The following is a 72,089-nucleotide window of genomic DNA, read 5'->3' as shown; positions in this document are numbered from 1 at the left end:
GAGAGAGATTATGCCTGCTGGCTTGGGGGGATTGCACTTGGTTTGATGTACAAAGATCTGAGTAGTGGCCTCTGCCTCCCTCCCCATCTCCCTTACTAGCGGAGAGACCACCATTGATATCTTATGGATGAAAAGAATTATTCTACTACCTCTGTATGTGTGTGTTTATTTTTAATGTTGTTTTAGTCTACTTAGATGTGCAGCAGCCAAGGCCAGCACCTTGTAGGCATTTTGTAAAAAAAGTAACTGAAATGTAATTGTAGTGATTACTTTTGAGAAAAAGTAAAGTAATCAGTTACTTTCAGAGCCATTGTAATTGTAACAGCAATTATTACTTTTTGGGCCATGTAATTGTAACTGTAATTTATTACTTTTTAAAAGTAATCTTCCAAACTCTGCACCCTATACAGTAGGGCCCCACTCATATGGCAGGTTACATTCTGGACCCCCGCTGTAAAGAGGAACCCATTGAATAGAATGGCACACGATGCTCGAAAACCTCCATAAAAGCGGAACAAGCGCCATATGAGTGGGGCTTTAGTCTAATTGCATCTAATTGAGACTGCTGTATTAGCGAATCGCTGTAAAGAGAAGCGCTGTAAAGCGGGGCCCTACTGTATAAGTCTATTGTCAAAACCAGTTGCCCATTGCAAAATTTTTGTAAAAAAAATAAGTATCAGTTTCCTGCCAAATAAAAGCAGTGACACTTAAGTAAACCCTGCCTAAGTACTTAAAAAAAAAAAGATCGGAGGGGGAGAGAAAGATTTTCAACACAATCTTTTTCTATGTTCACTCAAAAGTCCCACTGATTTTCAGCACAATCCTAACGGTCTACTCAAAAGTAAGTCCTACTAAATTCAATGAGGTTAACTCCCAGGTATGTGGGATTAGCATTGTAGCTTTACTCCCAGAAATGCTTCATATTGGAAAGGTCTTCAAAGCAGGTTGTGAATAGACAAATAAACTGTCTTCAACAGTCCAGTAAAATTTAAACTTCTTTGTCTCCTTAATTAGAAAAGTATAACACTGCAGCATGTACAATTTTTAAAACTTCTGTTCAAAAATTATTTGAAAGATAAAAAGTATAATACGCCATTTTTGCAAGTAATTAAAAAAAACCCTGCATGTACACTTTTATGCCTACCAAGATTCTGCTGCAATCGTCTGTTGTAGTGCAATCCTATGCATGTTTACTCAGAAGCAAGTCCCAGTCCTGTACAGAGAAAGTACTCTTCATGCTACTGAAAGCTATATATTTACTGAATTCCTGATGTGAGACAAGCAAGAAAAGGAAACTCTTCTCAGAAGTTGAAATGAGGTTTAACTATTGTCAATCACAACCCTGACTTCACTTATTGGCTAAAAACCTGAAAGGGCAGGGATTAGAGCAGCTGGTACAAACAGAAGTTGCTGGTGGGGGCGGCTGACATTTTGGTTTATGTCTTTTGAACCAGACCACCTAGAAACTTCATTTTTTAAAAATGAAAGCTAAGAGTCCTGAGATTAAAGTGACTCATCTGGAGACCTGGAGAGGACCCCCAAAAACTGGAGTTTCTGGGCAAAAACCAGACACCTGGCAACCCTACCCTTCATCTATAAGAAATAGATTACAGTAATTCTCAAAAAGGTTTATTCATAACCTACAGTCACATTCTGAGCATATTCATACTGCATCTTTTTGCCTTCCTCCTCCATTCTTTCCCTTCAGCTACTGGATGCTGCAAAAGACAAACATCTTAAAAGTCAAATATAATAAACAGAAAACAACACTGACTTAAATGGGGGCAAAATACAGACTAACATTTTAATGCCAGTGATGTTGGGTGGACACTGAAAAAAAAACATGCATGAGGAGTATCAGTCCCACAATACAGTCTCAAAGTAACTATAGAATAGTGAGCTGGTCAAGGGTGGTGCAATGGTTAGGATGTAAGACTTTGGCTGGTGAGATCTCAGTTGACATCTCTGATCAGCTATGCAGTTTGCTGGATGATCTTGGACCAGTAATAGTCCAAGACAAATGTAATGATCATGTGCCAGGCAAGTCCTGCCTTTTTCACACACACACACACACACACACACACACACACACACACACACACACACACGAGGACAGACAAAAGAAAGCACTTCTTCACAGAACATTATTAAACTATGGAATTCACTTCAGCAAGAGGCTGTGATGCCACCAACTTGGATAGCTTTAAAAGAGGATTCGACAAATTCATGGAGGATAACACTATCAGTGGCTACTAGCCAAGATGGCTTTGTTCTGCCCCCATGGTTGGAGGCAGTATGCTTCTAAATGCCAGTTGCTGGAAACTGCAGGAGGAGAGGGTGCTCTTGCACTCAGGCCCTCTTTTTGGGGCTTCCCATAGGCACCTGGTTGATCACTGTGAGAACAGGATGCTGGACTAGAAGGGCCGCTGGCCTGATCCAGCATGCTATTCTTATGTTCACACTCTAGTAAGCTCACAATACTGCCAAATATTGCTCTGGCAGATGATGATGTTACTCCTGTTATGAAAAACATACTGGATCTGTGCTCCCTCATATTTCTCTTCCACTACACCTTGATCAATTCAAATGTGGGATACAAAACTTCACAGTGAATAAAGACAAATAGTAAAGCAATGCAATTCCATACAATTTTTTTGTAAGAAAATAAATGTTCAGCACACACAAAATATAACCACTGAAGCCTATCACTTTAAAATAATTGAAGAATTAACAGAGTAGCAATATTGCCTCTCACTGCACTTCTCCAAGTGTCCCATTAGCTACCATTATCTCTCCTGTGTGCTGTGGGGGCCCAATTCATGTCCTGCTTGCTACAGCAGGTGAAAGAGAAGGGTGCAAATGAGAGCACTCTCTTTTTTTGCTGCTTGGAGTGGTGATGGTGGGATTCACACTACTGCATTTTTCTGTCACTGCTTCTGAGTTTACATAGTGACAGAGAGAGTCCTTGGTATGAAATCTCAATGATAGCCCTATTCGCCCAGTGGGTAAGGAAGTTGTGACTTTCCCAATGTTGTTGGACTCAAACTCCCATCCAGCTCCAAGCATGGCCAGTGGTCAAGGATGATGGGAGATTTAGCCCAGTATCATCTGGAGGGACACAGGTTTCCCAACCCTGTGATAAAAAAAAAATGACTGTCTGATTTGGACTATGCTAAGAGAATATGAGAATATTCTAAGTTTGGCAACGGAATTCCAACCACGCCCATGAGGGCACTGAAGAAGTCACTCAAACATTTTGAAAATGTCTGCAGTGTTTTCTTTTCCCTGAGAACAGTTACTGGATCTTCCAGTGGTTACAAAACTTAGTTTAATACTAAAATGCAAGCCCCATTTTTAGCAGTAAACTACTTGACATGAGCTAATATAATTCCATAAAAATGGAATCCCATACAGCTGAAGTCAATATGTCTTTCACATCTGCACCAAGTTCAAAGAAATGGGCCATCTTTCCCAGTACACTGTGTACACCCAGCAAAAAGTAATATCTGATCCTAGTGTTTCATGAAGAAAGACTGTTTCTTCAAAATGGTGGGAGGGGGCAGGTAAACACACAAACTCTTTCCCTAGAAATAGTTTTATCCATGTTTGGTTATGTATTTTTAAGATCTATAAATAAATCTGCAGTGTATAAGAGGAAACCAGAATAGGCTAGAATTCAAACAGGACCTTCAGTTTCCTCATAATAAGAAAGGCATTTCTCTGCAAAAATAGCTTGAAGATGTCACTTCCTAACAGCATAGCTGGAACCAAATTTATATATTTGCTGGGGGTCTATCCAGGTTTAGGCTATTTAGTTACTTGAAACTTTCTTCATTGTAGGCTGGACTACTGAGGTTATAGGTCATATCAACCAAGACTTTCCTCTTTCAACAAGCCTTTAAGGTTGAGACCTATACCAGTCTGCGTCTGTGTTAGAATTGCTTAATGTTTTTTAATAATGTTTTTAACCCTTTTAAAAAGTTTTTTAAAATGTTTTAACGCTGTTTTTTTAAAAATTTATTATTATTATTATTATTATTATTATTATTATTATTATTATTATTATTATTATTATTATTATTATTATTCATACCCCGCCTTTCAGCCAAAGGGCCTCAAGGTGGCTTACAAAGAAAAATAAACACAGGTATAAAAATACAATATAAAAATACAATAAAAATACAATAAAAGCAATACAATTTACAAAAATTAAATAAAAAATAACATTATAAAAACAGTTAAAATTAAATAACATTATCATTATCGTCACCGCCAAGAAAGAGGAGGTGGTGTTAGCAGGGGCAGCAGCTCCCGAGAGGCAGAAGGGTTTTGTTTTAATGTATTTTAAGATCTGTTTTTATGAATTTTTAAAGTGTTTTTAGTGCTTTGTTTGCTGCTCTGGGCTCCTGCTGGGAGGAAGGGCAGGATACAAATTAAATAATAAATAAATAAATAAATAAAACCAAGTCAAAAGCAAAAGGATGTAGGATGCAACCCCAAGACTCCTAGGCACCTCAGCCCCATTTATTTCAATGACGTTCCATTGACTGATATTCTCTGGACTGTACACATTGGGGGGGGTCACTCCGAATTTCTCAAACAGGATCAAAACTAATTTTGAGCTCATAGGTGTGCTTTGGAATTGCTCTTCATGAATGATGCTGCATAACAAAATACTTTCAAAAGAAAGGGTTGTTTTTTTCAAAATCATTTTTGCTATTGCTGGGTGGAGGGGAAGATCTGTTGTTCAAAGAGATAAAAAGCCAAAAGCTGAACAGGTTAAGCAAAACTCAACTTTTTCTATATGAGAGGACCAAATCATTCAGGGAATAGCCTAAATTAGCTCCCTGAATCACAGCACTCCTGTGCCAATTGTAGGCTGTGTGGGAACTGTCAAAACAGACATACCCCAGTATTGGGCAACTCCAATGGAATATAGGAAGCTGCTTAAACAGAGTCAGACCATTGGTCTGTCTAGCTCAGTCCTAGCTACACCAGCATCCTCCAGCCTGCCACCCTCCAGGTGTTTTGGACTGCAATTTTGGCCCTGCTGGCTGGTGGGCTGATGAGAGCCATAGTTCAACCACTCCTGGAGGACACCAAGTTAGGGAAGGCTGGCCTCAACGGACTGGCTACAGATCTCAAACTTTCAGGTTGCAGTTTTTCCCAGCAAAACCTGGAGATGCCAGGGGTTGAACCTGGGACCTTCAGCATGCAGAACCTGTGCTCTACCACAGAGTTGTGACACCATCCCCTAAAAATAAAAAAAAAATCCCCATTCACTTTATTTGGGATTTTTTAGGGCAGTGGTGGGAAAGTGTGGACCTCCAGATGCTGCTGGACTCCAGCTCTCATAATCCCTGACCATTGGTCATACTAGCTGGACCTGAAAGGAGCTCAAAAACATCAGAGGTCCACACACAGCCTCTGACTTAGGGGAAGTATTCCATGTGGATTTTGCACATAACTAACAACCACTGATGTATTCAGTATTAGATTGCATATTAAGTAACTATAATGCCACATAAGTGAAGCACAACATGACACGTAGCAGTGAGTGCCACAGCAGGTCACCCAGGCTGTTGCACTGTGCAAAGCGGTATTAAAGCAGCTTGACACATGTTTATGTAATAGGCTATTTTTAAAGAATCCACTTCTAGACATGGGGACTTTACAACTTCCCTTGCAATTTGTTCCACTTCCTAAATTTTTTTATGTTTAGAAAACTCTCTCTTACACTTATCTTTCTTCCTGCAACTTTATCTCACTTCCTCTAGCTAGCTCCTCTGTTTCCAAATTTTGTCCAGCTGTGAGCTTGAAGAGAGCTAGAAGTCCTCCCTTCTGTTCTCAGGACTAAATCTTCTAGACTATGAAAGCTGTGTTTCTGCTTAGAGTGTCATGACAGATTGACATATATTAGAGAGTGTTATAATGTTGTTTTCCATCACCATGGCAATTTTTTTTTATTTCCTGGTGTTGAGTTTCATGGTGGGTTAAATTCTTTGCCTATATAGTGTAAAGATAAAGAATCCTTTAATGCTGAAAGATCCAAAGCAGGGATGGGGAATGATTTTCAGCCCAAGGGCAGCAATCTTTTCTGGACGCTTTGAAGTTCACAGTTGAGTCGTGGGCAGGACCAGGGGCAAAAATGTGAATTTTACCTTTGCACAGAAGGCTAGTTTTTACACATACCCACATACACTCCTGTCTATCATCCATCCAGGCAGGCAAGAAGTATGATCAGACTACTCAAGGAGGATGCAAAGCAGGGCCAATCAGGAGTGTGACTTGGAAAGAAGAGGTGTGGCTAGGGGAGAGTGCCAAGCGGTAGCTAGAGAGGCCTGGGGGCCGCATTTGGCCCGCAGTTCCACATCCCTAATCGAAGTCACTTAGTCCAGTCTGCTATACTGAGGCACAGTGAGGCAGGATGCAAACGCACACATTTTCCCATGAAGGGTCCAAGTGTGGTGCAGTGGCTAGAGTATAGGACCAGGGTTCAGAAGACTGAGATTCAAACCCACATTCAACCATCAAGCTCAGTTAGTGACTTTGGCCTTGTCACTTGCTTTCAGCTTCATGTACTTCACAGGGTTGTTCTGAGGATAAAAGACAGAAAGTACCTTGAGCTCCTTGGAGGAAAGATTAGATATAAATGTAATGCAGTAATTAAAATAAAAAAGTAACGCATAGGATCACCCAGGCCACCTTTGCCTTTGTCAATGCCAGCAAGATGTCTATGGGAATTTAAGAACAGAACAAGAGCTCTGCTGGATCATGCCAAGGCCCATCTAGTTCAGCATGTGGTTCTTGCAGTGCCCAACTAGATGCCTCTGGGAAAGCCATAAGCAGGACCTGAGTGCAACAGCATTCTCCCCACTTGCAATTACCAGTGACTGGTATTCAGAGGAATACAGCAAGATGGTGTAAGAATTCTGTGTTGTTTTTATCAAACACCTAGAAACCAGAGATAAAAGTGCCTCTAAACAAGGATCAAATCTAATAGCTACATGAAACAATTTTATTGTTATTTAACTACCCATTCCAGTAGCCTTCAGTCCATCCCTGCCAATGATGGGCTAATTATACTTTGTGCCAAGAGCTGCTTCCTTTAGTCTTCTTTAACCTGATGCCTTATCAATTTAATTTGATGATCCTGACTGAGTCCTCATGTTTTGAGACAGTGTAATGATTTTTCTCTGTTCACTATTTCTATATAGCAAATGATCCTACTGTTAATATTTCTTCTTAAAGAGCAACATTGATTGAATGGAACACACGATGTACTATTTTTTTAAAAAAAATTGCACAAATGCTGGTTTCCCCGGTAAATATGCAAAGTTCAAAGATGGATATTTTATAACATCAATATTATGTACGTGATTATCACATTGTTTACAACAGTGTGTAGATTTGCCAAATATCTTTTACTAATATATAGATCTGAGTTACTTATACAACTTCACTTAAGATGGAAATGTTGCTGATACATGCCATAACTCACAATTCTGTTGAGAAGAAAATAAATAAAGATCATGGTGCCCATCCTAAAAATATTTTGTAGGCACCTCATAGTAAAATTATGTGATGTTGTTGACCCTTTGTTGTCTAGACATTTCAACATTTGATCATTTTTCTCTTGCCTTTCTCTTGTCACTTATCTCTTATTTTCAGAAAACTGTTTCTTATATAATAGTGTATCCTTACATATATTATTTTAAATCCTTAATCAGCAAGCAGTGTTACAGGGGGGCTAGTTAGAGAAGAGAATGGAGGACAGTGAGCTAGCTTACCTCTTCACTTCCCAAAGTTACATTTTCAGTCTCCTTCCTTCCACCACTCCTGTATCTGGGTTGGTTAGGAGGAAACCCATTTCTTCTCAAGGCGCTAGATCTGTCCCTGGAACATCTGTGTCTGAAATTTGATTTGCTTGTTAACATTACCAGAAAGTCTTGTTTTTACCCTTGTTTTTTGCTGTTTTTTGAATGCTTTTAAACTCATGGATGCTGAAGTTGGTTACTAGTTCCCAAGTCCAATTAGCAATCTACACAGTTGGCAAGGACTATTTCTTAACAGCTGCCACCACCAGAGTCTCAGGGCAAATCTGAACATGCTAAAATAAACACAAGATGGGGGAAACTGCTTGAAGGCAAGACAACCTCATCTGTCTCAGTTAGGGTTCTGAGTTTCACTTGCTAATCTGTGCATGAAATCATTTCAAAAAAGGAAAAAAGATGTAGGCATCATCTTTCATACATCATCATGGATGCGTTTCAGGGCTCTAATTAAATACAAGTGGTTTATTTTCAAGAGTAAGTGGACAAAGTAGCATAAAAATAGCAAAATGCAGAATTATGTAGGTGGATGTGTTTCTTCACTACTAAGCTAAGAAAAGAATTATTACGCAGAACTGGGCAACTTACATGACTGCTCTGAATGTCCTATGTTGGTTTACAAAATCCAAAATTTCTTTGGCTGCATGTTCTGAAGTTTCTCCAGGCCTAGAGCAGGCCATGTAACCAGCCATCTGGTGGGAAGGGGAGAGAGAGAGAGAGAGAGAGAGAGTACAACTCCTGCCACTTTTTCAAAATCCGCACTCTACAGGTTTGGGCAAAGGATCTTCTGTCACCCACTCCTGTTGACATGAGCCAAACAGTATCTTACAGATCTGCTGGAGGTACAGCTTGTAAAAAGCCAGTCAGGAGGCCTATTTTTATAGAAAGGTTATTCCTCTGTCTCCAGGTCTCTGGGACAATTTGAGTTGGGGAAGGCATGACATCATGCACATGAACTATGCAACTGCACTTGGGGCTAGAAGAAAATTCATAGAATCATAGAATCATAGAGTTGGAAGGGGCCTTGTAGGCCATCGAGTCCAACCCCCTGCTCACAGCAGGAAATCCACAGCTAGAGCATCTCCCGCAGATAGCTGTCCAGCCTCTGCTTGAAGACATCCAGCAAAGGGGATCCCACCACCTCCCTAGGCAGTTGGTTCCATTGCTGAACTGCCCTTACTGTCAAGAAGTTCCTTCTAATGTCCAATCTGAATCTACTCTCCTGCAACTTAAGCTCCTGCAACTTAAAACCATTAGACCTAGTCCTACCCTCTGGGGCAGCAGAGAACAAATCTGTACCCTCCTCTATGTGACAGCCCTTCAGGTACTTAAAGAGTGCAATCATGTCACCCCTCAGCCTTCTCTTCATCAGACTGAACATGCCAAGTTCCTTCAACCTTTCCTCATAAGACTTGTTCTCCATACCGGCTATCATCCTCATCGCCCTCTTCTGAACCCGCTCCAACTTGTCTATATCTTTCTTAAAATGAGGCGCCCAGAACTGAACGCAGTATTCCAGATGAGGCCTGACTAATGCAGAATATAGTGGGACTATTACTTCCCTCAAACCTGGAAACTATAGCTCTGTTTATGCAGCCCAAAACCGCGTTTGCCTTTTTTGCCGCAGCATCACACTCCTAGGTCATGTTCAACTTGCGATCCACTACAATTCCAAGGTCCTTCTCACACGCACTACTGCTAAGCCGGGTATTTCCCATCCTGTACCCGTGCATTTTGTTTTTGTGGCCTAAATGCAGAATCTTGCATTTGTCTTTATTGAATGTCATTTTATTAATTTCAGCCCAATTTTCTAGTCTATCCAGGTCCCTTTGGATTTTATTCCTGTCTTCCATTGTGTTAGCTATCCCTCCCAGTTTCGTATCATCCGCAAACTTCATAAGGCTTCCCTCCACCCTGTCATCTAAGTCATTGATAAAAATGTTGAAGAGTATCGGCCCCAGGACAGAACCCTGTGGCACTCCACTCGAAACCTCCTTCCAGTCCGAAGCAGAGCCACCGACGACCACTCTTAGAGTACGGTTTTCCAACCAGTTGTGAATCCACCTGACAGTATTTCCATCTAGTCCGCATTTGTCCAGTTTGCTAATCAAAGGGTCGTGGGGAACTTTGTCAAACGCTTTGCTGAAATCTAGATAGATGACATCTACAGCATTTCCACCATCTACTAGGCTAGTGACCCGATCAAAAAAAGAGATGAGATTAGTTTGACAGGATTTTTTCTTGATAAACCCATGCTGGCTCCTACTAATCACAGCATTGTCATCTAGATAGTTGCCAATGGACTCTTTTATTATCTGTTCTACTATCTTTCCCGGTATTGAAGTCAGACTGACCGGCCTGTAATTCCCCGGACCTTCTTTTTTACCCTTTTTAAAGAGCGGGACGACGTTTGCCCGTCTCCAATCCTCCGGCACCTCTCCCGTTCTCCAGGATTTCTCAAAGATGATGGCAAGAGGTTCCAAGAGTACATCAGCAAGTTCCTTAAATACTCTGGGATGCAGTTCATCAGGCCCTGGAGATTTGAACTCATTTAGGTTAACTAGGTATTTCCTGACTATCTCCTTATCAATCTTGAACTGCAATCCCGACCCGTTACTGAGATTGCTACCGATGCAAGGTTGCACACTGTTCCCTTTTTGGGAGAAAATGGAAGCAAAATAGGCGTTGAGCAGTTCTGCCTTTTCCTTGTTATCTGTCAACATTTTGCCATCCTCACTGAGCAGCAGTCCCACCATTTCCTTGGTCTTTCTCTTGCTTCGAACATATCTGAAAAACCCCTTTTTGTTGTTCCTCGCTTCCCTCGCCAGCCTCAGCTCATTCTGGGTTTTAGCTTTCCTTACGCTATTCCTGCAAGCCCGAGCCACTCGTTGGTACTCTTCCTTGTTGATGCATCCTTCCTTCCATTCTTTATACATGCTCTTTTTTATTTTTACTTCCGACACCAGTCTTCCGTGTAGCCACATTGGCTTTTTCCGATGTCTTCCGTTTTTCTTCCTCTTTGGAATTGTTTGCGATTGCGCTTTTTGTAATACCTTCTTCATGAACTCCCACGCTTCTTGGGCTCCTTTTTTCTTTAGTCTATCTAGTCACGGGATCCTACCTATCATTTCCCTGAGCTTGCTAAAATCGGCTTTCCTGAAATCCAAGGTCCATATTCAAGGAGGGAAAATTACAAAAAAATACAGGAGGGGAAGCAGACAGCCAAACAATAGAAATTCCACTGGGGATTACTAAAATATATAAAACAATTTTTTAAATTTAATTTGAGCCATTTAAAAAATGGAAGCTGGTAATATAAAGTTGGCCTAACTGTAATCATAATGGGCAATACAGGGACAGGTTGTTACTGCTACATCTTCTAATTTAGAATAGAATCATTAGAACATAACACTCTTCAATACTGATTTGTACCAAATTTAACTGCACCAGTATTGCAATAATAATAAGTTAGTACTCATTTTTATAATATCCAGAGGCATGCTCAGACTGTAAAGGGCAATAGAACAAAAGGAATGGTAGAAGTTAGGGCTATGCTCACTTCTAAAATGAATTCTTGGTAATTACATAGAATAACAGAGTAAGAGGAAAATGACAGCCTTTCTTGCCTAAAAAGACAAAAATAGATGAATCTGCACAAAAATGTGACATTCTGAATGTCACTTTAGCTTTTTAGTACAAGCAAAATAAATATATTAAACCAAATTAAAGGTTAAAGAGTTACATTCCAAAAAGCTGGATAATTTAGAGTCTTCCCACTATAGAAAAATTTATGTCAATCAAACGTCTTGCTGGTTGGGTCTTGCTGAGGAACTCAGTTCCTGGCAAAGCAGGTTCTAACATTAGGCAGAATGAGGCAGCCTCCTTAGGCAGCACATCCTAAGGGGTGGGGAGCAGACAGAGCTATGCAGGCCATGGAGCCTCTCCTGTGCCCCCTAAGCTAGCCTGCTACCTTCAGGTGCAATGGAGAATGCTGTCCTGTCACCAGATTCTATGTAAAATTCAGCTGCCCCATGAAATGGAGAAGCACCATTTTGTTCTTTGCCTCAGGCAGCAAAATATCTTAGAACAGTCCTGGTCATTGGCTGAGATGCGGAGAATAGTATGCCTGATGGGAGACAGTGGGTCTGAAAACTAGAGAACTGAAGAGGTGTGAGAGGCATGGGTAAAACCTGACATGAATGGGATCTAGAAGCAAAACAGGCTGCATGTTACAAATGAGAAAATGTGCAAAGAGGAGAGTGGGACTTGAGAGCACATACCGATTCAAAATGACCACTCAGATGTATTCTGATAAAATTCCATGATATTCAGCGTTGATCCCCTTTTATTTTTTGTTTTCCTGAATTATCCCCATTTGTTCATCAATAAATTGTTCCCCAGTTTATAGTATTTCTGACTTTTGCCTTTGGCATTTTAAAGCGCTTACCTGGACTCATGTAAGCTGCAACTTACCCCCACCCCCCAAGAACTTGGGTAATTTAAATGGGAGATATAATGCTACTTTGGTTCTGCCACTGATGGTCCAGAATGGACTGAGAATTAACTAAAATCTTGTGGATTCCACATGGGCATAAGAAGCTTCTAAGAAGCAATCAGCCTCACTGTGCAGATGCCAACTGTATTGCAGCAACTTCCGAGCTACTAGAACTCTCCAGAACAAGTTTGATTCTGGTAAATCTGATGAATCATAGCAAAAGTTTCTGGAATATGTGCAAAAGTTCAGCAGAAATTCATATGAAAGGCTGGGTCAGCTGAACTTTTTGGAGCAGAACCAAGTAGGTGGTTTGTCTCATGTCTAGTTAGGAGTGAATGCAGTGAAATATGGTGAAGACTTCACATCAGTTTGGTTCCAGTTTGTATTAACCATACACCTTTTGTTATCTGTTACATTAGTGGCAGTTAATCTGAAGTACATGTCAGTTTGAATGCTATTTAACTGGCTCCCGCTTTTGTGTGTTAAAAGTCTCCAGAGAGCTAGCTGAGAAGTATATGAACCAGATTCGTTCCTGTGTACACAAAAATCTTTAAACATAAACTCAAAGCAGCTAACATACACCTTAAAACCATAAAACATCAGAAAATGTAAACAAAGTAAAAAAGGAGCAAATGCACAAACTAGCAAGGGAATAAAGCCCTAAATAACATCATACAAAGCAGCAATAATCAGCAACCAAAAATCATCAGCAAAGTAGAAAATAACCCAAACAGCTTCAGCCAATACCAAATGCCTTCCTAAAAGACCAAGTTTTCCACCTGGTACTGGAAAGGATACAGGTGGGTTATATCTCTATGGAAAAGGCAGTCCCTAAAGTTATCACTGAGAAGGCCCTGCTCCTAGTAGGTACCTGCCAAACTTTGGTTGGCAAGGGTATCAGAAGCCAGATCTCACACGCTGGATGAAAGGCAATATGCACAGATAGGCAGAGTAACCCCCCCCCAGGTTATGAACCTGATTTTTTGGGGGAATGCAGCCCCATCTAACAAAGCTAAATCCCCATTTGTGGATCAGACACTCCCCAACAGTAACTCCATCTTATTTGGATTAAGTTTTAGTATGTTTTCCCTTATCCATTCCATTGTAACTGTCAGACAACAAACAGTTCAGAGGTTTTCTTAGGGTGGTTCAAGTTACTGCTTTTCCATGAAGCGGAGTAGAGGACTTTTGTACAGATTAATCACTCTCAGCTTAACCTGCCTTGCAGATTGTTGTGAAGACAAGAATCCTAATCTATTTTATAAATTACAGTATATTATATACATGATAAATAACACTAACACTGAAATAAATGAGTTAAACTTTAAAATGGAAAAATCTAGACCAAAAACAAATCTAAAATAATAATTACGGTATGCAATATACATAATAATGATGTGAAAATGTTTTTGCCATTTATTACCACTTAAGTACGTAAGACTTTTCATCTGTATAAATCAGAGTAATTGCAAAACTGCAGCCAGTCAAATGTTAGTCCTATTAATGATTCAGCTTCCTGAAAGAGAAAGATTTCATCTGTGTTCAATTTGTGTGTCTCTGTGTGTTTACATTGAATGATTTTTGACTACAGTGCACACAGAGAGGATTTTCCCATAAAGTGAAGAGTGGATCAAGATGTTTGCAGAAAGGAGACTTTTCAGGATCAGCTTCATGAATATTTGCATTTACCTGTATTTGTTTATTCATATAGAGCTAGGGCCAAATCACAGTACACTATAAAATTACAAAATACAACATACAAAATAGCATGCTAAAACACAGAGCAAGGCTCAGAGATCCATATAAAAATGCAGAAAAAGTTTCCTGTTTTTAACATTTAGAAATCGTAACATAATACAATTGTGGGGGTACAGGTATGTTAAAACCAGGCTGCTTTTTCAAAGAAAAAAGAAAAAAACCACATGCACACATACAACTTGTTGCATACACAGATTCCATTGTAGAAAAATGTGATGTTGAATATGTATAAAATGATAAATTTCAAAACAAACCCCATGCATTTTTCTCTTTAATTTTATGGCAGCATTTCCTTCCATTTTTGCCTTTGCATCTCTAGTTTTATGTTTGTTTACCTCTGAACATATTAGTGTCATAATGCTTGCATTATGTATTTTTGTACTTGCAATATTTATATTTTATCACATCAGTGTGGTGTAGTAGCAGCAGCATATGTGCAGCACACGTTTTTTCTTAGAATAAGGAATCCTTAACTGTATCCCATGCAAACCAGTTTGATGTTTTCATGAGCAGCTACGCTATTTAAATAAATAAATATTATCATATTTACAGGAAGTTAGATTTTCTTGGTAGCATCCAAAGCCCTTAGTTTTGTTATCCTTATGTGGAAAAACTTTGTGTTATTTTTTTTCTTTATCTAGAAAATATATATATAAACTTAATTAAAAAATCTCTAAGTGATGTACACAAAATAATATATATTGATAGTCCAAACTAGTCACAATACTACACCCTGCACATCCAGAGAAAAGAGTGCAGACTCTTCCATAGAGCTTTGGTCTTACTCATCCATATTAAGCTGCCGCTGTATAACCCAGGAAAGGATAAAAAAAATTCAACCCAAGGGCCACATTCCATTGTGGGCAACCTTCTGGGCACTGTCTCCCAGTGGTGGGTGGAGCCAGAGTCAGAAATTGGGTGGGGAAATGGATGTGACTCTTACCTTTGCACAGTAAGCTCCATTCCAGCCACATAGATATCAGGGTTTCTACACCCCACTGACTTCTCTGTCCTCCAAGCAAGAGGACAAAAGTCAGGGATACTTTACAGCCAGTCAAAAGCACTTGAGGAGGATACACAGTAGGGAGATATGTGTGGCTTTGGGAGACCATGTGTGGCATGGGGAGAGTCTTGAGGGCCAGACAGAGAGGCCTGGAGGGCCATATTTGGACCCTGGGACTGAGGTTCCCCACCTTTGGTATAACCCCAAACACCAGCAGCCAGTTATGCCAGGTGGAAGTTTGCCTGCTCCTTGTCTAGTGCACCCAGCAGCTTGTCCTTCTACAGATCCCCACAGGCATCTCCACTTAATGCTTCTCCTGAGCATAGTCTTTAGTCCAGGTGTCTGCCACTGCTTCTAGGAGAAACACAGGAGGACTTCTGTTTGACATAGATACTCTGACTGTGTCAGAGCACTGCTATCATTTAAGCAAGCTCCCAACATGATGCCAACTTGACAAGATCTGTACAGTACAGATAGCCCAGAGTACTACCGAGGCAGTTTTTCATTTTTTCTATACAAAGGGGGCCCAATATATTCCAGCGACCATCCAGGTATTTAAGGCTAAAACCCTGCCTCAGTTACTGTACGGTGTTCCAATTTGGATCCAGGAATTTAATCCAGCTGTGGAAAGTGTCCTTTCAAAATTTCTGAGATCTCTATTTGGAATGCCAAGGTGTGTCACAGCTGTGGGTTTACGTCTTGAGGCCGGCCTTGTTTCTATCGAATGCGCTGTATGGTCCTCTGCTTTTAGATACTGGCTTAAGGTTGTCTTCAGCGATCCTTCTTTAGGTTATTGAAATCTTCTTTTGAAAGACGTTAACACCAGTTCTTGGTCTAAATTTTTTATTGTTAAATTGCACTCATTAGGTTTTTCTTTTGATTTTATCCATACACAAAATTTTAGGACTGTTAAATACATTTTAGATCAACAAATCAGGGATATCGACTTTCTACTTTCTTTATCAAATGCTTGCAAAATATGCTCCCCTATCCATCTTGGTCTGAGTTTCCAGTTCCCCAGATACACTAATTATTTGGAGAATCGGACTATTCCTAAGTACCGGCATGTATTCTCCAGGGTCAGGTTTAATTGTCTCTCTTCTGCTGTCTTGGAAGGGCGATACCAAGGTGCCCCTTATGTGGACCGGCTGTGTCCCTGTGGTGACGAAGTTGAAACTTTGACTCACGTCTTTTTTGTATGTAATTTTTACGGGGAGGATCGTGATAAGACTACTTGGCCCTATTATGAGGAACTTTCCTGGCAGGCCATTGATCTGGTTTTTGAAATATTTCCTAGCTGATTTTAACAAGTCTACAACAGAGACAGTGGCTAAGTTACTCTTCTCTGCCCAAAGGAGTCACAAGAGGATTCTTCTTTCTTAACTGTTATTTCTTTTATGTTGTACTTTTATATTCTTGTATTTTAACTATTCTGATGTTTTATTGACTATTTTATTTGAATGGGTCTGTGGCCGTATATTAATAAACAACAACAACAACAACATCTATATGATTTCAAGGAGAGATGGGTGAAACTTCACAGGGCTGGCCCTGTCATTAGTCAGAATGAGGCAGCTGCCTCAGGCAGTGGATGCTGGAGGGTAAAGAACATAAACAAGGTGTTGGAAAACAGAATTGGGTGTGCCATTCAGTCTGCTCTGTACCTCTTCAGCTAGCCTGCTGTCCCCTGGTGTGCTGTAGAATGGGAAGAGCATCTTGGCTTGTACCTTAGGCAGCAAAATGTCTTGGGTTGGCCCTGGCTAAGCATATGCTTAAATGGCCTATAAAATCAACTGAACTTAAAAGTTCTTTGCTTTGGATGGATAATAACCAGTTTAAATTACACATATATGACCCTTTTGTAATAAAAATGCAAGTATGATCAACCAGGCAGCCTTACGATCACAGCATGTTGACAATATTTTATTATAGAATTATTACACAGCATTCTCCTTAAAAACTGAAGACCTTTGTGCTGCCAGGATCTGTTGACAGAGTTCATTAACTACCATGCTAAGAAGTATGGAAGTGTACCAGTTTGCTAGAAAAACAAATCTGGGGAAAAGTCAAACGTTGGTTGTGAGAATACACAGCTTGGTTCATACTCCTTTAGGTCAGTTATTTTGTTATTTTTAAGATATTCCCCAATGAGCTAAAGCTCTATCCCAGATTCCATGATTACTAGAAAAATCTGAAAATGGCACAATTCTACACTCCTTCAAAATGGTGAATATAATTGCTCCCCAAACAGTTGAAGTATTAAGACCACAGAGAAAGCTGAAATATGATACACAAACATTAGGGCAAGGCACATTACTGTAAAAATCTAAAATGGAACATTTCTGTGTCTAATAGTCATAAGTTGGGTCACTGAGTTGACTTCATTAGGGCAGCCAGCATTTCATCACACAGTAAGGCAAGGCAAGCTGCATATGGGATGGATTATTGGAGTGTGGGATTTCCGTTGTCTCTTGAGGCTTTGATTTGATAGACTGAGGGAACAGTTCCCATTGTAACAAGAAACAAGATCTGCAGAATGCAAACTTCATTTACTAGTATTTGTATAAAGCTGGAATAACAGTGGGAAGCCTATTGCTATTTGGTAGCTCTTGATCATTCTGTGTCTAAAAGAGAAAAACCAAGGGCTGCAGTTCAATGTATATTATAAATAGATCCTAATATGGTTTGAATAGTTCAGGTTAGAATATGTAAACAAGTTCAAACCATTTCTAGAGGGATAGCCATATTCATATGTTGGAAGTTTTCTAACATGTTTTGCTTAGAATCTAAAAAATCATTCCATTACCTCAGAGAAATCATTGGTCCCAAGGCTGGGCTATTTTTATAATAATGACTAATATGGATCTTTGGAGTTTAAAAAAGCAGTTTAGGGAATTTGCTGGAACAGGTGCTACCTTAAGTTAGACTGAGGAGGCCTCCTCAGGCAGCTGGTTTTGGTTGCCACAAAACGGCAGCAAATTAATCTTTATTTCAGTTAAATTATTACATTTTTATTGCCAAGGAGAGGTGTTTGTGAGATTTTCTGCCTCAGGTGCCAAAATAGCCTGGTTGGTTTTGGATATTATTTGTTTATGATTAGGTTGTATTTTTGTTTTAAGGATATTGTTTGTTTTATACTGTATAAAACAGAGGGTTTTTTTAAAAAAAATTAAGCTGTTTATAAATATTTTAAAATAAATATTAAACCCCATGACTTGTAGAGCAGGGCAGGGGGCTTTGCTTCTTCCCCTCAAGCAACAAAGCGTCTTGGCCTGTGAAGGAGGGAGCCGCTGTCAGGAAGAACTCTTGTGCAAAAAGAGAGTGAGTGTCAGTAACCTCTAGGTCACGGCTGTGTTTTCCTTTTGGTGTTAAAAGTGACTCTTCGTCAGGTGAACACAAACGAAATTTCTTTACTACTACTGTTGTGGGCGTGCACTAGGCATAGACTAGAGGAAAGGCAGAGTTCGCAGTGGCAGCCAGGGACATATCTTTGTTTGGGTCAAGCTGCATGTGAGACCAGGCTAGTATAAGGTGTTTGAAGTAACTCCCCTTTCAAGTATTGTAAACAATTCTAGCATTGTGGGGGGGCTTTAAGTGGCAGCCAAGAACGCATCTATGTTTGTGTTTTATTTGTAATTAACACATTAGAATTCCAGAGAGGATGGGATGTCATTCATCTTCCCCGTCCCGTCCTGGCAAGCATCTGGCTGAGCTGCCTATTTCACCTCATCCACGTCTTTCCCCCTGCTCTGTCCACCGCTCTTTCTCCTCCTCCTCCTTTTGTCATCCTTTCGTCTTTTGCGTCGCTTCGCCTGCTCTCGCTCTCTCTCTCTCCCCCCCCCTTTCTGGCGCTCCTGCTCTGCATTACATGCCTTCTGATTGGACACCCAAGAAAGCGCCTCCTCGCTCGGAGTGAGAGGCTGGGGAGGGGCCAGAAGAAGCGGCTGAAGCCAGCCGTCCAAACGCACGTTTCGAACATGAGTTAGCTCGGGAGAGATTGCGGAGCAGGGAAGGGAAACAGCGGTTTCCCCAGATTCCCACCGAAGCCAACTGCCGGGCGTCGCAGGCGAAGCGAACGGGAGAAACGCGTCGTGGTGAGTGGAAGCAAACGCCACAGACCAGGCGGGAATGGGGCGACCGACTGTGCATTAGGCTGCTCTAGTGGGCGCTTGTGCGAGGGGCCAGCCCGTTCTGAGGCATTGCGCTGGCCAGGACGGGGTCGAGGAGAAAGACTAGACGTGAAGCGTCTGTGGTGCTTGGTACTGCCAGCCAGCCAGGCTGCCGAGGCAAATGGGGACCCTGGACAGCGCTAGGTCTCGCAGGGGGAGGGCTCGCGTTGCTTGGCGCCTCCTGCCCTTCTTTCCCTGCTGAAAGTGGCATTGCTTGCAGCGCTCCCTTTGTCTGGTCCAATCTGGTTGGCTGCCACCAGTTTCCTTTCTACTCTCAAAGGTCTCCCCCCGCCCCCAACTCTACAAGGCTTCTGGTGTAGCGGCCCGCTAATGCCTTCCTCTAGGCATGTTCAACCTGAGACGGGGGGGGGGAGGGGAAGAAAGAAGGAAAGGTTGCAATTTCTCTCACCTTCCTATGAGCATCCTTTGGGTGTTTGATCCCTGCCCCCCCTCTCTCTCTCTCACGCACACACACACACACCCCTGGTGGTTTGGAAGCTCCAGCAAGTCCTGACAAAAGCCATACAGGTTTCTCAGCCACGGCTCTCGTCTCCGAGATATATGTGGCGCCGAAGGAAGGACGGTCCGCGACGTATCCTTCTCTTCTTTGCCATCGCCGCCCTCTCCCCGTCTCTCGCGTAGGTTCTGCCTCTAGCGGGAGGCTCCCCGTCTGAAGTAGTAGTCGCCGCCACCGCCGTAGCCGCGCCACCACCAGCGAGGGAACCTGAGTGCCCCTCCTCCTCCTCCTCTCAGCCAAGCCGAGCGGGGGAAGCGCGCGCCACGGACTCCTTCTGCCTGGTTCCCACACTCTGTCCTCCAGAACGCGCGGCAGAGGGCGAAGCGTCCGGGGTCAGGGCAGCAGGGTCAGGGGAAGCCCCGCACTTCCAGGCCCCGGCAACAAGGCAGGTTCGTGGGAAGAGAGGAGCCGGGCCTCGTCCACCGTGTCAGCCGCTTGGTGGGAAGGCTGCAGCCGAAGCGGCCCGGCATTCCTTGAGCTGAGTCGAGAGCTGCCAACTTTTCCAGCGGCCAGCGCCCCTAAAAGCAGCTTGCTGTGCAAACACTAGCACTAGCTTAGTGCGGATTACTGCTGGTTTGGTTTTATGTTATTTATTTACAATATTTGCCCAGCTTTTTACAACCATAACGGTTCTCAAAGCATTTCAAAAGAGTTGGATTTATTTATTTAATCTCCCCTGTCGTCCAAGGAGGTCAGGATGGTTTACGAGGTTCTCTTCTTTTCATCTTCAAGATTATCGTTGCTTTGAGACCAGGGTTCAAATCCCCACTCAGCCATGACGCTCACTGAGTGACCGTGGGCCAGCCAGTCTTTTAGCGAAACCTACCTCCCATGGTTGCTGTGAAGATGAAATAGGGAGAGAACCATGGATACAACTTTTGAGCTTCTTGAAGGAAAGGTGGGACCCAACTGTAATAATATTTTTTTAAAAAACGTGAGGGATGCTAGACAGAGAGTGAGTGGATCAAAGTCACCCAGTGTGCTTCATGGCGGAGTGGGGATTTGAACCTGAACCTTCCCCATCTGCACAGTAACCTTTATGGCTCTCTATTGTTATTATTTTTAGAAAAACAGTTAAAATAAGTAAACTAAAACTAGAATCAGCAGGAAAGAAGGAAGCAGCAGATAAAACAAAGGTACACTATCAAAGCTCGATAATGATCAGGGAAAACCAAACAGAACCAAAACATAAAATCTTTACTCTCTGCAGAGAAGAAAGAAGAGAATGTGCCACTTTGTTCTCAAGGGGAAGGGAATTTCATAGCTTAGACACCAACACTATCTCTATGTTATAAAAAGCTTCACCCTTGGGTTTTTTGCATGAAGCACAAACTAGGCTAAGACTGATTTATTTCTGGTTAGTCGGCAACCATAGCTGAGTATGCATCCCACCCTGAAGACCAGGAGGAATAGCAGAAATTTGAAAAAACAACTCCAACAACTAGTTACTTCACCATCCAGGGTGTCTTCTTTGGAGATGGCTCCAAAATCAATAGTTGCACATGATGCAGCTTAAAGGTATAAAACAGGTTGATTCCACACATTAATTCTTTATACTTTTTCACCTTCTATAAAGGAATGCCTTAATTTTATCCCAAGTCTTGAAATATTGAGCATGATCAAGGCAATACGGCGTAAGGCAGCTTGTTTTAATTCTGATTTCTTATCCCTACAAACGACTATGGCACATTCTCATCTATGTTGCTTTCAGTAAGTTTAGAAACTAAGGTCTTATTTTTAAAACCACCCGGACTAGTTGGTGAATTGTGGACTTGTCATGCTGTAGTATGCTGTTTCCTTTGATCTATTGAAGGTGATAGTGTAGTTCCTACATTAGTTAAGAATATATTACTTTTTTGGTTTATAACTGAGGACTTGAGGATAGTATTTAATGATTATCAAAGACTTCGTTACTGAATCTGATGTTGTATCTGTCATTTGAGTTCATGGTTGTGAAGTGAAAGCTAATGACTGACTAAAGTATTACAACTGAAAGTTTCTTTGTTTCTCAGTTGATTCCCCCTCTCTCCTTATTCAGTATGAAAACATACAACTGACATATGATTAAATGATCTTTTTAATATGCTTTTATTAATTTTCTGTTTTGTGTTGGAATTTAGGTGGCACTTTAAAGAAGAACAGCACAGTTCTATACATCTCTACTTAGAAGTAAGCCCTGTTGAGTTCAGTGGGACTTTCTCCCAGGTAACTGGGTGAACTATTGTAGATTTAAAGTTGCATAAGCTTTCCTGTGCCTTTATCAGGTGCATCTGACAAAATGGATTCTAGTCCACAAAAGCTTATGCCAGAAATTTGAATGCATTTGATGAATTTTCAGGTGCTACCAGAATTGTTATGACTTATACTTGCTTAAGGGTTGCTGTTTGCCACCTACTGTATGTGTGTTGTTTTACTAACTTTAGACAGGCACAGTGAAGTTCTTGGAAAGAACAGTGCCTCTCTTTTCAAAATATGATGTGTAATATCAGAATAATGTAGAAAGCCATACAGTTATCTTAATAAGGATTATTTCAAGAGAAATGTTTGAAGAACAGAAAAACAAGGTTTTTATGTTTAGCTCAAGTGCTCACTACAGCAATTTGCACTGTGGTCAATAAAATTTGGGAAGGTAACAGTGTGTTGATTAGATTACTAAGATCACCAGTTTCAAAGGTATTTAATCTATTGTTGGATTTCCATGTCAGATCTGAAGTAAAAATGTGGGAGTGCAAAGTACAGTTTGCAAGCTGTTTTGTTTTTAAAAATTAAGGTAATGCTTTCAATGGTTTGGATTCATAGAATATCACAAATTTTGCATTTTTATGTTGTGGGATCAATTCTCTAACATGCAGCCTGACCTTTGAGTGAACAAATTTAACTTACTACCACTACTACACTTTTGTTGATACTTCATTAGAATCCTTAAATAGATCAAACCTGAAACATTGCAAATTTGAATATTGGTCCACGGAATTCACTGTTGTGAATTCTGAGGTGAGCTTTGAATACGTGATGGATCTTTCAATCCTGGCTGACATAAAGTAATCAGTAGTAATAAGGTGCTGGACTACAACCTGGGAGACCAGGGTTCGAATCCCCACACAGCCATGAAGCGCACTGGGTGACCTTGGGCCTGTCACTGCCTCTCAGCCTCATGAAAACCCTAATCATAGGGTCGCCATAAGTCAGAATCGACTTGAAGGCAGTACATTTACATTTTAACTATATAGTTTTGTATGTATTAAAAACTTTTTAATTATCTTGGGAAGCTTTGCTTGATATGCAGCATATGCATTTATTTAATAAATTTATAATAGTTTTCATGGTTTTAGATTTGCCACAAAAATATAGAAAACCTAGGAAAGTGCAATGAGTAAATTAAAACAAACATAAGGTGCTGCCTTCATATTATATGTGCTTGAAATGGTTAGATTGGCTAGGATACATTTTTTAAATTTGCCATTAAGAAATAGTTGTATATATTTTAAAATTTGTTTTCACATTTTTATCAAAATGTAGTGAGTGAAATCTAGTTAGTATGTGCATTGCTATGATTTTGGAGTTGAGATTAGGCCCCATTGTACTCCGTCAGTCATGAGAAAACCAGGTTGCTGGATAAAAGACTGAAAGAGATACCCTGATCAGCTGAACTGATCATTATCTCTAAATAGAAGAGCAGGCAAAAGAATCTTTTCAATCTACAACTGAGAAGGAGAAGAAACAGGAAAGTGGAAAAGGTCATTAAATGATAACGTACTGATTTTTTGTGTGTCTGATTCCTCCCTTCCCCCATGAAAGCTGAACATGTAGCTAATGTTGCAATAGGTTATAATGTAGTTGTTGAACAAATATTTTGAGTCATTTATCTTCATTAAGTATTTTATTTATCAGTTATACCACCTATTTCGAGGTCATCCATGAAGTGCATAATGCGTCTCCTATGGCATAATAATTAATATTCATTAATAGGCAAAAAACCTTGCAGTTTAAGAACATATCTATAGCCAACAGATATGTCTATCAAACTTGAAAAAGCAGGGAAATTGGGCAGCTATAGTGAATGTACCAGGTGAGCAGGAGACCTCATCTCCCCTCTGAGATATTGGACTGTCTTACAAATTTGTAAAAATGCAGACACAATTTGTGTTGGTCTTTCAAAGTCCAATCCACTTCCTGTGTAACTTGGAAGAATTTGGTAACGTGCCTCTGAGCATATGCTGAGTGGTGGCAACACCTGCAATCAGCCCAAATAACACAAAACAAGATATGTGCTGCACTGTGCTGATCTTGTGTTAGCAGGGAAGAAGCAACAATATTAAAACAGTTGATGTAGTTCAGATATTCATTTGAAATATGTTTGATTTACTTGCAATTTTAGTGAAATTTCCTATGTTAAGTTATTTGTTTTGTTTCTGTTTCTGTGACTATGTGAAGTACAGCAACACTTTGCGTAATGTACACTAAAAAACTCCAAAAACAATTGTGGAATAATGGCACTGACTATTCTGTAGAATAGTCTCCAGTAGATGTGAGGAGTGTCTCAGTTTGCACAAGATAAAACAGTGAGAGGTGAAATATAGAAAATTTGTAGGTGTGTTCTATGTTTTTAATTGACCATGCCCACCTTTTCTTAAGTGGAGTGGTTTAAGCATACCAAGCTGAACACATGCATCTCGGGTAGACCGAGTTTGTTTTTTCCAACAGCTAGATTCATTGCTTAAGTAGCAACATATTATAATTAGTCTAATTTTACATCAAAGCTGCAGTTTCACATTTGACAATGCACCCAAAATAGAAATAGAATAAAATCTCCAGTTTAAACACGAAAGGCTGTCTTCACCATCATTGTGACATTGACCAATAAAAAGGCTTTAAAATTAATAAAAATAAATTTGACACAGATTTCTAGGATGAATAATGAGAGAAATGTAATTTTATAGGTTAGAATCTCTGTAGAAACAGTCGTAACACAGGAAAGAAGCAAAGTAAGAAGAACACCAACAAACATACAAAAAATGGAATTCTTCATCTATTGAGATGCAGTCCTGATTGCAGGCGCTGCAACACTCACCATATGCTCAGAGGCACGTTACCAAATTCTTCCAAGCTACACAGGAAGTGGATTGGACTATGAAAGAACAACCCAAATTGTGCTTGCATTTTTATAAATTTGTAGGGCAGTACAATATGTCAGAGAGGAGGTCAGGTCTTCTGCTCCCTTGGTGCTTTCATTATAGCTGCCCAATTACCCTGCTTTTTAAAGGTTTTTTTTTTTTTGCCTATTAGTGAATTTTTTTGCTTTTTAATCCGGGAGGTAAGAAATGGGATCCTGTGAAAGTTTGCTGAGAATGGATACGCATTTGTATGCTTATTGAGTTCAGTGGGATTTTCTCCCCTGCAATCATGCTTAGGATAGGTGCAACTGACCACAGGGGAGGAAGAGGGAGGGCGGGGAATGGGAGGAGAGGGAGGGGAGATGGGAGCAGGTGCAAGGGGATGGGGAGGAGGAGGGCAGGTTTGATCATTTGCATGCTTCTTGAGTTCAGTGGCATTTACTCCCAGACAGTCATAGTTAGGATAGGTGAAATTGACCATGGGGAAGGGAAGTCTGGAGTGGGGAGGGGAGGAGGAGGAAGGGAGAGGAGAGGGCAATAAGAAAGGGGAAGGGAAGGGAAGGAGGGGGAGAGGAGAGGGGAAGGGGGAAGGAAGGGGCAGGAGGGAGGTGATAGGAGGGAGTAAGAGGGGGCAGATTTGATCATTTGGATGCTTATTGAATTCTATTGGATTTACACCTGTGCAATCATGCTTAGGAGTGGTGAAACTGATGTGGAGGGGGACAGAAAGGGAGAGGAGAGGGAACTGGAAGGGAGGAAGGGGGAGGAGGAGGGGAGGAGAGGAGATTGGGTGGGTGGGCACTGGGTGTAGGGAAAGTTCCTTTCTTTCTCAAAAGGAAAACATTGTTTAACAGTATCATTATTTTTCAGGGTTTCCCCCATCTTTTTATTCTACAGCAGACATGTGTAGTCTTCCACCCAAATATAAACCAAAGCTGTCCCTGGCCACATCCATACCAGACAATTATTCTACTTTAAACAGTCATGGCTTCTCCCAAAGAATCCTGGGAAGTGTAGCATGTGAAGAGCGCTGGGAGTTGTTAGGTAATGTTTTATTCCCCTCACAGAGCTGCAATCCTCAGAATTCTCTGTTAAACCAGTTTGGCCACTGGAGCTCGGTGAGGGGAATAGGAGTCTCCTAACAACTCTCAGCACCCTTCACAAACTACACTTCCCAGGATTCTTTGGAGGAAGCCATGACCGTTTACAGTGGACTAAATGTCTGGCATGGGTGTGGCCCCATGATTAGCCAAGCCAAACAGCTGTTAGTCTGGCTTTTAGAACATTGACAGTTGGTTCTTACTGAGCATGCTTGCACTATCATAGACTCCAATGTTAAATTTGTTAAATTAATTAAAAATCAGCCATACTTTTTTTAAACCTTTAAATTGTAGAAGATGGAGGTCAGAGTATGGGAAAAGGTCAGTAACAGGATTACAGGTACTCTGTGAGCATGGCTAATTTTTAATTAATTTCAACAAATCATGAGACCACTGGCACAAACTTTCAGAATTTAAAGTTTGGATTCTCTCTGAGTGTTTTGTGTATTACTGCCATGAAACCTTAGAGGGTTGTTAAGCAAGCATTTTGGAGTTCAGGACTATAAGTTTTGTAAAGATTTTGTTTTGAAATAGACTTATGGGAAGCAGCAGAGCGACATGGAGAGTATTTTCAATTTAACATGGTGGAATGTGAAAAATCCATAGAAAATCTATAGAATTGTGGCTGTAGAATTACAACACTATTTAATGCCAATATATACACTTCCTTGCTTTCATTTTTCTTGCCCTTGTATCACTTGGCCCCCATTTGATGCCATCTCAATCGTCTTTGCTCCACAGATGGAGGAACAAAGTTCATAGCTGACTTTATTAAACTTTATACTCTGGAGGACATTGCTTGGAATCTCAATAAATAACAATAAATCCGTTATTGTGTGGAAGTCAATCCCTTTAAAATCAATAGGTCTTAGGTCAAGTTCACAACAATATGTAGACTCCACACCTAGCAGGATTCCATACATAGAGTAGAATGAGACTCAGGCTTGTGTATGTTCCTCACAATGCTTCAGCCGTATGCTCCAACTACCCCTTTCTTTAGCATATGTGGATTTTGAGTATAGTATACACAACTTGCTATGTACGCAGACACACATACCACATTGTACATATAGAGGATGGGGGAGGCCACCCCATCACATGTGGAGCCTATGTGCTGGGGCATATTAGGAATGAGCCTTTCCTTTCAGATATGTTTAGGATTGCCGCTCCAGAGAAGTAAGTTAGTCATAACTGAGTAGTATGAACTGAACCAATCTAGTAAAGTGTTCTGCCAATAAAAAACCAAAATATTTCATGATTATAGACTTTCTCCTTTGTAGAGAGACAATAAATTAAAGCGGAGGAGCCCATATATCTTTCTCCGATACTGTTGTTATATGGGTATCTTTCATTGTTTTTGCATATGGTTTACAGCTGCTAATGCTTCTGTTACAGCATGCATACTTGGTGGCAGCTGAAATCATATCTGTAATCTGAATCTTTTTTCTTATGAATCTATGGATTCCTCCTGCCCCCCTGGTCAGATATATACTTGATGGACGTTGTTGTTGTTGTTATGTGCCTTCAAGCTGATTATGACTTACGGCGACCCTATGAATCAGTGACCTCCAAGAGCATCTGTCATGAACCACCCTGTTCAGATCTTGTAAGTTCAGGTCTGTGGCTTCCTTTATGGAATCAATCCATCTCTTGCTTGGCCTTCCTCTTTTTCTACTCCCTTCTGTTTTTCCCAGCATTATGATCTTTTCTAGTGAATCATGTCTTCTCATGATGTGTCCAAGGTATGATAACCTCAGGTTCATCATTTTAGCTTCCAGTGACAATTCTGGTTTAATTTGTTCTAACACCCAGTGATTTCTCTTTTTCACAGTCCATGGTATGCGCAAAGGTCTCCTCCAGCACCACATTTCAGATGAGTTGATTTTTCTCTTATCCGCCTTTTTCACTGTCCAACTTTCACATCCATACATAGAGATCGGGAATACCATGGACTGAATTATCCTGACTTTGGTGTTCAGTGATACATCTTTGCATTGAGGACCTTTTCTAGTTCTCTCACAGCTGCCCTCCCCAGTCCTAGCCTTCTTCTGATTTCTTGACTATTGTCTCCATATTGGTTAATGACTGTGCAGAGGTATTGCTAATCCTTGACAAGTTCAATGTCCTCATTGTCAACTTTAAAGTTACATAAATCTTCTGTTGTCATTACTTTAGTCTTTTTGATGTTCAGCTGTAGTCCTGCTTTTGTGCTTTCCTCTTTAACTTTCATCAGCATTCATTTCAAATCATTACTGGTTTCTGCTAGTAGTATGGTATAATCTGCATCTCTTAAATTATTGATGTTTCTCCCTCCAGTTTTCACACCTGCTTCATCTTGGTCCAATCCTGCTTTCCGTATGATATGTTCCGCGTACAGATTAAACAAATAGCGTGATAAAATACACCCCTGTCTCACACCCTTTCCGATGGAGAACCAATTGGTTTCTCCATATTCTGTCCGTACAGTAGCCTCTTGTCCAGAGTATAGGTTGCGCATCAGGACAATCAGATGCTGTGGCACCCCCATTTCTTTTAAAGCATTCCACAGTTTTTCATGATCTACACAGTCAGAGGCTTTGCTGTAGTCTATAAAGCACAGGGTGATTTTCTTCTGAAATTCCTTGCTCCGTTCCATTATCCAATGTATGTTTGCGATATGATCTCTGGTGCCTCTTCCCTTTCTAAATCCAGCTTGGACGTCTGGCATTTCTCGCTCCATATATGGCAAGAGCCTTTGTTGTAGAATCTTGAGCATTACTTTACTTGCATAGGATATTAAGGCAATAGTTTGATAATTACTGCATTCTCTGGGATCCCCTTTCTTTGGAATTGGGATATATATTGAACACTTCCAGTCTGTGGGCCATAGTTTAGTTTTCCATATTTCCTGACAGATTTTTCTCAAAATTTGGACAGATTCAGTCTCAGTAGCTTGTAGCAACTCTATTGGTATGCCATCTGTTCCTGGTGATTTGTTTCTTCCAAGTATTTTAAGTGCAGCTTTCACCTCACATTCTAAAATGTCTGGTTCTTCATCATACGGTTCCTCCGTGAATGAATCTGTCATCCTTCATCTCTTTTATAGAGTTCTTCAGTGTATTGCTTTCATCTTCCTTTTATTTCATCTCAGTCAGTCAGTGTGTTTCCCTGTTGATTATTCAACATCCCTACTCTTGATTTAAATTTCCCTTTCATTTCTCTAATCTTTTGGAATAGGGCTCTTGTTCTTCCCATTTTGTTGTGCTTTTCTATTTCTATACAATAACTATTGTAATAGTTTTCTTTGTTCCTATGTACTAGTCGTTGTATAGTTGCATTTAGGGTTCTGAACGTGTTTCAGTCTCCTTTTGCTTTTGCTTTCCTTCTCTCTTTAACCATTTTAAGAGTTTCTTCAGTCATCCATTGAGGTCTTTCTCTCTTTTTAACTAGAGGTATTCTCTTTTTGCATTCTTCCCTGATAATGTCCCTGACTTCAGTCCATAGTTCTTCTGGTTCTCTGTCAACTAAGTTTAAAGCCTCAAATCTGTTCCTTACTTGATCTTTATATTATTCTGGGATGTTATTTAAATTGTATTTTGGCATTATGAGTGCTTTGTTCTTCTTTAGCTTTACTCTGATTTTCGATACGATCAGGTCATGATCTGTACCGCAGTCTGTTCCTGGTCTTGTTTTTGCAGAAAGTATGAACATAAGAACATAAGAACATAAGAAGAGCCTGCTGGATCAGGCCAGTGGCCCATCTAGTCCAGCATCCTGTTCTCACAGTGGCCAACCAGGTGCCTGGGGGAAGCCCGCAAGCAGGATCCGAGTGCAAGAACACTCTCCCCTCCTGAGGCTTCCGGCAACTGGTTTTCAGAAGCATGCTGCCTCTGACTAGGGTGGCAGAGCACAGCCATCACGGCTAGTAGCCATTGATAGCCCTGTCCTCCATGAATTTGTCTAATCTTTTAAAGCCATCCAAGCTGGTGGCCATTACTGCATCTTGTGGGAGCAAATTCCATAGTTTAACTATGCGCTGAGTAAAGAAGTACTTCCTTTTGTCTGTCTTGAATCTTCCAACATTCAGCTTCTTTGAATGTCCACGAGTTCTAGTATTATGAGAGAGGGAGAAGAACTTTTCTCTATCCACTTTCTCAATGCCATGCATAATTTTATACACTTCTATCATGTCTCCTCTGACCCGCCTTTTCTCTAAACTAAAAAGCCCCAAATGCTGCAACTTCTCCATCTTGGAACTTCTCCATCTTCATTTTCCAATTATATAATCAATTTGATTCCTATATTGACCATCTGGTGATGTCCACGTGTACAGTCGTCTTTTTGGTTGCTCAAAAAATGTGTTGTCAAGAAACAAATCATTGGCTTCACAGAATTCAGTAAGTCTTTCTCCTGCTTCATTTCTGTCTCCTAAGCCCCCTTTCCCCACAATTCCTAGTTCTTCTCTGTTCCCTACTTTTGCATTTCAGTCCCCCATGATTATCATCATATCTTGTTTTGGTGTGTGATCAATTTCCTCCTGTACTTCTGCATAAAACCTCTCCAATTCTTCTTCTTCTGCGTTTGACGTTGGAGCGTAGACTTGGATGATGGTTATGTTAATAGGTTTCCCGTTTAATCTCATTGATATCACTCGCTCAGACTTTGCGTTGTAGCTCCTAATTGCTTTTGCTACTTCACTTCTCACTATTAAAGCAACCCCGTTTCTTCTTGATTTCTCATTTCCTGCATAAAATATTTTGTAGTTGCCTGATTGAAAATGTCCCATTCCCATCCATTTTAATTCACTCACGCCGAGTATTGTAATGTTGATATGCTCCATTTCTTGCTTGACAATTTCTAACTTTCCCTGGTTCGTGCTTCTCATGTTCCATGTTCCTATTGTGTGTGTCGTACAACTCTGGACTCTCCTTTTGCATCTGTGCGCATCATTCTCTGGGCTTCCTGTCGGATTTGACCCAGCTGCGTCATTAGTCACAGCGCTACTCTTACTTGTCCTTTGTTCTTCCCCAGTAGCTCTGTGAGTGCCTTCTGACCTGGGGGTCTCATCTTCCAGCACTATCTCATGTTGCATTTTGGATACTCTGTTCATAGGGTTTTTGTGGTAAGAGATATTCAGTGGTGGTTTATCATTGCCTTCTTCTGACTTTGGTGACCCTGCTAGGAGTCTAGCCTCTTGGTCTAGACTCCTGATGGCATTGCTCTCAGCTTCTTCAACACTCTCAACCCCCCTCACCACATTAAGGTGTGCATCGTAAAGGGGGAGAGATGATTAATATACTTAATATTATGCCTTTCAGGAGAGAAAAGAGTTTCTATAATTGTGTGTTTCTAAAATGTACATTTAGTATCAGTCAGTCCAGTACAATGTAGTTCAATTTTATAAGATCCTTTTTTCACAAGTCTTGTCTGGGGGGGAAAAGCACTTTGTGATGCTAACAAAGATAGCTAACAAAGACTAACAAAAATTGTTGAGGGAGTTAGGGAAGATTTAGATGGTGGCTTTATATTTATTTATGTATTGCACTTGTATACCGCCCCATAGCCAAAGCTCTCTGGGCGGTTTACAGTAACTAAAAACATTAAAAACAAATATACAAATTTAAAACAGATCTTTTAAAAAACAATTTAAAACACAATTTAAAAAATTTAAAACAATTTAAAAAACGTTTGTATTGATACAACTTAGATCGTTTAGTATATGAAGACTGTACAGAAGAAAATGGGGATGGGGAGGAGTGAGGTATGGTAGGTTTTATACACATATTGTTATTTGCAATGAGCACATACTGTTTTTATGTGTGTGCATATGCAAAAACGTCAACAAAACATAAGTAGGATTTAAACCAGCAAAGTGGATTGAATGAAAAGAGTTAGGAGGGTGCTATTGTAAAGAACAAACTACATACAATACATAAATTATATGGAAGACAGTACAAGGAATTCCTATTGGACCCCAAAGAGCATTGGAGCTATAGGGGTGTTAGTAATGTTTTCATGTTTGAGAAATAAAAGAATCTCATTAAGCATAAATTAGAGAACTGATCTCCATGGTTACTTTTTTAAAAAAAGGATGTAGTAGTCGTTTATATCGGAGAGGATTTATTTTGATCCTGTAAATCTGCTTTTCTGTAATGGAACGAACATTGACCTGCTACACAAAACCTAAAGCTGTATTGTATTGCCTGGCAGAAAATTATGATTTCTGCAGTTCTAGTGAGACAAAATGGCCCATAAAAAGTTGCTTTATACTGTTGATCCATCTAGCCCAGCAGTACTCCAGCGTGTCAGAGGCCATTCTCCTGTCTTCTCCCCAAGATCTGTTGGAGATGCTAGGAACTGAACATGGCATTTTTGTGCATGCAAAGCATGTTCTTTACCACTGAGCTACATACAGCCCAGGGCTCAGATGGTAGGCAGCCACTAGTGCTGACACTGATGGTGACATTTGACAGCTATACTGAACCGAGAATTCTGTTCTCTCTTCAAAGAGTGGAGTGAGATTGCATTAGTTTTGGAATCCTTGTGCTCGATCCTATTCTAGTGCAGAAGCTTGCAGTATTGGCTTGATAGGCTCTGCTTGTAAATGATAATTTGCAACAATTGCAAACTTGAGCAGAATCCTTGGGTCTAAACAAATATTTGCTCTGTTGAAATCAGTAGAACCAAATAATAGAAAATTGAAATATTTCACCTTGTGCCTACACTAAGATGTAGATTGTGCTCAGATATAAGTGTACAAGTGAAAGAAATACTGTTATGTATGAGAAATTCAACCTTAGCAATAAAATTAGAAGCAAATGGATGCAATTCATTCATCTCATTTAATTCATGATTAAAATCTGTATTCACTATGGTCACAGTGTCCCTCAGGATGGCTTATAAAAGGAAGATAATACCAAGAATCAAGACATAATTATAATTTTATATATCTAACTGTGCAATCTTATACATGTCTCCTTGGAAGTAAGTACCATTAAGTTCTGTGTCCTTACTCCCAGGAAATTATGCATAGGATTGCAACAATGGGAAATTTTCGGGGTTTAACAGTAGAGAGGAAACTCCTTAAAAAACCTTGCTACTTGTCAACATTTACAACTGCAGAGTCATGAATCTGGAGCACAGGGTCTCCTCAAGACCTTAGGGAACAGGGCAGTTCTTTAAGATCTGCAGATGTGCTTTAAGATCTGCAGATGAGGGTCTCCTTGATGTTCCACTGCCAAGGGAGATCGATTATCTGGATCTGTTTCAATCTGGTTTTAGGCCCGGTTTTGACACTGAAACAGCCTTGGTCGCCCTGTATGATGACCTTTGTCGGGAGAGGGACAGGGGGAATGTGACTCTGTTGATTCTCCTTGATCTCTCAGCGGCGTTTGATACCATTGACCATGGTATCCTTCTGGGGAGGCTCGCGGAGTTGGGAGTTGGGGGCACTGCTTGGCAGTGGCTCTGCTCCTACTTAGCGGATCGTCACCAGAAGGTAGTGCTTGGGGAACATTGCTCGACACCCCATTGTGGAGTCCCCCAGGGGTCGGTCTTGTCCCCCATGCTCTTTAACATCTACATGCAGCCTCTGGGTGCGGTCATCAGGAGTTTTGGAGTGCGTTGCCATAAGTACGCTGATGACACGCAACTCTACTTCTCCTTTTCACCTTCTTCAGGTGATGCTGTTGATGTGCTGAACCGTTGCCTGACCGCGATAATGGACTGGATGAGAGCTAATAAACTGAAGCTCAATCCAGACAAGACTGAGACATTGTTGGTGAGCTCTTTACCTGCCCAGATGGTGGATGTTTATCCTGTTCTAGATGGGGTTACACTCCCCTTGAAGGAACAGGTTCGTAGTCTGGGGGTCCTTTTTGACCCTTCCTTGTCGCTTGAGGCTCAAGTGGCCTCGGTGGCTCGGAATGCGTTTTACCATCTTTGTTTAGTAGCCCAACTACGCCCCTATCTGGACAGTGACGATCTTGCCTCAGTTGTTCATGCTCTGGTAACCTCTAGATTGGACTACTGTAATGCGCTCTACGTAGGGCTGCCCTTGAAGACAGTTCGGAAACTTCAGCTAGTGCAAAACGCGGCAGCCAGGTTGTTGACAGGGACCCACTGGTCCGCGCATATAACACCTGTCCTGGCCCATTTGCACTGGCTGCCTATTTGTTTCCGAGCCAGATTCAAGGTGCTGGTTTTGACCTATAAAGCCTTACATGGTGTGGGACCGCAGTACCTTGTGGAACGCCTCTCCCGCTATGAACCTACCCGTTCACTTCGTTCAGTATCCAAGGCCCTCCTCCGGGTACCAACTCACCAGGATGCCCGGAGGATTGTTATTAGATCTAGGGCCTTTTCTGTAGTGGCCCCCAAACTATGGAACAGCCTACCTGAGGAGATACGCCTGGCGCCTACGGTACTTTCTTTTAGGCGCCAGGTTAAGACCTGGCTATACTTCCCAGGCATTTTAATGTTATTATAATGTTCAATTTTAATGTCAATATGTTCTATCTAATGTTTTTGTTTAATCTGCTGTTGTTCGTCACTGATTTTATTGTATATTGTATTTTAATCCTGTTTTGTTCACCGCCCAGAGAGCTACTCGCTATGGGCGGTTTAAAAATGAAACAAAATAAATAAATAAATAAATAAATAATTCAGTGACAGAAGAAAGGGCCTTCTCTGCAATGGCACCCTGATTATGAAATGCTCTCCTCTCTGAAGTATGGTTGGTGCCATCTGGTTTGTTTTTTTCCATTTAGGCACTGGCTTTAAAATGCATATTCTCAGGCATTTATTAGTTGTTAATTTGTTTTGAAGGATGAAGCTGCTCTGAAGCTGTAAAGATTGCTGGTTATTTAACATGTTTTTATCCCTGCTAATGTGGTATGGTGGTACAGAATTTGATATACTTAGGTTTAAAATTAAGTATTTTACTGGACTTGTACCCTGTCTTGGGATCAGTTTTGATGAACATTGGGCAAGAAATACTTTAAATAAATAACTGAAGTATGACTTTATGGCTTGGGACTAAAGCATCTTAAGGACTGTCTACTCTCACGCAAGTCTGCCTGAGTTTTGAGATCAACTTTGAGATTTTGAAAGATAAAGTGATATAGAAATAGTGATACAGAAATTATTTAAATAAATAAACAATCTTCTCTGGTCTTATCCTAGGTGCACCGCCCTCTAAGGTGAGGCTGGTGACAACTGGGGAAATAGCATTTTCAGAAGTTGCTTCCTCCCCCCTCCCCCCCCCCCGTGTGAGGCATGTCTGGTGCTATGCCTTTTGTCATTTCGATACCTGGCAAAGACCATTTTATTTACCCAGGCCTTTTAATTTTGTTGATTTTGCTTTAAGTGATAAGTTGCTGCCAAATCCTTCTTTTTAGTCTGTTGTTCTTTTTAGTGTTAGTGGTATTTATAATTGATTTATCATTATTTTATAATTTTGAAATTCCCTTACAGCCCTGATTGGGGTGATGGATGGGATATAAAATTTTGTAACAAAGTAAATAAAAACATGGGATGAGTCAAGTACTTCAGCCCCAGGCCATGTAGGACTTTAAAGGTAAGTAGAACCAAGCACCTGGAATGAAGCCCAGAAATTAAGGCAACCTGCTGCAATGATCGTTTGCTTATTATTTTTATTTATTTATTTATTAAATTTATTAGTCGCCCATCTGGCTGGCTGTTCAGCCACTCTGGGCGACATACAAAAAAAACCAGACAAACACATTAAAACATTAAAATTCTCAACAATAATAATAAAACCTAACCAACCCCAAAAGCCTGCCTTTTAGGGTGGTCACTTATGTATCACCAAAACAGAAGGCACAGAATTGTATAAAATTTGCTATTGTTAATTAGCCAGCGTGGCTTAGTGGTTAGAGCGTTGGACTATGACCAGGGAGACCAGGCTTCAAATCCCCACATAGCCATGAAGCTCACTGGGTGACCTTGGGCCAGTCACTGCCTCTCAGCCTCAGAGGAAGGCAATGGTAAACCACCTCTAAATGCCACTTACTATGAAAACCTTATTCATAGGGTCGCCATAGGCTGGGATCGACTTGAAGGCAGTCCATAGGTACAAATTTTGAAATAATTACTGTAGTTTTAATAGAGGTATAATGTACTTCAGCACAGTGGGAAAGGCTATGAGCAGGTGATCTGTGTGACTGCTCAGTCTGCTGTCCCCACTATTGATGGGCAATTCCAAGGCCCCTCCTGTTCTCCCTTCTTATGGTTCTTCATCTTTAAACTGAACTTGGACTAGACAGTAGGGTTGCCTGGTCAGAAGCATCCCAAAACCTGAGATTTTAGGGGCAGGCCCAAGTGCTGTCACAGGGGCTGGCCCAAGTGATGTGATTAAGCATGATACATTAAGCATCAACCACAGTTGCTTGGAGCGTACAATTAAAAAAAATGTGACTGGAAATTAAGCTAGAAATCTTAGCTAAAAGATGAAGCCTGGGTAGGGAACATTTAATCTAGCCTACTTGCTTTCAGCAAAAAGGGTTTAAGTGCCTTCAGGCCAGGCCAGTCATTAGAAGGCCACTGTGGGAAGAAAGGAGCCTAGTGTTGTGGAGATGTTAGATGGGAGCATTCAGCAGTAAAGATGGATGCCCCTGAAGGCTGCAATTCTAAACACACTTACTAAGGGACTAAGCCCCATAGAACTCAACAGGACTTACTTCTGAGTAGATATAGTTTGGATTGTGCTGTTGGTAAAGCTTGACTAGGGATCCTCTGCAAAGATATCCATATCCAAGCAGGGTTGGCAACCCCCTGCCTGGAATGCCCTGCCCTTATCTTTTAATGTGGCTGCTCTAAGCATCTTTACAGATTTGACCCTTCACATCAGACAGAGGCCTGAGAAATCAGCAAGAGTAAGAAGATTCTCTACCCTTTCTGTCTACCCTGTGGGCTGCTATAAACTCACTTTGACAGCCAACCCAATTCCAGTGAGTAATAATTGACAGAGAGAAAACACGCATGGTTTGGTCTACCTTCACAGGCAGCAGCTTGGGAACAACAACTGCAGCCACACTTTCAGATATGTGAATTCTTTTACCACTGTTGGGCAAGAAACAAACTGCCATATAACCAACAAGGTGCATCATCAATGGGTTTTACAAGGTTGAGCTGAGCACATACAACCACTGCTGTTGCTTCTATGGAGTGAGGTTAAAGGTAAATGAAATGCAAACAGAAAATGAAAAACAAAATACAGTGATGCTTTCCTAAATGCAATACCATACCAAACACAACAAGATTCCTATGAGTAAGGCAGACAACTTAGCATCCCACAACCAGTCAGGATTCATAACCGAAAACCAAAACTAAAAAAATCCTTGCAGCCAGTTAGTTAATGCAAAATGCTGCGGCATGATTGCTGACATGAGTGAGATCCTATCAGCACATAATACCTCTGCTCTGAAATCTGCATTGGTTGCTGATTTGCTACCAGGCCAAGTTCAAGCTGTGCTTTCCATGTTATTTATTTATTTATTTATTTAGTTTAATTTATATACTGCCCTAAGCCCGAAGGCTCTCTGGGCAGTGTACAAAAAGATAAAAACAAGCACAATATATAAATACAATAAATACAATAAATCAAAAAACAACTTGTTCTGCTCTTGTAAGAAATCAGTCCTGTAAAGTGGCAGCATTTTGGATACTCTGTTCATAGGTATTCAGAGGTGGTTTACCATTGCCTTCCTCTGACTTTGGACACATATCATACTTTGTACACATAATTAGAAGACATGATTCATTAGAAAAGACAATACAGAAAAACAGAAGGGAGTAGAAAAAGAGGAAGACCAAATGAGATGGATTGATTCCATAAAGGAAGCCACAGACCTGAACTTACAAGACCTGAGCAGGGTGGTTCATGACAGATGCTCTTGGAGGTCGCTGATTCATAAGGTCGCCATAAGTCAAAATTGACTTGAAGGCACATAACAACAACAATGAAGTGGCAGCACCTACGCTCTGGAACTCCTTGCCTATTAACATTAGGCAGATGCCTCTTTTCAGCACCTGCTAAAATCATTTTTGTTTAGGCAAGCCTATCCACACATGTAGAAGCTATTGTGTTTTTAAATCTGTTTTTTAACACGTTGGTATTATTAATTTGAATGTTTTTCAATACATGTCTTTAACTGTTTTTGCCAGTAATTTTATTGTTTTAATTCTTTCTGTAAACCGCTTTGAGATTTTTTACAATAAAGCAGTATATAACTGTTGTAAATAAAATACATAAATAATTTTTGGAGTCACAGCTTTTAAAAATGTTTTTAAAGATGTTTTGTTTTAATATATTTTAAAGTCTGTTTTTATGATTTTTAAAGTGTTTTTAGTGCTTTTGTTTGCTGCCCTGGGCCCCTACTGAGAGGAAGGGCGGGGTATAAATCAAATAATAAATAATAATAAAAAAAACTTCATTCACCCAAACCAAAATTCAGAATCGTGCCACTTTAAGCTGTTTTGCAACTGTTTATACTTGTTTTATGGTTATTGGTTTTTAAAGGGATTTATTTCTTATTGTGAGCTGCCTTGGTTTCCAACCACCAGAGCTTGGAAGATTACTTTTAAAAAGCAATAAATTACAGTTACAGTTACATGCCCCCCCAAAGTAGTAATTGCTGTTACAATTACAATTGCTCTGAAAGTAACTGATTACTTTTACTCAAAAGTAATTGCTACAATTACATTTTAGTTACTTTTTAATAAAAAAAATGCCTACAAGGTGCTGGCCTTGGCTGCTACACATCTGAGGAGCCTAAAACAATATTAAAAATAAGCACACACACACACAGGGTAGTAGAATATTTTTTTTATCTATAAGATTAACAGAATGGCACAACAGAATCTCACATCCCCTCACCCCACCCCCAGCAATGATGATACCCCAACACACATATTTTTGTATATATATATATTGCCTCCAGCTCTTTTCTCCTTCCACTCCTGTCAATTTTTAAATTGTTTTCTCCACCCCGTCTCGCTCTCCACCTCCTTCCTCGTCGCCTCCTAAGCACCCATAGAGCACGAAGGAAGAACAACACTGCACAGAAGCCCAATTTGAAGCACATGATTTTTATTCACAAATCAGAGCAGAAGACTTCCCCTGCTTTCCCCCAAGTAATGCGCAAAAGTAATGCTGGAAACATTACAATTACTCCTCAAACGTAATGAAGTTACTACTCGTTCTATTACCAGCAAAATGTAATGAAGTTACCCACTCGTTACTCAAAAAGGTAATGAATTACAAGTAATTCGTTACTTGTAACTAGTTACTTCCAAGCTCTGCCAATCACCAACCCTACCTCACAGGGTTGTTGGAAAGACTCCATACATACACACACACACTTGTAAAAATACACCCCATATAATAGTTTATTGTCAAACAAGTTGGTCATTGCAGAACATTTTCTAAAAAATCAGTATTAGTTTCCTACATAATAAAAATGTGATACCTAGATAAACCCTGCCTAATTGCTTTAAAAATAGGATTGGAGGAGGAGAGAAAGATTTACAACACAAACACAATTCTTTGTTATAATATTTTCATATTGCTAAGGTTTTCAAAGCACTGCCCTCTCCAACAGCCCAGGGTCTGACTCATGCACACTAGAGAAAAAAAAACTTTAGTAAATTAACTTTAGTAAATTCTTACTAACTCAAACTGAAGAATTCAAAACCACCATTTTCTGACATTACAACAAAGTTTAGGCACTGCCTGGGACAAAAAAATCACAACCCTGGCTTCTCTTATTGGCTACAATCCTGAAAGGGCGGGGTTAGAGTCAGAGCTAGGAAAAGTTATTTTTTTGAACTACAACTCCCATCAGACCAATCCAGTGACCATGCTGGCTGCGGCTGATGGGAGTTGTAGTTTAAAAAAGTAACTTTTCCAAGCTCTGGAGCTAGGAGCTGCTAGACAGATCAGTTAAACAGATTAAACAGTTGCGGGGGGGCAGCTGTTGTTTTGGTGTATATCTTGGGAACCAGACCACCTAGAAACTTAATTTTTAAAAAAATTGAAGCTGAGAATCCGGAGATTAAGGTGAGTTAGCTGGAGAGCCAGAGGGGACCCCCCGAAACCAGAGAATCCAGCCAAAAACCAGACACCTGGTAGGAGGTTCTCTGTAATGTAGGACACATGGACACCCTACTGCTTAGTCCCCTTTGGCTGATACAAGTCAACATCATAGATGTTAAACAATGAAAGGGGCTAAAATACATCATATAACTTGTTATGGCTTGCAAATGAATATCAGTATACTTGTTTTCTGGGACCACTATTTCTGCTTCTGTCCTTCGAGCTTCAAACTCAAATGTTTTGAGGCCAAGGCATTCACAAGCATAATCTTAATGTATTTTATTCCTGCATGACACAGAAGCAAAACTACATGTGATGCAGGAGATCTATGATTGGTTCTTACTTTTATTTTTAAATTAAAAACAACCATGGGGAGATCTGAATTGGATTAGAGTAATGACTCTGCAGGAGGGGTGGTTAACCCTTCCCTCACTCTGTTTTACCTCCAGCTTCTATTTAGCCTAGCAGTTTTGGTGCTGACTCCTTCCTCTGTGCCACTGCTCTAATTTAGAGCTCCCTATGGCTGCCTGGAATTAAAAATGAAAATATTGAGACATTTAATCAAAGATTTCCTGAAAATAGATTATACATTTAAAGCCCATGATTTCCCCAAAGAACTGGAAACTGTAGTTTGTTACGGATGCTGGGAATTATAACTTTGTAAGGGGTAAAGTATAGTTCCCAGGATTCTTTGGGAGAAGTAACATGCTTTAAATATATAGTATGTATACATGTGTCATTTGGACTCAGTTTCTTTCAATCTTTTAGACATTCTGCTTTCATCAGTAAGTCATACTTTGGAGATATATATATTTAAGTAAACAAAAATCTCTCATTGTGAATGGATTTTTACTGTAGAGCCACTTTGCTGCTTGTTCCAGTTTATGTTCTCTAGCTGACTATTCTTCACTTATTAAAAGAAAAATGTGCTAGGCAAAGATCTTGTGTTTGTGTGTGTTTATAATGTATTGCCAGAAATTCATTTCAGGAGTAACTGGATAGCTAGTGGAAAACTAGGTGCGCCTGGCACCGACGCTGCTATCTTTTCGGCGCCAGGTGAAAACCTTTTTATACTCCCAGGCATTTTAAAGTGTATTTTACAGTATTTTAGCATTATTTTGTATTTTGACGTTGTTTGGTTCTTGTATTGTTTGTCTGTTTTTGGTTTTTGATTCATTGTACTTATTGTATTTATATATTGTACTTGTTTTTATTTTATGTACACCGCCCAGACAGCCTTCGGGCTTAGGGCGGTATATAAATTAAATTAAATAAATAAAATAAAAATAAAACATTTCCCATTCTAAGTCAAATATTAACAGCTCTTGGATCTCAACGCTAGCTTTGTTACTTGTCTTTTAGTGAAAATGTTGTGTTGCTTTGGAATCTGCCCCTGTTGTCAGTCTGATGTATTGCTCGCTATATAGGATTTAGTTTCCTGCTATAAACAAGGTGTGAAGACTCTGTGTCTAGTGTGGGATGTGGGATGGAGGGTTAATTCTCAAAACAGTTTGTAGTAATAAGTTTTTCATAAAGTACTGACTTCTCCAGCACCCTAGATGTTCCTAGGAAATTGGATGCTTTTATTTCAGTCAGAATTTTAACACAGAAAATAAGTTTTTAAAATCCATCATGTTTTGGCTCTAGCTGAAAAATAAACATCAAAGCTTAGACAGGCTCCATTATGTGGTGTATCATTTCTTTCTTTCTCCCCCCACCCCACATGTCCAATTATGCTCCTGCTTGGAAAAAATCAAAACCCCAGAATTACTAAGCATTTCAATCATCATCATCATTATCATCCTATTCCAGCCTGATTCTTTCTGACTGGGGGACTGGGGTCTGCACAGGCAGAAGTGCATCTTTGAGAGGTGGGTAAAAGCAGGCATCTGATGCAATTGAATCAGTGAGATGCATCTTTCCTGTGTTTTGATGCTCCTTCCCCCCATTGGTATGAAACCTGTACCAACCTTTTAGAAAATGAATGGGTGGGTACTGCTGGAGCAGAGAATCATTGCTTCAGGTGGCCAGAGTGACATGAGAAGTGAAAGCAATGACATTTTACACTTTACACCAAGGTTGGGAAACCTGTGACTCTCCTGAAGTTGTTGGATTCCAACTCCCATCAGCCCCAGCCAGTATGGCCAACTGTCAGGAATTATGGGAGTTGTAGTTCAGCAACTTCTGGAGGGCCACAAGTTCCATTCCTACCCTGCTTTATTCCATACATTCATAATGCTGACATCATCTTAGAAATATTCTAGACAGTCAACACAATAATTTGGCCTCTGCTGCCTCAGGCCACAGCAAAAAATCGTATGAGTAGCTGGTGGTCTAGTACAGTGATTTATCTTAATTTATAGCATTTGCTAATGTTTTTTGCCTGCCTACCTCCAGCACTGATTATTGAAGCCACCCTTCCCTCATTGGTCCTGAATCACCAGAAGATTTCCTCTTCCTAACAGATATACAGCCTTTAAAAAAAAACCCCTAGGTATATAAAAAGTTACGGTCTTCTCATGATTCCTAAAGTCTTGTCTCCAAACAGCAGTCTTCAGACAGTTATAATCAGGTTAGCCCAGACTCCAAATTTCTGAAAATTAATTTTCTGCATAATGCATAATTAAATAAGTACATGCCTCATCTGTATTGTAAGAAGAATAAGTAAGCACAAAATATTAATAAAATATGGGGCAGGCTGTATGTTTGAATTTTAGTAGTATAGAATAATCTCAGATTTGATAAACCTTAAAAATAATTTTGAGATGTTCTTTTGTGCAAAAATTACTGCATTCATTGAGGTGTCAGAATGAAAATGAGCTTCATAGACACTACATGTCTACCTGTTTGTGTAAATATTTTCATGCAGAAGAATGGCAATTAATTTTGCATATCCTCTTGCATTTCCTGCCATTTCTGTGCTGTGCTCAGGATTTGCAGACCAGAACTGCCAAGAGCTTTATCTTCATAACTCAAATAGAAAGCAGACTATGTCAAATGAAACAGTTATTGCAGCTGTCCCTGTGGACTGCTCGTTTTACCTTGTACTTTGTTTTACCTAGGGTGCAATTCATACCCAGCAGAAATTATTTGCCATGGATTGTAATAGCTGCAGAGTCCACCCATGACTTGTAAAGAAAGCCCAAGAAACCTTCCTTTGCACAACTTAATAAAGCTGACTGGCCTCAGGTCTATTTTTGTAATACTGGCTGCCCAGATAGATTAGACTAGTTTGATTCTGCCTCATTGTTCCAGGAATAACTCCCAGTTACTTGGCAACTAAAAGTAACCATTTGAGAACCCACGGGTACCCACTAACCTTCTCTTGTAGGTTTGTCTCTGTGATGCATAAACAATGCACGTTGGGTTTGGTGAGAGGATCCTGGTTTCTCCAAATAGCAAGGTACTCAAGAGAGATTTAATTCTATCCAGGTGGAATTAAGGCCAGAGCATCTATGTGACAAATGCTGCTTTATTTGCCTTTCCTTGTTCTTTCCGTGTGGCAGGCTGAAACCTGCACAAGATGAGTGACTCTTTCTGGAGTACTGAGGACAAAGGCTTCTAGCTTGGTAGAGGGAATTGAACAAAATCTTTCTACTTGTCTATGATTCTGTCACCATATACATGATAGTTGTCAGACTCTTTTATTGTTCATTTCTCTTAGCTTACATACATGCAGATAACAATGAGTGCAAAAATGGGGTGTGGGGAGACCTGCTCAGTAAAGAATACCTTGATAAATGTATATATACTGGATACACATTGTAATTCAGTTTGTTGAGCTTTGATTTTGATTTAACTCATGCATAGTATCTTGTTCTCTACCCCACCCTCTCCAACTGACACAGAAATACATATGCCATATTCTCTGCTGGCATTTAAGCAAGCTTGTGTCATGTGTAATTCTGTATTGCTTATGTGTATTTTCAGTATGAGAAGATTTTTTCACCAACCTAGTTGGCTGTGCTTTTGCTTTGTTAATAGTATAACCAGGATGGTTGAGAGATATAATGATGTAACCAAATAAGTACAGAGGCTTAATTTGCAAAAATAAATTGTTTGTATATTCAAGACTGTACTGTGCACATCCATCTCTATGATACAACATACTTTAAAGAAAACAAGATAATTCACATATATCAGTGATCATGTGTTTTGCTGTGCCTTGCACAAATCATTTTAAAACCTCTTCCATAGGATAAGAAATGAGTAAATTTGTGTGGAACACACTCACAATAATGTGACTGCTACATAGCGAAGAACTATGTATCCAATTATTGTTTAAATGGTCAAGCGAGAGTTCACCATTTATACTGTTTCAAGAGTATTACTGCATTATCATTTAGATCAGCCTTTCCCAACTGGTGTGCCTCCAAATGTTGTTGGACCACAACTCCCATTAGCCTCAGCCATTGGCAATGCTGGCTGAGTCTGATGGGAGTTGTGGTCCAACAACATCTGGAGGCACACTGGTTGGGAAAGGCTGATTTAGATCATGAGCAATGTGGCCACGTTCCACCCAAGTTTAATGCAGTCAGTTAATTGCACGATGATAGCAATAGGAGGACCAAAGCCACTAGCTGCTAGTACTTAGAATTTGTCTTATGTGTTACTTTCAGAATATAACCTACTTTCATAGCACGTAAAAGAAAAGTAGGGAGTTGGCTTGTGTGCATTACATTACAGTACAGGGTGTAGAAGACTAAACATTAATTATATTCACAAAAAGAGGAGAGTTTTTTGTTGTTGATTTGGAGGCTTTCCAAAATTGTTCAAAGATAGATACATAGGACTAGAGAAGTATCGCTCTTCAGCCTGCAGTTATAAAAAACATTCTATCCTTTACTGATAGTGAGTATTACACCATAATGCCTGTGCTAGCTGATTTTGCTAGTTGATTTCCCCCCAAGCAGTGATCAGTGCAGAGACTCACACATTTCCCATGAGAATTGCACATGCCAGGCACACTGTCACTCACTCATAAAAGCACTGCCATTTCTGAAGAACACTGTGTCTGGAGGTACCTTTATAGTCAGTGAAAGTCTGTTAACATTGTGCCAATGAATGTGGAGGAACTGTAATTTCTCCAGCTGACTTCCAGGTGAATTTATTTTGAAGTAAGATACATTTAGCAGAGTTAAATGTACCTCAATGGTCTACCAAGGCCCATATTTCTTCTTAAAACCCATATTTTCACTGAAATGTCAAGTGATACTGGATTAAATCTTGGAGAAATGAATGACTGAGGATGGTTTTCCTTTTGTTTGCCTCTTACTCATCCTTTTGATGTAAAAAACATTTTGAAGTATATGATGTTGAAGGTGAGCTATTTGTGGGTTTTTTATTCTTTGGGCAACCGTTCTAAGTTATCAGGGTATTAGACTGAGTATATTTTTGAGGCTGGTTCACATATTACATCTACCACTCCACTCTGGATCAAGAAAATGTGTTTTATGAAGCCGTTGAAGAGCAGGTCAACTGTGAAGTTATGCTTATGTTCTCGAGAGCCAGAACCTACTGAATTCATGAGGCTTGTGTTTCTGAAGTTGAACCAAATAAACATATGTGCATATACAGTTCTTCCCTTTTCTGTTTCATCTTCTGTTGCAGGTATATAAAACTACAGTTGTTCCTGCATTTGAGTTTGCAGCTACAAAATATCTGCCACAACAACTGCTGCTGCTGTTTGTGGCCTTCTTCTGAAGTCGATTAATAGAACAGACATGTTCAGCCCAATCTAGAGAAACTCACAACTTTGGTGAATAGAGACTTGTTCAGTATGTTTTGTACCAAACTGAAAGATCTGAAGATCACTGGGGAGTGTCCTTTCTCCTTATTGACCCAAAGTGGGATTCCAGATGAAAATGAGGATGAATGTGCAGAGGTGCCAAATAGCTCCAAGGCTGCTTTGCCAATCTGCAGAGAAAAGAGTACTCATGGGAACCTTCCGCAAAGGAAAACCAGCAGGAGCAGAGTGTATCTGCACACTTTAGCTGAGAGCATCTGCAAACTCATCTCTCCTGAGGTACAAATTATTATGATGCTTTGATGAAAGTAGTCTAGAAGACCATTCTAAAGGATGTTTTAGAAGAATGTTATTTAAGCAATAATTTAAAAAGTAAGACAATTTCAACTTAATAAATGCTCCTTGTACTTCTTTCCAAACTCTGTTCTTGACAGTGTATTCTGTTTTCATTTCCATATATGACTAATTCTATTGCTTGAAACCTTCTGCATTTATTTAATCTTATTTCACTATAATTTATGTTTAGGGGAAGGAAATGAAGGGTGATAAAAGTACCCCAAATATGAACTGTTTACTCACACATTGATTTATCAGTTTACTTAACAAAATGTATAGAGGATAGCAACCCAACCAAAGTTTTGTGCCAGTTGAATCACAGCAGAATCCAGGTGGAGCAGGTGTGCCCAGTTTTGTTCTATATCAGGGCACCTTTGTTTGCTCAGTAGTGTTGAAGGAGATGCTTCCTGGGACTTCTTCCTATGCTGCCACAGTAACATTTCAAAGTTCAGAATCATGTGATTGGCCCAGTCACATAGGTATTTTCCAATCAATCATGTCCTGGCTGGAAAAGAGAAGAGGAAGGATCCCTGCAACTGGTCTGGTGCACTTGGTTCTGGGCTTCCTATTGTTTCAACGGCAAAAGAATCCATGGGGAAGCAGGTATGGTAACATATTCAAGACCCTCAATTGCAACCCCATTAATACATCCAACTACCAAGCTACATTTTAGGCCACACCTCAAAAAAGGTGTAAAAATGCAAGCAAAATTGTCAAGGGTCTGGAGCAACTCGTGTATGCATAAAGATTAAGAAGTTTGGGGCTTTTAGTTTAGAAAAAAAAGGAGTAAAGGGGAGATGTGATAGATGTTTTAGGATTGTGCATACTGTGGAAAAAGTAGACAGAAGCTTTTCTCCCTCATAATGCTAGAACCAGGGATCATCCAGTGAAACTGAATGTTCAGTACTTCTTCACTTAGTGCATAGTTGAACTATGGAATTCACTACTACATGGTGTAGTGATGGCCACCAATTTGGATGGCTTTAAAAAGGGATTAGACAAATTCCTGGAGGATAAGGCTATCCGTGCCAACTGATCATGATGACTATGCTCTATCTTCATTGTTGGAAGCAGTCTGTTTCTGAACACCAGCTGCTGGGGATCATGAGCAGGACAATGTTATTATGATTTTCTTCTGCTACTAGGCTTCCTATGGACATCTGGTTGGCCCAGAGTGGTGGACTAGATGAGCCTTTAGTCTGATTCAGCAGGGCTGGTCTTATATTGCTTTGCGATCACAGAGCAGTCATTCTGATGGCCTCAACATGTTTGTGGTAGATGGGTAGTCTCTAGTTCTATCTTCATCCTGTCCAAAATCCTAGCTTGTTTCTTTCCAATTGTGTGTTTGGCAAGTTGGCACTATTCTACATTTTATGAATGGGGCCGTGACACTAGCTCATCCTATTCCATCACTATGACTGCCCAGTTTACCTCATGCCAGACAACAGAGTAGGCACCATTTCTTAAAATTGCCACTCTTGGCTCCTGCTGGGAGAAAGGGTGGGATATAAATCTAATTAATTAATTAAATTAGATTTAATTTAATGAATTTAGATTTAATTAATTAATTAATTAATTAAAAACCTTAAATAAGCTTATTAGGTTGTATCATCACAGAAAATTTCCACAAACGGAAGGAACTTCCATTTCCAGAAGAAATATTCCATGAGTAGAAACAGTCTTTCCATAAGCAGAACTCTCCTCCTGTGAGCAGAAGCTCCTTTTGTAATGGAACAGAACCTTTGGATACCACCTTATTGCCACTGAAATCAATTGGGGCATTCTCTATGTAAACTGGAATAATTTTAATACATTGAAGTTTGCAGTTGTGCAAATGAGTATGGCTTAAACTGACCACAGTACATAGAATGATGCTTGCTAAAGCCATATTGTGGATAGAAAAGCTGTGGAATCTAGAAGGGGAAAGAACTGCAAAGTTATGGATTATGGGTATCAGCCTTCAGCCCAGAAATCCAATACCCTATTAAGGACAAAGGAAGTTTTGCTAACTGGATGCCACTTCTTTACATGCTCTTCATTTCTTGTCCCAAGGCTCTGGTTCCCTACTTTTTGTGAAATGCCTTTTTTAAAACCTTCTCCCCATTGTAGTTGTAGGGAAAGCATCCATAACTCAAAAAACACTTAATTCCATTGAAGAGCGGGACAAGAAACACATTTAGTAGGCAGTGTGGTAGATTTAGGTTTTAGTTCTTTTAAAAAAATGCTTAAGGGTTTTTTACGATTAAATGGTATATAAATTTTGATAAATAAATAAATGCTTAAGAGCATTCCTTAGTAAGACAAGTAGCTCCACAATATTGTGTCAGACTAATGATTCATATGTCCATTACAGTCTATCTCAAATGTCATCAATTCTTTGGGATCACTCAAGCTATCCACATGCAAAGTATATTGCTACTAGAATTAAGGTATATATTCATACTATCTTTTAATTAAAGGTGGAACCTTATACTCATTTACCTGGGAGTAGACTCAGTAAGACTTCCTTCTGAGATGACATGTAGAGAGTTGTGCTGTAAAATGTACTGAAATAGAAATCTCTTTTTGTTTATCTTTTAAAATAGTACTATACAGGCATACCCTGCTTAACGTTGCTTCACTTAAAGTTGCCTCGCTATAACGTACATGCTCCATATGTCCCCATACCCCGCTTAACGTTCGCGTGCTTTGCAATAACATACATTTTATTGGCATGACGCTGCTGGCATCTAGTGGTGATTGCGTGCAGTACAAGTGAAGACAATTGCTTCACTTAAAGTAGGTTTTCACTTGAAGTATACTCTCCGGTCCCATTGCGAATGTTAAAGCGGGGTATGCCTGTATAGAATGTTGTAAACTATATGAAGGTCTTTATAAAGTCATATTGAAATGCTAGGATTTAGATACACCCATGGAACTTTCATTGGTGCCACTAGATTCAGCTTGCAGTTCATTGAACCTGTACACTTACTGAGAAAATGTCCTAACATTACTAGCAAAGGTACAGATGGTTGCACAGGCAGTGATTGCACTAAACTGGCATCTCATTGGAAAAATTGGCACCTCAATGCACTTATCTCCATATTCTGGGATGGGAAGACTTTAGGCTTGTTGGATTTACCAGCTTTATTTATTTCAATAGCCTAATTTAGGTGAGAAAGTCATTTTGTTGCTGCTGTCATTAAACAACTAAGAGTCAAAAACCCTTGCAGATCTATTGCAAAGCACCTAGACATCTTCCAGTAGATCTTGACTGACCTTCTGTCCACCCATGCTTTAGATGGTCTTAGATTTGTGTAAAAGTTACTATCTCTCTCCACTGGCTATACCCAGTTTCCACATGGAAAACTTGAAAACAGAGAAGGTGACTATCATGCCCTGGATCAGAACATGCTGCTTCCATTGACGTTGGTGAAAGCTGAATGCAAAGATCACGGGGAGGGTATAGTGTGGCTCAAAACAGCATTCGATGAGATTCAAGATACAAATGAACGCATGTGGGTTTTTGTTGTTAGTTTGTTTGTTTTTGTTTTGTTTAAAAAGACACTGTAAATGTAGACTCAAATAAGGAGTTGGAAAACACTACACATATTGTTTCTGTTTAGATATAAATATTAATTACATCTTGTTTTAATAAGGTAGAACATTAACTCTGTTGCTCTTTTTATTTCAAATGTGAAACACATCATGAGTGCAATTTCTCTTGAGGCAGCATAACTGTACTTCATCCCATTCTTCCTCCCATAAAACAGCTGTCTACAAAGGTCTGTGGGTCATACAATAACAATGACCCAAGATGTCAAAACATCAAGTGTCCATGCTTGGTATTTTAAAAACAATTCAAAGAGTCTGTAGATTTCATGATATGCATTCTGCTGATATGTTGACTCTCATATTGGGAGGCTGGACAGCCATCTATTAGGGATTTCCTGCAGTGAGTAAGAGGTTGGACTAGATAACCTACAATGACCCCTCCAACTCTATGGATTGGGTGAAAGGACTTTTAAATATGGCTAATGCAATATTATCTTTCTGTTTTAGAAATACTACCACCCTGAAAGTTTCCATGTGTTCCATTGCTTCATATGTGGCATCTATCCTTCATTTTAATGGGCTGTGCCAACATGGACACAGACACCTCCCTTCATTGAAATGAATGGACAGGCACATGCATCTGGGAAACCATGAGAGCACTCAGTGATTAATCACTGAGTTGGAATGGTTGTGGAGCAATGGAGTGTACCCACTGAGTATAAGTACATTGCATCTTCATTTACTGACAGTGACATACGAATATGGTCCAGTTCAAGCATATTATTACGGAATAGTTGGAGAGTAACATCTGTAACTACTAGCTATATTAACAGTATGGATAATGTAAATTTCAATACCAATGATGCTGGCCCACAGTTGCCTCATGTGTTGGTTGAGAACTTACCAAGTGATCTTCCTGTCTATACTAGTTGCAGATCCTTTGACACAGAGTGCTGGTCATTTGATAGCATCACAATATACCACAAGGTAGACAAAGACAGAAATATTGTTCATTGGGTATTCTGACAATCTAGGGATAGATGTACTCCTGGTTTGGATGGGATTGCCCTCCGCCTTAAACATCAAGGTTGTTTTTGTTGATAGGTTCACAGCTTGAGGGATGCCCTTGGATCAGTCATACTGGCTGGGGCGGAAGGCAGCTGGTCAGGCAGTGGGGCTGGCTTGGGATCCAGTGGATCGCAGGCTAACTGAGCCACTCTCTAGCACAAAAAAAGGAATAAGAAGGAGGGGCCAAAGCCAAGATGCTGGAAAAATAGGAATTTATTTGTATTGTAAGCCTAACGCATTTCAGCCTGTTAATTTTCAGGCCTTCATCAGGGGCTATAAATAAACCCCAGGTGGTTGTCGTTCAGCAAAAAGGAATATACTTAAGTGATTTCACCGGTATCCTATTTATGGTTGCTTGTATACATACTCAAACCTAATGTTCTGCTTTTTGAAGTGTTTATACTGTTGTAAGCGGTCTGTTCATTCAAACTTCTTGTTAGCCTTCATTGTAAGTCATAGACTGATTTATAGATTTTATATGTATGATTTTATATGTTTATGTGAGTAAATTTATCCTTGTTGTTTTATTTATAGCTCCTGATGAAGGCCTGAAAATTAACAGGCTGAAACGGGTTGGGCTTACAATACAAATAAATTTCTATTTTTCCAGCATCTTGGCTTTGGTCCCTCCTTTTTCCTGGTTTGGATGCTAACCACTTTTTGTCGTTGTCCACTCTCTAGCACCCCATTTTGCAGATTTCTGTAGGCTACCACCACTGGGATACCACTAGTGGAATGTGGTGGTCTGCACTGATACAGTGATTCAGAGACTGGGGGAAGCTAGGCAGGCTGGGTGGAGGGACACCTCTGCCCAATATAACCAGACCAGTGCAAAGGAGGGTTGACTTTCAGCCTGTCACTTCCAGGTTAGGCTACTGTAAGGCATTCTATGTGAGGCTGTCTTTGAAGATAGTTTAGATTGGAAACTATATGCGGCTGCCAGGGTATTAATCCTGGCTGCATCCTCAACAAGGTACACAGTCTTCTGCTTCACATGTAGATATTTGGATTAGGCTTTACATATTTAAATATCTCCTACTTAATGTGTGACATGGATTTGGTTTGATGCATGGTGGCAAGGGCCTAGACTATTGTTTAAAATACCAAATTGGGCCTGTTTTGATGCTAACGTGACTGAATATTTAAGCTTGACATCTGAATTAATATGACTTTTCTCATTCCAGTTCGAAAGGTTATATCTTGCATTTCAGAGAACGCTAGCAAATAATAAAATAAAAGAAATCAGGTAAGTTGAACTACTGTTGAAGAGTTAACAAACAGAAAAAGCATAGTGTATTTACCTGACAACTAGAAAGTAGGATCCTATTTAAACTTACCTGTTTCATGTCATTCAATGTTAATATTTTAAATGTAACAATATTTACAAAACTGTCTTGTTGGAAAGTAACTTTATGGGTTAAATTTTTAATGTTTTTGTGGACACTGGTAATTTGGCTTATTGTGCACTTGATGCAGTGACTTTTGTGCTTACACTATTAAACAGTGATCTTGTTTTTTAAAATGTAATTTGCATAGCTTCTGTAACAACCTTCTGTGTTATTTAACTCATGACCCATAAATACCAAACACTACAGCGACAAAGAATGTGGGCTATAATTTAATATTATTATATTATAATAATGATGATGATGATGATGATAAAGGGGTCCTGCTGGGAGGAAGGGCAGGATATAAATCAAAATAATGAATGAATGAATGAGTGTCAAGGCACTGGAAACTTTTATCAGACAGTGTATCAATGTACCAGAGCTGAAACTTGAGCAGTATTCCTTTTAGAGTAGCTTCCTTCACTGTTGTGCTGTTTGCCTGTTCCTTCAAATGGGAGCAGCAGAGTTATCTTGAGACATGAGAACTGACAGCTTGAAAAAGTAGCTGACATTTACATTGATTTATATATTTATCTATATATTTCCCTGAAGGGGAAAAGAGGTTGCATAGGAGCCATGAATCTTTGTAATGAAAACTCAGCCAAAGCAAGGGTAGGACCAGAAAGCCCAATTTCATAGAAAGATGGCCTGTTCTCTGATCCTGCCACTCCTGGAAGTTTAAATCCTTCCCTTAATATCTTGTGTCATAGCTGTAATTAGAGATGTACAATTTTCAGAAATTTTGAAGCCATGGAAAAAACAGTTTTTTTCTGGGGGTTTTAAGAAAAAAACTGAACTTTTCAGAAAAATTGAAAAAATGCAATATTAGCACTTTTTACAGATTGAAAGTCATTTTGTTACTTCAGGAACATAAAATGTAATTATGTACAAGTTGGTTTCGCATAAAACTATCACATTTGGTATATTAAAAGTACATTTTATTCAAACAACTATTACAAATTGAATTTACGTTTTTAAATTTTTACTTGTTTTTTGTAACAAATGGATCTACAAGATCCTGAATTGTAAGGAACACCTGAAATGTAAGGAACCTCTTTTGTTTTGCCAGTTTATGAGGAGCAGGTAAAAAACAATTAAAAAAACCAGAAGAAACCATCAATGTTAATAACAAAGAAAATTATTTATGTCTCCACTAATCCACCACAGTGTCAAGCAGACATAACGCATCCATTCCCGTAAAAAGAAAAAAGAAAAAAAAAGGGGTGGGGAACCAAGATTCAGTGAAACATTTTATTCATCATGCTAAAATAAAACATTCCATAATCCATTTTTTCTGAATTTTTCCAGTTTTTTTCTGGGCCTTCACATCTCTAGCTATAATCTCAAACACTGTGATGCCATGATTTTAAAGTAACTTGGTTGTGAATCCTATTGACATTCACGTTTAGGATTTGTTTCAAATTCATAGGGTGGTGGTAAAAGATATAAAAAATGTTATTGCTAATGGTTGTGCAGGAACATGATAGGTTATATGGGGAGGTTGACTGTGTGTGAAAGATACACATAGAAGTGTAAGGTTACTTAAGTGTGTAAAAATTGCTTAGCTAATGGATAAGAATGAGGAACTTAATTTCTGAGTAAATGATCATCAAACTTGTATTAATCTATTCATCTCAAATTAATAATCTTGCAAATTGGATTTTTTATTTTTTTCAGGTACAGTTTACCTGAAAGTAAGTTTGTACTATAGATTTGGTAGTTTTTTACATTGTTTTGTATCATTTACAGGAATTCTGAGGAAAGAGAAGACTTTGAAAAACTAATCACTGATCATGCAAATGTGGCAGGTAATGAGATATTTCTGAAAAGCAGTTACACCTCCTTCCATTAGTTAATGCTTGTTAAACATTCCAAGTGGATTAATTCTGCACAGTCCACTGATATGATCTCTTCCCTAAGGGCTTACAGTTAAATAGATGAGTGGCCAACAATAATGACTGGCCATGTTGATGCAGTTCATATTTTGAGGACACCGTAGATAATAAATTGCCTTCAGTGTTAACAGCACAGCCTTCATATAATGGATATGTTGATTCAAAGTTGGTTTTGTCTGGTGTGGGATGTGGACAATATGAGCAGATATTTCTTGTGCAATTGTTGCTCAATTTAAGAAAATACTTATTTTGCAGAGAATTTGCATTTTCCAGGCACTCACTTAAACCACTTGTTCATTCACAATGGTGAGTGTTTTGTCTACATTATGTACAAGCACATTTGTTGCAATAGTGCATGTAATGTGGATACTGCCTGAACCTAACCCTGTCTATTTATTCCATCTATGACTTTTTGTAAAAAAAAGTTTTGATTTTTTTTTTCATTCTTTAACCCATGGCCTTCCAGATATTGCTAGACTCAGACTCCCATCATCCCTGGCTATTGCTTCTGCTGGCTGGAGCTGATGAAAATTGAGTCTAACAATATCTGGAGGGCCATAGATTGATTCCCCATCCCTGCTTTAGAGATGGAACACTATCTGTTGCAGCACTCAAGTGAAAACCACTCAAGCAGCCCCTTAATGCTTAATAATATCCACAAACCTTCCTGTTCCCCCACCCACAGTGTAATGTCATGTTATTTATTTATTGTTTGATTTATATCCCACCCTTCCTCCCAGCAGCAGCCCAGGACAGCATTTGGTGAACCTTTTTGTTTTTTGGGGGGAGGGATGTAGGGATCTCCCTATTTATCACTGGAGTACACAGCTCTCCTGTAATGGTATCTCTACAGTAAGGTTATATCCCCCGCAGCAAAGCAAGCATTTTGCCATTTCTCATCTGCAACTTGCACACATTTTTATTATTATTATTATTAGTAGTAGTAATAATAATAATAATATCCCTCTCTTCCGCCCAGTAGGAGCCCAGGTGCACATGTGGTGCTTACCCGTAGAGACGTGGCAACCCAGATTCACAGAACCATGTTTGCTGCCAAATACTTAGTTCAACTCTTAGTTTTTAGTAGACTCAAAACCATTTTTTGGTCCATCCGGAAAGGCCCTTGTTCATTGTCTACTATTAAAAATGCTCACCAGATTTTTGTCCAATATAAATAGCAGTGCATCGTAAGCAAGTGCTTTGCTCTTACCATACAAGGTCTTAGGAGAATGAAAGGAGATGCCTTCAGAGACTGATCTGAAATGTAATAGTGAAAAACAGGCTTGGATGGAAGAAAATGAAACACTGAAAATCAAAGGCATATTTTTTAGAGAAATACCAGTATAAAACTGTTTTATCTTTGCAGGAGTTCCATTAAACATTATGAAGGAATCACTTGGTGAGGAGCTTTTCAAAATCTGTTACGAAGAAGATGAACACATCCTAGGAATTGTCGGGGGAACTCTCAAAGACTTTTTGAACAGCTTCAGTACTCTTCTGAAGCAGAGTGCCCACTGCCACGAAGCAGAAAAAAGGGGTAGACTTGAAGAGATCTCAATACTATGCTTGGAAAAGGACCCAGATTTCCTAAATGTGTACTACTTCTTTCCAAAGAAAACAACTAGCCTCATCTTGTCTGGCATTATTAAGGCGGCGGCTCACATTTTGTATGAAACAGAAGTGGAAGTAACCGTACTGCCTCCTTGCTTCTGCAAGAACAGTACAGAGTTTATTAACCAGCCATATTTGTTGTACTCTGTACAAGTCAAAAGTGCAAAGCCATCCCTATCTCCATGTAAACCTCAATCCTCTCTTGTGATTCCTGCTTCTATGTTCTGCAAGACTTTTCCATTTCACTGTATGTTTGACAAGGATATGGCTATTCTACAAGTTGGCAATGGTATAAGGAGACTGTTAAACAGGAGAGAATTTCAAGCAAAGCCAAACTTTGATGAGTGGTTTGAAATCTTGGCTCCTAAAATAAATCCCACATTTAGTAGCATCATGACAATGTTAAACATGCAGTTTACTATAAGAGTGAGACAAGGGGACAACACTCTTAAAAAGTCAACAGGGGTAAGAACTGGATTATCATAATTATATTTTTTCTTATTTCTTCATTCCGTCATCTCTGTCTAATTCATGTACACAGAATTAACAATAGCTTTGGATGTTTTTAGACAATTCAATGAGCGAAGAAGCATGAATGACTCCTCCTTCCATGTGGTGGTGGGGGCTTTCACATTGGGAAGTTGTGCTCTGTGTACATTTGAATTTTGTGCATATCCCTCGTGCAAGTTCCCAGATATCATAGTAAAAGTGCAAAAGTAGAAGCAAGAGATGTTCTTGCATTTATTTGTTAATACCTCTAATAATGTTTGAAGGCCTGTTTGAAACCAACCATTCTCCACTTGTTAACTTTATTTTTGGGCCATATTATTTAGAACTGCAGGTGAGAGGGTTACATATTTTAATGTTACCTCATGAGGGGAAATCCCTACTCATAGAAAACTATGCAGGTTTTAAACAAACGTCAGAGCATTTAAATATGTGACCTCTTGCCTGAAAATCTGTACATTAACCAAGGGTCTCTAGTTCCTGATATTATTTCTACAATGGCTTGTGCTGTACAAATTTGGCACAGGTTTTTGTGCTAATGATACAGTTTTCTTTTAAAGTTCTGTGTGTTTTGGATTTTCCATACTGCTTACAATTGAATCATGAATATAGATAAAAGGATTTAGCCATAATCTTGCTTCTACATTTGGTATTGCTAATCTAAGAGCCAGATCTATATTAGGTTTTATGAATGCACTCTGCTGTGAACTCAGTGCTGGTAGTACATTAGAGTAGAATTTTCAGTAGAGAGAGCCAACCTATAGAGAAAAAGATTCTCGTATGTGTATTCGAGAGCAGAATTGTACCCTTTAAATCTCTTTAGTGAATATTGGTCAGCTAAGCAAATATCTTTTTCAGAAGTTCTCAACCCTGTGCCTTGTAATGCTAACATTTGGGTGGGGGCAGGAAGAGAAGAGGAGAGAGAGTAATATGCAGGGGAGAATTGATGGATATGCTTAACCCTTCCCACAGTATCCAATTCTCCCCTGTTAATGCCCCCGGCCTTTTCTTTCTTTCTAATTTTCTTCCAGCTGAGCTCAGTGACTCCATGTGAGATTTTGTGCCAGTGTTACATTCCCCATGGTTCCTTTCATCGCGTATCTTAATCTGCCATTTTATCTCAGGTTCCTGCTTTTGAGCTGCTACCTGATTTGACCTACTTCCTTTAGCTACCGCGTCATTCCCCCACCCCCAAGCATTCCTAGCTTACAGGTCCAATCTTAAGCATCATGAGGTTTCTTCAAAGCCCTTTTTTGTCTCAGATTTCATCTCCTAAGGCCTTGCTGTCAAGCTTCCTTAACCCAATCATGCCTCAGGGTCTTGTTTCTCAGGGCCATGCTACATTTTACACAGGGGATCCATGATTTAATCTATCAACTTTTTTTGTTTAGCTGAAATGGCCTATGGAGGCTTGCAGTTGCTTATTGCAAAGGGATGAAGGGGCTGTTTAACCCTTTCATCTGTACTAATTCTCAAGTAATAATGTCTCCCTCCTGCTGTTGTACCTGTATTTTTCCTTTTGGGGTGGCAAACAGTCTAATGGGCCCATTTTGAGCAGAAACATATCTTCTGCTAGTGCTTTGAGCAAATTCATAGCCTTTGCAACTGCATTTTTAAAATGTGATAAGATCCAATAATAGATCTTCCATGTAATGGTAGTGTGCCTTCAGTCTGTTCTCTACTCTGCACCCTTTCTTGGGCCACTTTGTTTCTAGCTCCCTGCCTTTTAGCTTCTCTAACTCTTGGGACTTCTTCCCAGTCCTCAGTATCTCTCACAAAGCTATTCCTGTTCCTAGGAAGTGTGAGGTTCAAATCCACAATTTTTCCTTCTCTTACAGAATGTGGCCTACAAACATTCTGACAGCTTTCTTCCCCTTAATAGATGGAATGTTTGTAAACATTCAGCCAGTCAGTATCACAATCATGATACATTATATATGATGACTGAATAGTTTGTATGTGACAAGACCATCATCTTTGTCTCCCACCATTTTCTTTTAGCACAGAGATGGCAAACTGGTAGCTTATAAGCTACATCCAGACCCTGTTCAGATTTTTCTAGCCCCTACTGACCTCTTCTTATAGTAGTTTGTGCATGTGAGGCACCTCTCTACTGGATTTCCCAATGAGAAGAGCAATTGTTAGGTTCCTCAGAGTAGGGGGCCAACCTCTGTTTAGCTAAAGCTCTTAAAGGAAGTGAGATTGGTAACATTATCATAACCACTGAAGTTCCAACCCAAAGCAGATTGTCTGGAGACAATTTGGAATAGTGGCTTAATTGGTTATTGATGTCTTAGTACTGTTCCATATTGCTTCAGAAGTATCACATCACCTCATCTTTCTCTCATTGTTTCAGGTTATGGACCTTAAAGGACAGATGATCTACATTTTTGAGTCTAGTGCCATCTTGTTCTTGGGATCCCCGTGTGTGGACAGACTAGAAGATTTCACAGGACGTGGTTTATATCTTTCAGATATTCCAATTCATAATGCCCTTAGGGATGTTGTTTTAATAGGAGAACAAGCCAGAGCTCAAGATGGACTGAAGAAAAGGTTAGGAAAGCTTAAGGCTACTCTCGAGATGGCACACCAAGCCCTTGAAGAGGAGAAACAGAAGACAGTAGATCTTTTGTGCTCTATTTTTCCTGAGGAGGTTGCGCAGCAGCTGTGGCAGGGGCAAGTTGTACAGGCGAAGAAATTTAATAGTGTCACAATGCTTTTTTCTGACATTGTAGGATTCACTGCTATCTGTTCCCAGTGTTCACCTATGCAGGTTATCACAGTGCTCAATGAGCTCTACACTCGCTTTGATTACCAGTGCGGAGAGCTGGATATCTATAAGGTAGATAATTTATTGAATGAATTTAGCCTTCTAGAGAGGGAAATCAAGTCTGTAGACAAATGAATAGGGTCCAAAAAAAATTACACAGACCTTAACTGTGATAGAATGAAAATATGATGAATCACAGAATGAAACATAAGTTGTCTGCAAAGTGAGCTCCTTGTGCAGCCTTATGGGAGACAGTATAATTTAGAAGATGATGATGTAATTTTGGAGTAAGTAATTTAACAAATTATATATCTAAGACTGCAACCCTCAACACATTTAGTGTGGAGTAAATCTGTTGGCTTCGTTGGCACTATTCATGAGTTAGTGCCTTGGGGATTGCTGCTAGAACCTCATGGATGCTGAATTAAGGACAAGTATTTTGGTATTTTTGTCACAATGAACCACGACTGTAAACCAGACTTTGAAACTCAAAATAATCTCCTTCAGCAGTTGGCAAGTTGCATTATGCAATTAGCATGGCAGAATTCCAGTTCACGTTTACCTTGAGTGGATGGGGGTCTTTTGGTGGGGACAGAGTTAATGGGAATATGTTCAAGTGTGTCCTATATTTTTTTCATGTTATTTTACTTGTATTCTAAGATCTGCATTTTGATGTTCAGGTAGAAACCATCGGAGATGCATACTGTGTGGCTGGAGGCTTACACAAGGAAAGTGAGACCCATGCTATTCAGATTGCATTGATGGCATTGAAAATGATGGAGCTGTCCAATGAAGTGATGTCTCCACATGGAGAGCCCATCAAGGTTAGTTAGATATTTCAAAAACACTTAACTACTGATATTTTAAATACTAGTTAAAACAAAATCCCAGGCCTTTGATGGAGGGGTTTTGCTGTAATGTGCTGCCTTAGCTTCCTATGGCTGTTTTTTGTATGTTGTATGGAAATGCTAATGCTTTATATGAACTTTTCTTTTATTCTATGCTCTCTTGTATTTATGTTTATGTTTTTAAATGAAAGTGATTTGGAGACCTTTTAGGTAACAAGTGACTAATAAGTTTAATGAAGAAGTAGAAAAATAGTCCCTATTTTTGTTGTATAGTGAAATAACTGCTCCTAAGCAAGTTTTATAGCTCTTCTTTCACAATGATTTAGTTTACTTTTCGTGAAAAGCACTCCAAATTAATTTGTGCTTTTCTGTGCAGAATTGGAGCCAAATTATACATTTTTAAAATGGTTTCAAAGTAGTCATGTGGGGTTGCTAATTTGAGTGCTGGAGAAGGTGATTTCAACCCTTTCCCAGTGCCACTTTCCCAATCTAAATCACCACTACCTACACGAGTTGCTATTAACCCTACAGACACTTGATTTGTGTTGTCGAAACCTTTCATATTGGTTTAGCTGTTATAGTGTCACAAAATGTTCAGTTTCTCAGAGAACTAAGCAGTTTGAAAAAGTTGGAGTTTCAATGGCAGCATTGTTACCTGGCAACTCTTGGGGGGTAATGAGAGCATAAAAGGGGTGAGGGCTGAATTTTAAATACTGTTCTGAATTACCCCCACTTTCTTTGGCTCTAGGCATCTATAGAAAATGTATGTACTTTGGCAGGAACAATTTTTCTTGGAAGATTTATCTTCAGCCCAGGCAGCATGTGAACATGAATCACGAAGTGGACACTAATATAAATGAGAGGAGCACTTCTGATGTGCTAAGCTCATTTTGCAGTCTTTGTTCTTGCTTTCCAGCACACAGTTACCTACACTTAAGCCTCATAGAAATCAATAGGGCTGTTCATATCAGCCACTAGGTTTGATGGGATTTATGGGAAATAAGTGTAGTAAAACCTTTTGGACTCGCTTTGTGAGTTTATTTTGCACAATATAGAGCTACAGAATCCCAAATTCAGTATTTTAGTGTGTTTCCTGTATCATTTCAGTTTCATGAATGAGATTATTTATTTTCTAAATAACACAGCTCTGCATCCCTGAATCTGAGTAAAAAACAATAATTATGATACTTGCAGGAACGCCTCTCCCGTTATGAACCGGCTCGTACACTACAGTCTACTACGAAGGCCCTCCTCCGGGTCCCAACCCATAGGGAAGCCCGGAGGGTAGTAACAAGATCTAGGGCCTTCTCAGTGGTGGCCCCCGAATTGTGGAATAGTCTCCCCGAGGAGGTACGCCTGGCACCGACACTATTATGTTTTCGGCGCCAGGTTAAAACCTTTCTCTTCTCTGAGGCATTTTAATCTAAGTTATTTATGTAAATGTTGTAATTGGTATTTTAGATGATGTACTTTTATATTTGTTATATTGATCTTGTAATTTTATTATTGTATATGTTTCTATGTTTGCCGCCCAGAGAGCTGTTTGCTAGTCAGGCGGGATATAAGCTGAATAAAATAAATAAATAAATAAATTATTCATATTGGTCAGTCTAGGTTCCAGTGAAATATATGGGATTACTCCAGAATAATGTTGCACTGAATAGTCTCCTGATTACAGGCAAATGTTGGTGATCATCTGTACATTATATTAAAGTTCTTTTTACTAGTACAGGGGATGAAGATATTTCTGAAAATGACTAAAAGAAAACAAAGACTAAAATAAGACAATATACAAAAACTTGATAGATTTGGTTGGATCCTAGATGATAGAAACATTTACATGTTTGTTTCTTGATTCTAGACTGTCAGGAACTTGGAAATGGATGTATGCATTGTAGTTTGGTTGGTTGTATTAATAAAGCTTTGAACTGCAATTTGAGTCTATCTTCTTGAGTTGCTTTAGATACTCTCTTGGTCCTTTGGGCTGCTAAAAAGAACTTTCAGGTGACTGCCAACACCTTCTTGTAAATTCGGAGACTGTTCAGTGAACAGTAATGGTGTTCTGATTGTAGTTTTGAACATAATTTTTTACTATGCAATATGTTCTTGTTTATGAAGAAACTACAGAGGATATGCAGTGTGCGTGGAACTAGAAAGTTGTCTGTTTTTGAGGTTACAATATAAATAACGGATTTTTCCAGCTATAAACAGGCAGCAAAAAATATTGTTGGACATGGGAGAATAAATTGACTGCATAATAGTATTTAGCATTTAAATGTAATTGTGTAATCATAGAATACAGAGCAGCATTGCAAATCATGATGGATCTGGGGGAAAGGCAAGATGATATAATTTTGTTCAAAATACCAAAGAAGGCTTTTTCAAGAAAAGTGGGTTCTGATAAGTGTTGGAATAAATTAACCTTGACTTTGTTCCCTTTCTCTATTTGAATGTTATGAAAAGGATGTTTTAATGCTGCTGCTTACTCTGTGATAGAATGCTAAATTAATGCACATATATCAGTCATCTGTTGATGCCACTGTGTAAGTGGTGGTTGTCTTTCGTTTCATTTAAATTTGCTTTTCTGTTTATATCCATTCAGTGCATAAATCTGACACTTATTAAAATTGGATTTTCAAAAAAGGATTGTCTGCTGTATATCCTACTTGTGAATTGTTCTGAATTTAAGAAGTATTTGACCTTCTGTCTTTTCCTGATCCACATCTGGAAACTGGTACCATTTGCGAGCTACCACATCTGAAACTGCTTCCTGCTGAAGAGGAGGGTGGCATAGACAGCAGCCCATATGGCTATCCCTCGCTATGCAGCCCTGGGCTCCTTTGAGAGGAAGAGCAGGATTTAAATTAACTAACTAACTAATTAATTAAATATAAGCAGATCATCCCCATATTTCTACTCCTTACTGTGTCTTAGGACATCTACAAATAAACTGCTGCATTGTAGCTGCTTTAAATTGCATTGTTTGGTCACCTCCCTTTATTTACAATAAATATAAAATATTGTAAATATAAAATGTTGTTGTTAAAGTGGCCAACTATGGTAACTTTAGTCCTCCTAAATCTCAGGGAATCATCATCTCCCCACATACTTCTAAAAAAGAAGTATGAACTCAGTTTTACAGAACAACCCACAAAGCACTGCTGATGTGCCAGTTCCATTTGTTTCAATAGAGTATTTAAAAAGCCCTATGGATGCCTTGTTTGAACTAATGCTGTGAATCAACAGTGCGTATTGGGCTGCTCTCACTTTTCTCTGCATGAACATGGTTTGTTTTGATTAATGATTATGTAGAGCAGTATCAAAAGAAGTGTTCCATTCTACCTAATGACTACTGCTTTCCAACTTGCACTGCTCATAATATGATCATAATCTGTAATTGTTATACAGAAACTTAACAAAAATAAGTGCATTTTAGTGGCTTGATTTTTGTCAAGCTTAACAATCAAACATTATTTTAAAAACACCTTCTTTTGTTCTTAAAAGATGCGTATAGGCCTGCATTCTGGTTCAGTCTTTGCTGGTGTTGTCGGTGTTAGAATGCCACGATATTGCCTATTTGGAAACAATGTAACACTTGCGAACAAGTTTGAGTCTTGCAGCATTCCTAGGAAAATAAATGTCAGCCCAACCACCTACAGGTACAGTAGTTTACTATGTAAAGTGCTTATATTATGCTAGCTGTGGCTTGTTCATCAGTTTCTCAATTATCTGCAGCTTTTTCATCTGCAAAGTACTGTATTGCATTCTATGGCTTGGTTCGAATAAATAGTGGTGTAGAGGAGGCTGTTTGTGTTTAGATTTGGTATGTGCTGGTTTTGTGCAAGGTTGTTTTTTTTTTAACTTATGCTATATAGTTTTTAAAATGTTCAGAGCAAGAGAAATGTAAGAGATACCTGGAATTGGTAAAACTAAGAGACCCTATATCTCTGCAAACAATCTGAGTGAATGCTATGGAAGATAATTTTTTTTCTTATATTAGATAAAATATAAAATAATGTACTAATTACCAATTACAGATGACATTTGATTCCTGCAAATATTGGACCGGATATGCAGCCTCTGTGAATCAGTGGTTTGACCCATGAAATTAAGTTGGCCATGTCCATTAATTTCAGTGTGTCTACTCTTACGACTAGCACTAGATACAACCCAATGTCATCTTTATTTATTCCACCAATCCATTGGTTTAATCCATAGAGAATGGTTTGATGTACATATCCCATTTGTCCTGGGGCTTTCATTCTCTTTAATATTGGAGACAGATCTGTGCATATATTAGAAACTTGGGTGCACAAATTCTCCTATGTAAAAGCATGAGAGCATATGGAGCTTAATGTGTGCTTTGGAGCTGCTTGCACATCTTTGTATGTATTGGCTAGTTCAGAATGAAACAGTCACCCTCTAATGTAAAAAGCAACAAATTATACAGCCATAATATTGGCTGTACACTATAGCCAGCATGGATTTTTCACATTCCGCAGTGTTAAATTGAAAATACCCCCCATGCCATTCTGATGCTTCCCATGAGCTCATTTCAAAACAAAACCTTACAAAACGTATAGTCCTGAACTCAGAAATTGCTTAACAACCCTCTAAATTTTCATGGTGATACACAAAACAGTCCAAGCTACACAGGAAGTGGATTGGACTGGGAAAGACCAACCCGAATTGTATTTGCATTTTGACAAATGTGTAGGGCAGTACAGTATCTCAGAGAGGTCAGGTCTCCTGCTCCCTTGGTGCATTCGCTATAGCTGCCTAATTTCCCTGTTTTTTAACATTTGATAGAAAGATCTATGAGCTATAGGTACATTCTTAAACCGCAAGGTTTTTTGCCTATAAGTGAATATGTATTTGTTTAGATAACAATTATTTATCACTATGATTTATAGGTTACATTTATATTTAACAGTATTTTAATTTTTATTTCAGGTTACTAAAAGATTACCCAGGGTTTGTATTTACTCCTCGTTCAAGACAGGAACTTCCTCCCAATTTTCCAAGTGATATTCCTGGGATTTGTTACTTTCTTGATGCTTATCTTCAAGGAACAAATTCAAAGCCCTGGTTTCAAAAGGAAGATGCTGAAGATGGGAAAACAAATTTTTTAGGGACACCAACAGGAGTAGACTAAATTGTGCTTTCTTGCGTTTTCAGGATTAGAAGTGTTAATATTTTGCATATGAACTGAAAATTAAAAAATGAAGTATGTCAGCACTTTAGCTTGTTAACACCTGAAAGCCAGTATTAAAATAAAAAAGTATATCACATACTACTTTTAATATAGTGAATAGCAGTTTGGAAAGGCGAGCAGTTCAGATCAGGCACACATGATGTAACAGTGAAAGGAAAAAGCCCAGCCACCCAACAGTTGTTTTCCTCTTGCAAACAGCTGCTTTGCCAAGGTGAGTCTAATAAAGACCTCTGCTTCCATAGAGCATGTGCTTTGCACCTCTCTGTACCTACCAGTCTTTAGGACAGCTCCTAAAGGGACTCTTCAGCATTTAAAACAAGGAAAACTGAGCCGCTTGCCATATGAGCAACATAACATGTAGCTCTGCTCTTAGTTCAAGTGATAACGACACATACTGAACTGTGAGCCAGTTGAATACCAATCGGTATTACAATGAAATTTTCTTAAGGCTGTAGCCAATGTGAGCACTAGCAAGAGTAGATCCATTACAATTCATAATCATGGTTAACTTGGGATCCATTAATTTCAGGGAGTCTCCTCTTATATAAACCTTAATGATTTCACAAGAAAAAAACAGCCACAAATTATTGTCAGTATATGATATTTTATTGCTTCCTTTAAAAAAAAAAAGAGCATGCTTACACAATAGGCAGAGACAGCTGGTGGACACAAAAATATGCAGTAGAGAAGGAGCTGCTGCCTTTCTGACCCCCTCCATAATCTCACCTTATCTCCATATTGGCTAATTTTCCCTAAGTGTATGGAGGAGGAGAATCAGGCCTGCTTCACCCCATGTAGCGTATTGTTCAAACTAGAATGCAGGATAAAACAATGCACTTTGTTGAAATGGTATATATTCAGGTAACGTAGAGTTAATTTACAAGTTTTACCCAGGAGAGGGAGGGGCAAGGTGGCGGGGAGCTTGGTGTGGTGTGGCTATGGTAGTGAAGCCAATCCAGTGCTGTGTCAGCTTCAGGGCTGGGGGCTGGGCAGTAACGAAGCAGCCGGCAGTTAGCTGGGCAATAAATCAGGCAAGGCCAGGCAGATAACAGAGGCCGGCTGGCAGAAGAAAGGCTTGACAAACTAACCAATAGCAGTGTCCAAGAGCATCATCCAGGTAGGGAAGCAGAGTTCAGAAAGCCAGGGGTCCAGTCTGAAGGTCTAGAGGCTAGCAACGGCATTACATGCGAGGGGTCACAACCGACATTGTAGTCAGCAGTCTGCTGCAGCCATGAACTGCCTTTTATAACAGACTCCCTAAGCCAGGTGCCCATGATTAGTCTCCCAGCTGCTCAGAGCTGCTTGTTCTTAAATGACCCGACTTCTTCCTTCGTTGCTGTGCTACTCGCTGGCGTCTCCTTTCTGCAGGGGGGAGGGGAGCCTCCTGTTCATACCCAGAATCCAATTGAGGGGCTTCAGCCAGGTCCTGGACATTCTCCAGCTGGGGAAGAGCCAGAGTTGTATCCTCAGGTGTTCCACTAGTTCCTTCTCCTGGGTCTGCGAACTCTGCCTCTTCCTCCGAGTCCTCTGAAGGGGCCATGACATGTTGCCGCTGCCATGCCAAGCTTTCCTCAGCCTCATCCCTCCTCCTCTTTGTAATTGGTAGCAACATTTGGCATTGGGAAATGAGGTAAGCAACCCTGCCCCACCAATCACTCCTGACTGAATATGTTGCACACTGAATAGGTTGTGAAGAGAATACTCTGCCTGCCTAGGTATAAATGGAATCTGGTATCCAGACCCTCCTCCTTAGCTTGTCTAGGGCAGTGGCGGCCTCACAGACATTACAATGACATGCAAAGGATGACCTAGAATGAGATGGGAGGCCATCATTCCCCTGGGGGAGAGGTGCAGGCTCTAATTTGGTCTGTTTGGCCCATCAGTGGGAAAGCAAAACATATGCAATCTCAGTTAATGCACCCTGCAAACCATGCAGTGTACCTTTTATTAATTTCCATTTATAGTCCATTATTACTATAGTAGTATTTATATATGTATAGCAGAAACTTAAAAACAAAATTTACATTAAATTGAAGTAATCTATTACAGTATTATACATTAATCTGAAATATACCTAATCTTAATTCTTCCAGCACCGTATCTGTATGTGCTTTTTTTTCATGCAGCGGATTTTGACGCAGTACTGCAGTATGCATTTATAGTGCGTGGCATTCATATTGAATGCATACAGAATGCACTACAGATGTGGCTCCAGCCCCTGTGTAATCTGTGACATCTCGTGCATTTGCACTAACCCAAAAATAGCCTGACTGGATATTTTTCTGCCTTGGCATCCTCCAGTTCCGGCAATCAAGAAAGGGTAAAATTCTGGTCAGAACCATAAAATACTGGCCAATTTGGAACTTGAGCTAGGAAGAATTTTTCTTTTTAGGAACTTTTTTCTGCTCCGTCCTGGGTCTAAGCCAGGCAACATAGCAAAATCACTTCTCTCTCACTCTCAATCTCTCTGAAAATGGAATTTCTTCTGAGACTGACTGTTCTGAGTTCTCTGCTTCCTACAGTTTCCTATATCTTATGTCATGGGATATGTACTATGTGTCAGCAGGATACATCAAAAGTATCAGGAAGCAGAGGAATCTATGCCATCAAAAAGCGTAACATTATGGCACAACCTCAGTTTCTGAAGGCTTGGAAGCTAATCATGGATCAGAACAATTTTTCTTCCCACATTATAAAGCATAATTAGGAAGGTGTAAAGTGGCCATACTCCCTAAAATATGGAACATCCCTGCTAACCCAATTCCTGAAAAGTACAGTTTATAATGAGATGTCAAAAGGGTAAGCACTTCATTCACTTAGACCGCAGTCCTATGCACACTTACACAAAATGGGACTTAATTTTGCATAGATTTACATTTGATTGCTCGGCATATATGGTTATCAGCTGTTTTTAGTACTAGTATACAGACATGCCACTTACTGCTTCCTGAATTTCTCTCACTGTCAATAAATTATATATGTTTGTGAGTGTATGTGATACATTGTATAATCAAATGTTAACCTCTGTAATCAAACAGCATTTTAATTCTTGGACATATAAATCTGATTTCAAGGGGAACAAATCTCTCCTGTTATGTATTATAGCAATAAATGTTTTCTTTTAGTTGCTATTTAAGTTTAATTGTTTCTATTAAAGAGTGTAAACTGTTTCACAGTATTGATCATTTCTAAACAGACTGCATTACAGTCAATACAGAAGCATGAGGAAATTATACATACATGGGCATGTGTTGATATATGATAACTTCAATAAAAGGAAACACACTAGAATAATGCATAAAACATTTTGTATAATGTAGATAGAAGCCTACCTGTCTCATTCTGGTAAAGGGCAGACAAGATCATATACTCCAACCCTTTCTGGATCCTGCCTATGAAGGAGAGCTGTGGTAGATTTTAGGGCGCTAGCACTAACACAGTATGTGCATAAGAAAATGCCAATGTGGTGAATGCTATAGCAGTGGGGAATTGTTCCAGATCACTGCATGCCGCCACTAGATTCCAGTGAGTTCCCAGGCTGGTCTGACATGTTTACAGATTCTAGGTTATATTTTGCTGATCTGGAGTATCAGTAAGTGAGGCCAGAACATGATAAAAATATAAGAGGAGCCCTCCAGGATCAGAGCGAAGGTCCAGCATCTAGTCCGGTATCCTGCTTACCACAGTGACCAACTGGATGCTTCTGGGAAGGGGATAAAGACAATAGCCCTTTCCCTAGGATATGGTATCCCTTAATCATCATATCTAATTGATGGATCCAAGCTCCATTAATTAGTCTAATCCCTTTTTAAACACATCTAAGCTAGCAGCCATCACTACATCTTGTGCCCATGAATTCTATAAAATACAATTAATAATGTTGTGTAAAGAATCTGCCTTGAATCTACTACCAGTCAATTTTCATTAGATGACTCAATAAGCTCTAGTATTAAAAGGGGCAGCCTGACTATCAATATTCTCCATACTTTGCATAATTATATAAATATCATACCCCCCTCAGTCACATTTGCTCCCCTAAACTACTCCCTGCCCCAATGTTTTAGCCTTTCTTCATAGGAAAGATGCTTCAACCTCCTGAGTATCTCAGTTGCCCTTTTCTGGCTCTGTGCTATCTTTTTTGAAATGAAGTGACCAAGATTGTACACAGTATTCCAAATGTAGTACCACATAGATTTGTAATGATACCCATGAAACAAGCACACATAACTGTGTTCCTGTTGTATACCCTAGCATTAGATATGCTACTCACTTCTGTTTTATGCAGAATCCAACAGCAAATTTGGGACCAAATGTCTGCTTCTGCATGTTCATGGCATGGCCTACTTTAATGATCCTACTTCTCTCTCCACAGCAGCCATAAATGGTTTCTTTTCCACCTCCTATATTTGCATAAAAGAGCTCCAGTCCTAAAACTGGAACAGTTCCAGGTAACTGACTAGTCAAATGTAAATTGTTTGAGGGTTCAGGCTTAGAGAGGCAGGAAACTATATCTTTAGAGTGTGAAACTACAAAAATAGAAACTTGGCTGCCATTTATAGTATGGCTCAAATCAGGGCACTGAATCATTTTGCGTTTCGTTATTTCTGTTTTACTTCTATGAGGTAGCAGCAGCAGCATCCTGGGGATTACAATTTAAGCCTAGAGTTTGAACATGATCATATCTTCAATATTGTGTTCCACTTCTAAAAGTAATAGGACTGAAAAACATTTGAATGTTTTTAAATATGGTTCTAGTTTTATTCTATGAATTGAGACAAAATTGATGAAGCTACAAAACCAGGATCTTTGTAGTTTTGACACCCCCTTTGCGCTTTTGACTTCCTGCAACCAGCGGTGTACGATCTCAATGGCTCTCCAAGTGATTATACTCACAGCAGGGCCATTCTTGTTGGTCCATCCTCATCAACTTTGTCTAAACATTTTTGGTGGGGTGGACTTGTAGACAGGATTCTGGGCTAAGTGTCTAGACTATCCCCTTGAAAAGCAATTCTAAATCAGGGGATGGGACAATGAACACAGACCTGCTATCTACCTCCATGCAGTTGTGATGTGTAGAATAATGACCAAAGAATCTTCACACCTTCCTGTTCAAATAGGAAACAGGCAGGATTGCTTTCTAGAGTAGCAGGAAATCTAAAGACGCCTTGTGAGACAGTTTGGCAAACACTACCCCAAACTGTCATGATGTATCTCTTTCAAGCTGGTAGGCACAGTCTGCATATTAGAAAGGCAAACTGCCCATACAGGCAGGGGTGGTCCTACTATTAAACAAAGTGAAGCAGTTGCCTTAGGTAGCAGATGCTGAGGGTGGGGAACAGTGGCAAGATGCTGGCAGGCAGATGTATGCATGCCATATGGCCTGTCCTGTGCCCCCTAAGTTGGCCTGCTGGCCTCAGATATGGTGGAGGATGCTGTCCCATCACCAGTGTTGAAGTAAAATTCAACTGTGAATTTGCTCGGCTGCTTTATGTGGAACAGGAGGTGATGCCAACTCCTTTCTCTCAGGCTGCAAAATGTCTTGCACTAGCCCTGCCCTGCCCTGCATATAGTATGGTTGTGTGTAAATCTCTAGAGATAGATTCAACTAAATAGATTTCCCATCTCCATATGGATTGGCTTTTTCAATTACTGTGCACTGGAAATCAAATGAAGCTCATTTGATTGGAGGGATCCAGTTAACAGAAGGCTCTATATCCAGTTGTAAACATCTGCTGTGTCCAATGAGCATCAGCTATTCATTCTAATCAACTGCCTAATCTGCTTTCCTGTGATTGATGAAACAGTTGTATGTCCCATCACACCCTTCAAAATAGTAGTAGTAGTAGGGAAAGGCCATAGCTCTGGTAGAGCATGTGTTTTGCACACAAAAGGTCCCAGGTTCAATCCCAGGCATCTCCAGGTAGGATTGGATATATCCCTGCTCTGAAACCCTGAAGAGCCACTGCCAGTCAGTGTAGACAATACTGAGCTAGATGGGCAGGTGATCTGACTCAGTATAAGGCAGCTTCCTATGCTCCTAGTAGTAGTAATGGCTGTTATTAACATGTTTTCCTACATGGAGATTGCATCCATAACATTAGCAGAGTTACCTTTGCATTGTATGATTGGATTGTTGTTTAAAAGCTTAGTTTATAAGGATGTCGAAGTGTGTACATGTAGATGATCCATTGCTCTGAATGCCCCACAGTATCCAGATACGGCAGTTTGAGATGTGTTTTCTCCCAAATACAAAGGGTGGATCTGAATGTTAAATATGCACTTATGCTGGAACAAGAGGTTAGATATACAGTCAAAGAAATAATAAACTGTGCAGGAATCTTCAATAAAATAAACAATCCTCTAAAGATATATGTCCCATGGGCTTCAGAGGTTTTGGTGCTGACAGCCAAATAATCTCTTCTGCTTATGCCAGCAAGTGGTAATGAAATCTTTCTAAAGTCTTCACTGCAACAAAACAGTTTTCAGAGGCTTAAATTGGGAATGTTGGATTACGTTCTGGGTACTTTAAAGATTCAAGGCCCCAAATTGATGCCATACTCATTTTATGCATGCTTGGTAGTTTTATTTATTTGGTTATTTATTTATTTATTTATTTATTTATAAAAGTATTTATATATTGCCTTCTCACAAAACATCAGGGTGGTGTACAGCAACATAAAAACATTTAAAAGCAATACAAAGCAATAATTAAAATGACTGGCTGCTCAAAAGGCATTTTAAACAGCTGCATAGGCCTGTTAACACATATAAAGGCTCAGGTGGTTTGTAACTTAATAACCTATTTGTTTGATTGATTTATATCCCACCCTTCCTCCCAGCAGGAGCCCAGGGCAGCATTCTTTAACTTGAAACATACTCATTTACATCACAAAATGAAACATATGCAAACATATGTGAAATGTGTGACTACTTGAAGCATATTGAGCAATAAGACAGCATGATTCAGGAAATATCTCTGCCCTACAACAGGGGTTCCCAAATTGTGGTCTGTGGACTACCAGTGGTCTGCGACCTTAATTCAGATGGTTCACAGCATGTTCGTGAAAACAGGAACAGCAGCTGTGAAC

The 72,089-nt window shown here is 39.6% G+C and overlaps 1 protein-coding gene across 10 annotated transcripts; it reads left to right on the top strand.

The window, feature by feature from the left end:
- The first annotated feature begins 19,042 nt into the window (after positions 1-19,042).
- On the top strand, positions 19,043-68,142 carry GUCY1A1 (guanylate cyclase 1 soluble subunit alpha 1). 10 transcript variants are annotated; one of them, XM_061584474.1, is made up of 11 exons: positions 19,043-19,182; positions 20,507-20,672; positions 21,895-21,943; positions 45,694-46,108; positions 51,952-52,013; positions 53,905-53,963; positions 55,417-56,126; positions 58,525-59,010; positions 59,619-59,762; positions 63,291-63,445; positions 64,740-68,142. In XM_061584474.1, exons 4-11 carry the CDS (start codon positions 45,863-45,865, stop codon positions 64,939-64,941), a joined length of 2,064 nt encoding a protein of 687 aa, XP_061440458.1. In that variant the 5' UTR covers positions 19,043-19,182; positions 20,507-20,672; positions 21,895-21,943; positions 45,694-45,862; the 3' UTR covers positions 64,942-68,142. The 10 variants fall into 10 exon arrangements, with proteins under 10 accessions (XP_061440458.1, XP_061440453.1, XP_061440459.1 ...); XM_061584469.1 differs by having other exon boundaries at positions 21,895-21,979; XM_061584475.1 differs by lacking the exon at positions 20,507-20,672.
- Positions 68,143-72,089: the final 3,947 nt, after the last annotated feature.

This window comes from Rhineura floridana, chromosome 9 (genome assembly GCF_030035675.1).
Source record: "Rhineura floridana isolate rRhiFlo1 chromosome 9, rRhiFlo1.hap2, whole genome shotgun sequence".
NCBI classification, from domain to species: domain Eukaryota; kingdom Metazoa; phylum Chordata; class Lepidosauria; order Squamata; family Rhineuridae; genus Rhineura; species Rhineura floridana.
The sequence above is the reverse complement of the archived record's forward strand: the minus strand, read 5'-3'. Positions and strand labels throughout refer to the sequence as shown.

What these genes read in the sequence shown, in the direction of transcription:
- GUCY1A1 (XM_061584468.1), top strand. Translation starts at nt 45,863, where the DNA reads ATGTTTTGTACCAAACTGAAAGATCTGAAGATCACTGGGGAGTGTCCT. An exon ending in AATAAAATAAAAGAAATCAG is followed by an intron (nt 52,014 to 53,904) that starts GTAAGTTGAACT and finishes TATCATTTACAG; the next exon opens with GAATTCTGAGGAAAGAGAAG. An exon ending in TGATCATGCAAATGTGGCAG is followed by an intron (nt 53,964 to 55,416) that starts GTAATGAGATAT and finishes TTATCTTTGCAG; the next exon opens with GAGTTCCATTAAACATTATG.